We start from the raw sequence: 72,089 nt of genomic DNA, 5'->3' as shown, positions 1-72,089 counted from the left end.
GTATCAGAGCCATGCTAGGTGGGCTCTCTAGAGCAGGAGGCAATGAAGAAGACTTGAAGAAATTGAAGATCTAGGATTCTTTGAAGACAGGTAGGTTGCCATTGGTTCTTGAAAGGTATGCATTGAGACATTGAGTTTTCCATTGCTCAAGCATTGTCCGTGGCTTGTCTAAGAGTGCACCAAGGCTCCATTGAGCATGCAGAAGTTGTCAATGAGCACCATATGCTATTGGTCTACTGCAAATACATCTTGTCAGGCAGCTTGAACTGCGCCTATTGCAAGCTGAACCTTATTGATTACAAAGTCACCACATAAAGTGGCCATTACGTGGTTAAATGCTTGCCCATACCCCTTGAAAAGTGATTGAAGATTGCTATATGCAAATGCCTTGGAGAGGGATCAATTATGAGTTGAGACATGAATGCACAAATATGAAATTCAATCCTGAACTATTGGTAACAGAGAATACACAGCATGTATGTTGCCTTGACATGATCTTGGAGCTCTATGTCATGCTCAGAAAGGATCATTGAAGCATAGTTATATGCAAGAAGGACATATGCACTTGTTCTTATGCCTTGGAGCTAAAATTTGGAGGTCAAAAATTTTTGATCTGGGAGCCTTTTACAAGTTGAAAACTTTCATGAATCTGTGGACAGCAAGCACTATTTACACGGGAAGCACTACATGACATTGATTGGTCCCTATCAAATGTATGGCTTGGGAATGTTTGAAGCATTAGGATAAGCATTGAATGCTACTAAAAATTGAAGTTTGGAGCTGAAAACAAATGCATTTAAAGCATCTTGGCTGGTTACAAGCAGGGAATGCAGTCCATGACATTGCTTCTTGAAGACAGAGTGTCTATGGTTGTATGCATGGTCATGTATTGACCCCGACACACTGAAGCAAATGTATGAAGTGATTTGAAGACATTTTGGAGCTAGATAAACCTTTTTTTGCTAAGTATTTGTTGACCACAACCTGTGAACAAGAGTTTTGATACTTGTACTTGCCGGTTATGCATTGATTTGTGCTCGTATGGTCATCTTTGGACTGCTACATGTACTAGTAGATGTCTATGAATTTTTGGAGCATGTCTGACATGTATAGACTTTTGATTTGGCTGTGATTTAGTTGTTGGTTATTGACAGTCTACAAATTTTAGACTGCATGGTTGCTTGACTACAGTAAGGTTGCATGAGACTGTGTTAAAGCACCTACATGGTCTATGTGTTGAGTGATGTACCTATGGGTTATGGCACATGTTTGTGGATGGTTTTGAGATGCTGATGGACTAAAATACTCTGGTTTTAACAGTGAATTTGTTGCAAAAAACTATCATAAACAGTCAAAGACTACAGTTAGTTAGATAGACTTGTTGGCTTGTAGGAAGTCAGGCAATGACTAGATATTGTCTGGTACAATATGGCTAATGTAGATAGGACCGACAACATAACCCAGATAGTGGGGGAAAAGCTTGATAGTAACAATTATGCCATATGGAAGTTTCAATGGAGAACTTGTTGATAGGAAAATGATATTGGGACTTGGTGACAAGTGTTGAAGCTGAACTTGAAATCCCAGAGAGGAATCCTGTAGCTAATCAAAGACGAGTGCACCGAGCTTGGTTAGAAGAGCTCGCAGGGTGCTACACTGGTTATCTTTATGTATCTGGATGCTATGGTAATGCAGATCATGAACTGCAAGTCAGTAGTAGCAGATGCATGGAACATATTGATCATGTATTATGGCACAACTACCAGTGCCAAGAAGATACATTTAAAGTAGAAATTCAACAACATGGAGAGAAAAGGCAGATCTATATAGGATTATGTCACAGAGATTAAGACTATTGCGGATCAGCTAGCATCCACTGGCACACAGGTTGAGGATGAAGACATGGTTGCACTGACATTAAATGGTTTGGGATCTGAATATAAGTCATTTGATACTTCCATCTCTGTGCATGCTAAAATGCCAAATTTCAATGAGCTGGTCGCATTTCTTATTCATGAGGAAGTTAAACTTGGCTTGGCTACAGGTTTTAGCAGCTTCAAGAACAAGGATGCTATCTTTTATTTGAATCAACATGGCCATGGCAGCTGTGGTAGAGGTTATGGCTCTAGCAAAGGAGGCCAACAAAATGTATCTTATGGTCATAATAACTAGCCGGGCTCAAATGCAAGAGGAGGTGGAAATTTCAGAGGCAAGGGGAGATCTAGCCCTAGAAGGAGAGGCTCCTGGCAGCATTAGCAACCATCTAGCAATCCTAATAAGGATAAGGATTGTCACTACTGTGGGAAGTATGGATATTGCCAAGGATTGCTGGAAGACGCAGAGAAATCAAAGAGGCAAACAACATGGACATTATGCATCGTCCAGTCAATGAGGCCGAAGATGCATTTGGGGATAGATTTTTTGCCATGGCATACGTGAAAGACAGAGCTATTGGGAAGTCTCATGAGGATGCAGTTTGGTACATTGATTCAGGGGCATCGAATCATATGACACCTCATGGTGATTGGTTTACAGATATGGTGCCTAAGAAGAATGGCTATGTATGCATAGGGGATGACACGCAACATAGCATAGAACATAAAGGCAAAGTACCTTTGGTAATCCATGATGGCAGGAAAAAGAACTTACATGATATACTGCATGTCCCTTCAATTACCAAAAATCTATTGTCTGTGGGTCAGATGACTGAGCAGAATTTGCACGTCCAATTTAACAAGCATGGATGCTTCATTGAGGAGTTTGGTAATGGCTGCAAATTGATTGCTTGCGGTCATAGGAATGGCAGGATGTTTATTCTTGATGCCACTTTGCCGCAACTAAAATCAACAATGTTTGCCCATGGCTCTGGCACAGTTAGAGATTTGGAAATATGGCATAAGAGAGTAGGACATGTTAAACTTCAGCGAGCTGTAAATGATGTAGAAGAAACAGCTTGTGACAGGTTTACCCAAGTTTCAATATACAGATATTGGTCATGTCTGCGATACTTGTCAATTTGGTAAACAATCGAGGTTAGTCATGTAAGAAATAGTATGCGACCATTGCAATTAGTTCACTCTGATGTGTGGGGGCGAGCCCATAATGCACCCATGGGAGGATCCAGGTACTATGTGACATTTATTGATGATTATAGTTGCTATACTTGGGTTTATATACTGAAAACAAACGATGAGGTGTTTGCTGTTTTTCAATAGTTTAAAAAGCAAGTGGAAAAGGAATTTGATTGTTACATCTCTTGCTTGAGATTTGACAATGATGGGGAGTATGTGTCAAATGAGTACGTATGTAGCTTACCTGCAGCTACACTCCTCAGTAGAATGGGGTAGCTAAACTAAAGAATAGGGTATTGATGGAAGCTGCTCGGGCAATGATAAAAGAGAAGAGTATGCCACTCTATTATTGGGTTGAGGCTATTATGACAGCCATGTATACCTTGAACAAGACTCCCACTATAGGTATTCATAAGATGACACCATTTGAGAAACTGTATGGCTACAAGCTTGATATCAATCCAATGAAAGTATTTGGCTATCTTGCTTATGTGCATATCCTTGATGAGAAGAGAAAGAAGCTGGATCCAAAAGCACATAAATGTGTCTTTGGATATTCGCACGAGAAGAAGGCATACAAATGCTATGATCCCTCTACTCGGGATACATTAGTGACTGGAGATGTCATCTTTGATGAGATGGACTCTTGGTATGCATCATCGGCTATAGTGCCATCAGATATGGATTCTACACATCTATCTACATTGATTCGTAGCAATAGAGTATTGCATTGACAAGCCCTAGTGGTATGACAGTATCTCCATGGACAAGGGGATTGCGGAACTCTGGCGGCTCACCGTCCACTCACACCACTATGTCAGTGAGGGGGAGATATGATGTGATGGACAAAGAAGGGAAAGAAAAAGTCCTTGAGGATACATTTGGTATGATGACACCTAGCATGATGACTTCATGCTATGACTCAGTTGATAGTCTAGATAGTGAGCTTGGTATTCGGATTGTGTATATGCCTGGCACTAGGCCAGAACAGGTACATTCTGCCTCATGAGAGAGGGGAGTTGAGTAGTGCACCATAGGTTAGACGATCGTAGAGAGTCAAGTACTCTATGGATAGGTTGACTTATAGTGGTTTTTTTGCAAAGGATTTTGCTTATATGATAGAGATGACAGAGGTCAAAGAGCCTACTACCTTGCTGAAGTAGCGATGGATAAAAATTGGTGCACAACTATGGATGAGGAGATAGATGCTTTGGTTGAAAATAGAACATGGGATCTTGTACCACTGCCAGAAGGAAATAAGACCATTGGCTACAAATGGGTCTACAAGATTAAATGTAAGTCGGATGGCAGTGTAGAGAGGTATAAATCCAGGTTGGTTGCTAAAGGATATGCTCAATAGTATGGGTTAGACTATGAGGAAACATTCAGCCATGTTTCCAATATGGCAACCATAAGAACAATGATCATGTTAGTTGCTGCTAAAGGCTGGGAATTGCAGCAGATGGACTTGAAGAAGACTCATTAAGAGTTCCAAGCAAGAACAATAGAGTGAGTTCTCTTTGAAATCAATGCCCTGAGAAACCAAGTTCTTAAGAATAGCATGAAACTAGCTCAGATGTGCTGACATAGTCACATTCTCTTTCATGTGGAGATCCATAAGCTGTTTTAGCCAATACATTTGACTTGCAATACTTTGCTTGTCATTGAGGTTCTTGATCTTATCCCAAAGCTGCCAAGCACTCTGTGCTTCCTCAACCACATCGTAATGCACGTGTTCATTGAGAGACAAGATAAGGGTGGACTTGCATAACTCATCAAGCTCCATCCATTCATCATTAGTCATACTTTCAGGCTACTCCCCATTCAACCTTAGTGGCTTTATCTGCAATTTCTGCACCAATACATGCCAAACTTGGCTCTTCCAATAGGCATAATTCATACCATCAAGGTTAGTGATGTTGAAGATAGCATTGTTAGTGGAAGAAGATGCCATACAGCAAGTAGAAATAGTGCAGGTAGTTCAAAACAGTTTGCTGTAAACTGCAGAAAATGATAAAAAAGCCACGAAAACCAAGGCAAAATGGCGAGAAATGAGTATTTAATGATATTGCCTACGAAGTACCATCACAAGTACATCAAATCAGGATGATTTCAATATGAGAAATACATGATAGTTCGGAGATATATACTTGCTGTAATTTATGATAGTAGTGTACAATGAGAGTTGACAGTAGGTAAAATTCAATATTCAAAGTCAATCGCTAATTGTCAATGTAAAACTAGCATCAAGTGAGTATAAACAAGCATGTAACAGTCAAACTGACATGAGCCAACACCCAAGCATGTCAGACAAAGTCTGTCAGTAAAGTCCGTACACCCCCCAATCAATAGGGCAAAATGTATATACCAATGCCAAGACCTGACACAAGTCGGTGTCTGCTCAGTGAATACAAAGTTGAATCAGCCCAAGTACATCGACACGGACCAAGGCATATCAACCATACATCATCCATAACGAGATCCTAGTCTCAAGTATCCAAAAGCTCAATATGCATAACCCGCACTCCTTAATGTCTGATAAGCATACAAAGACGCTGCCACTGGCACAAAAGGCATAAGTGTTAAGCAAATAAGCTCAAACAAAGCATGTAAGAGCACCAATGACGAAGTATCCAAGATCATACATCAATAAGACATCCAGAGCATATGAGCAGTCAAGCATCGAGTGATAGAATCCAATGTCATGAAGATAATCCCAAACAATCTCTATCGAGCCAAAGCAAGACCAAAATAAGCTCCAGAATATCCAAAGTCAAGCCCAAATGAAGCTCCAGTAGCATTCAAGTCCAAATAATGTAACTAGCATATGTAGGTAGCATAAGTATCAAGTATGTACCTACAGGTCATACATAGACCATAGGTATAACCTTGTCACAAAGCATGCCAATGTAGACCAATGTCAAGTAAATGCTAACCAATACGGAGGTCAAACAAGGCTCAAAATACATTCCAAAACCATCCAAAGAGTTTGCCAATCTTCATTTGCATCCCAATAGTCATATAAAACACCCGTGACCAATAGGAAAAGCATAAAGTGACTAAATAAGCTTTAGTCTTAAAGTGTACAACAATGATTTACTATGTAAAACTGAGTATTTTAGTCCGGTAAATCAGCTCCAAATGATGGCCAATCAATAGGCATACATTCCCCTAACATTCAGGGACCATCACGACCAATCGGGCATCAAATGTCAATGCCAACCAAGCATAAACATAAAGTGCTTATGTAACACTATTTTTGGCTATCTGTGGACTATGAAAAACAATCCTGGACTGAGGTAAATTAGCCACAAATCAATGCCAATGATAACCACCAATTTCAAGCATCAAGAGGGTGTTCCCAAGTGCCAAATGAAGTGTTTTCAAGCTGCCAATGAGTGCCAAGGGAAAGCTGAAGTTAAAAACAAATTTTTTGATAGTCTTCAAGCTAGCCCAAATAGGGCTAATGTTGTTGGGTATGCTACTGGTCCACGTGGCATTAATGGGATGGAAGGGTGGCTCAAGTAGGGCCTAAAGAAGGCCTACACAAAGCCTTGTCAAGCCTAATCATGAAAGAGCCAAGATATGAAATGGGGGAGCTCCAATGGTTGGAGCTATGGTTGCCCCTTCCTGTTGTACCTTGCAAATTGAAATAAACACTCAGAAGAATGCTTCAATAGCTCTGAAGGAATGCCCTGAGGGTGCCCAAATGGGCCAGGTAGGTGCTCGAGAAGCCGAAGAGTGAGGAGCTCGAAGGAGTCGGATATGGTTGCCAAGAGTGGGAACCAATGGTGTATGGATTCGAATGAATGCTGAAGGAGTCATGGACCAAGCTCGAATGCTCAAGCAACCATGCTCTAATACCAGTTGAAAGGTTAGAAGGATCGAAGCTTGCACGAGAGAGCAAGAGCGAGAGAGAGAGAGAGAGAGAGAGAGAGAGAGAGAGAGAGAGAGAGAGAGAGAGAGAGAGAGAGAGAGAGAGAGAGAGAGAGAGAGAGAGAGACTCACAATGTGGGAACTCCAACAGTCACAATGTGTGACTGACCTTCCCTTTATTCATATGTCAATAAAAGAATAAAGAATAAAGCGATGGTGATGGGCGCCTACCACCTACAGTGTGTAGGCGTGGGTACTGTTAGTGTAGTAATACACGGGCAGCTAGGTGGAGGCGCCTTTACCCCCAACATATTCTTTCCAATTCCTAATAGTTGTAGTCTCCTTTGGTTTGCCATTTTCCCATGAAAAGGCCTCGCTGACAACTTAGCTATTGGGTTAGCCAAGTATAACTTTTTGATGATGATATTGACTCTTGATCCCCTATCTAGAATGACATTGTTTAGAACTTTCCATGCATATATCTCCTCTGAATAATTGATTTAGCATCCTTTTAGACATTGATTCTATGTTGACACGTGGTTGGGTCAAACCGCTTCATGTCTATGTATTCCCAATAAAAAATATCTTAAAATTATTTGCATAATTCCACTAACTTTTGCTTGAATGTCTCATCTGCATGCACACTAACCTTTACAAGGTTTGGATTATCCTCGATATTTAAATTGACTTCTTGATCTTAGGCTTCAAACACTCTATATCAATGCATTATATATGCTTATATCTCTCCTCAACTTGAATAATAGCCTATTGGCTCACTTTCTCCTAGAATCCCTCATAATTTAGCTGGTCATTTGCTATAGTCCTACTTTCTTGAATTCTTGATTGATGTGTCTTTTCTTGCACCTCTTGATTTTTTGCATTCTTGAAATGTTCAATAAGGACATGTAATTCTAAAATCTTTTGTTTTCCAATAGACTTCTATGCTTCAAATTTATGCTTCTTAAACTTGCATTCCTACCCAATACTTTAAAGTCTAATTAGTGAGTACATTTAAGTAAAATAGGTATTCCAGCTTGACAAGACGTTGAGGCTTGATTTGGGGGTTTCCATAGCCTATTTTGCTTACATTTGGGTAGCCATTGGTGGCTAGAATTGAAATAAAACGTTTCAAGCTTTGGACGCTTTGAAAAAGGTTTTCGAATGTGCTTTTTGATGCATGCAAGCATAGAGCTTGTTTAAGCAAGGGGTAACTTGTCATATGTAAGTAGGGGGCTTACTTACTGTAATTTAGGAGTTTAAGCAAGGCCTTTGAAGTAGGGCCATTAAGTACGAGTTTTGCCATTACAAAGAGAAAAAGATGGTTTAACTTGGTTTTGAAATATCTACAAGTAGTTTAAATGCATATTGAGATTGAGTATGCTCTTCATCCAAATGACTACAATAAATAAACTCATGTTCTTGGCTATTTCATGTACCCCATGCTAATTTTATCACCATTTCTTGATAAAAGCCTTTTTAAGCCTTAAGATTTTATCTGTTTAAACCACATGCACATTGGAGATTGCTTGAATCAATTTGCTACATTTGTGCACACATTGACGTTGATATTGGAGTTTTTGACATATCGAGATTGTACGAGCTATGCTAGTTGCATTGGGAATATAAATGCGATTAACATGCATTTGGTCTTGAGTGGCTATCTAATGCTTCAAAATTATTGAAATTTTTTAAAATTTACAAGAAACTCATGTGCAGTCAATTGTTTGGCTTTTGTCATTGTTTGGTTTTGTGAAGCACTCAAATTGTGGTCAATTGGTCTCTTTTGAACTTGCAGTTAGGCATATCTCAGTATTTCATATGCAAGACACATTGTATTTATTATGTCTTCTTCATCTACTTTTGTAAATGCATTATTTTTATTATTGGAAAAAATACACCTATAATGTATACGCTCAAAAAAAGTAGATATAGCCCATAAAATGTAATGGTCTTAAGCCTAAGGGCATGGATACAAATGTATGGGAAGAAATGGACAAGTTCACACGTTCCATTACCATGTTGAAACTCTCAAAGCCTATTTATTTTAATGTAAAAAACATAGTAGGTGGTACATTTGGTATACAAAAGAAGCTATGCAGCTTGTACGAAAATGAATGTGTTGCTTCACATGTTTGCTTATTGGAAAAAGTCATCGATCTCAGCATGAAGAAGGGGGCTTCTATGTCCAAACATGTCAAAGAGTTTAATACCATTTTTAGCTACTTGACATCATAGAATATTGTTTTTCATGATTAGTTAATGTTATGTTCTTGTTGGTAAGCTTGCCTAAGATTTGGGATACTTTTAAGACAACATTGCAAATTTGCACCCCTAACTGATCTTATGAGTACTAATGTTCAAAGTAGTATGCTCATCGAGGAGGTGAGTGGAGAGAACAATGCAAGTTCAAATAACTCTATTGCACTCATTGTGAGGGGAAGGCCAAATGCCAAGGGAAACCCTTAGGAGAGAGGCAAGTCAAGGAGTAGGTCTCATTATAAGAAGGATGTGGAATGCTTCTTTTGTATTAAAAAGGTACATATGAAGAAATATTGCCACAAGTGGAAGAACAAGCAAAACAGCAAAAAGCATAATGAGAATGATAACAAAAATGAACAGAAATCCAAGGCATAGATAGAAGATGTTAATGCACATAGCAATGATGATGGAGATGTCTTTATGTTTCCTCTATTTTTATGCATTCTTGGTTGCACATGGATAATTGTAAGTCATAGAGTTGGCTTTTGGATTCAGAAGCATCCTTCCATGTCACTCCAAATAGAGATAGGTTCACTAGTTATGATACTGGGATATAAGGATGTGTCATCTTGGTATTTATGTAGTGTTGTTGGTATATGGGATGTCCATTTGTCACTACTTAATGGATCTTCTTTTGTCTTATGGAATGTATTGTATGTTCCACACTTAACTAAGAGCTAGATTAGTATTGGATGGATTGATGACTATGGTTGCAAGTTGATGTTTGGAGATCATGTATGGAAAACTGACAAAGGGTGTGTCATCATTACCAGAGGGCATAAATCTAGAACTCGATATCATTTGCATGTTTCTAATGTTGTAGCTATCACCAAACAACAATTGGTTTCTTTATGGCATATGTGATTGGGGCACATGGTAGTTATTGGGATGAAATCTTTGTGTATTTGAATTATCTTTCATGTTTGAACATTTTTTATATTGGTTTGTGTGAGCATTATCTTTTTGGTAAGCAAATTGAATTGTTGCATAAGAGGAACGATGGTATTAGAAGACTAACATGTTTGGATTTGGTTCATAGTGATTTTTGTGGGTCTATACCCATTGTCTCATTGGGTTGACTTCATATTTTATCATTTTTATAGATGATGCCATGAATATGATTTGGGCTTTCTCTTTGTAAGAAGAGTGATGTGCTAGATGCATTCCAAAAGGCTTGGCATTTATAAGGAATTAGTCACACCAAAAGCTTAACTACTTAAGAATTGTCAATGATGGTGAATACATTTCTCATATGTTTATGAATCATTCAAGAAAGCATCCATAGTATGCTTCTAATGTTGCTCTCACTAATTTAGAAAAGCATATGTAGTATGCCTTCTAACGTTGGTCTCCCTAATAGTGGGGTTTTGGCTAAATTTGTAAAGACAACAGTGCGTTTGATTGGTCTCCTAGTTAGTCATTGGATAATGACAAAATTCTAGAGGAGTTATGGTTTGGAAAGAGCATTAATTATGATCACTTGCATGGAAAAAGGCTACATAGTCAAGATATACTTTTTTAGTGAAAAATGCTACTTGGGAAACAATTCCATTACATGAGCAAAAGTTCACTACCCTACAAGTGGGTCTATAAGTTGAAGGTATTTCCATCTAATGCATTGCCTAAGTGTAAGGCAAGATTGGTGTCCAAGAGATTTAAGCAAAAGAAGGAAATCAACTTGATGAGATATTCTCATCACTAGTTAGTCAAGATGACCACCCTTCATATGATACTTGCATTGGTTGCCAAGGAAGATACGAATCTTGTTGTCAAATGGATATATAAACACCTTTCTTGCATGGAGATCTGCATGAGGACATTTATATACAATAGCTTGAAGGGTACGTGGAAGGCAAAGAATAGTTAGTTAGTAAGCTACATAAGAGCTTGCATGGTTTAAAACATGCTCCCAAGGAATGGTATCGTAAGCTCAATTCCTTTATGCAATCTTAGCGTACACTAGAAATGAGACCAATTACTACTTGTATGCTATGAAGTCTATGGATGGTAGCCTTATTATTTTGATTCTCTGAGTGGATAGCGTGTTGATTGTTGGGAAATCTCTCATGAATGTGGATGCACTAAAGAAAAGGTTGCATGAAACCTTTGAAGGATTTGGATGTAATAAAGGCAACCTAAGAGATAGAAGGAGAAGGAACAAGAATGCAGAGATGAGAGAGAAATACTAACAAAGGAGAGAGAAAGAGAAGAGAAGCCATGGAAGTTGGGAAAAAAGACAAAGAGAGATTTGATTATTCATAGCCGAGTCTCTCAATACCTCAAATACCCCATCAGTGTACTCGGGTATTCCCATCCTAACCCCATGTGTCCTACCCATTGATCCCACTCTTTTACATTCCATCTTGATCCCTAAGGTTTTTGCCCTCAAAAATAAAAAGAGGACTTATTGGTGTGGTTCACAATGGGGGTTGCACAATACTACTCCATTCAGCATTACAAGGGTAATATAATATGTATGGGAAAGCTCAATCTTATATGGAATTGGGGTGTATACATGTAGATGGAATATGTACAATATGTAGGAATAAACAGTGTATAAGTTTGGCTACCAATTCTTGATAGTTAGGGTGTGATAGACAATGGATAGCATGTTATCTAGAATAGGCTTACGAGAGAAAACTAGTCATAGCTTATGAAATGTACTTTTTGCCCATATAGGTTTTACATGATTATCATTGATGCATGTTAAAACTACTCTAAAATAGTGTGCTATCAACAGAGGTTAGCTAATCTTCAGTCAAAATTACATCCTTGAACTAAAGAAGAATAGGGTGCACCGAGGAAATGATGATCAAGGTGGGGGTTTTCCAAGTCATTCCTACCCCTAGGATCAAAGGGATAACCAAGGGCATAGAGATCATCCATACAAGTGTGGGTTCCTGCACCGCCACCAAAGTCAAAGAGGTAATGGTAATCTAATACATTTGTTGTGTCATAGAAATGATCCATTTGTTATCGTCATCTTCATCTTCCACATATTCCAAGACATATATATTATTTAGTTTAGCTCTGTTATAAGCACATTTAGATGCATGATGTGCAGTGTATTTTTTGCCGCATAAAAAACACAAGCCCTTCTCTTTATGCTCTCTATAGATGTCCATCGGGATGAATTGTTGGCCTTTTTGGTGGCTGCCTTGGGATGTGACAATTCTCGATCCATTTTTAATTGGTTTTGTGTTGCTTGTTACCCTAAAGTTTGGCTATTATTTTGAAGCATTAAATGACAGGTAAGTGGGTATTTTTGGATTGTTATAAGGCATGTTACTTTCCCCGTAAGCAACTTCTAGAGGGCTTTGTCTAGTTACTATTGTTTATTGTCCAAAACAAGGCTGAAATCCAATGTCTCTCTTGTATTTACGGGCATATCTCTTGGCCAATTCTATTACTTGGAAAAGTGTAGTGGGCTTTTGTGCCATCACATCAATGGACAAATTGGGCTGTAAGCCATATACATACTTATGCAACTTTGCATCATCATCACTAACACTCACATACATTGTCAAGTTAAGGAATTGATTCGTGTAGTCTCTCACAGATAAGCTATATTTCTCTCTAGTTAGTTCCACCTCCTAGCCAACTGTTCCACTTCAATTAGAGAGACAAACATTTGTACCATATTGCCTTGAAGTCCTCCCATCCATGAATAGGTTGACTTTTGCACTTTACATAGCACCACAACCAAATATGCACAAAACCCTTAAGATGGAGTGTGACAAAGTGTATCTTTTGCTAATCAATCTTGGGCTAGAGATCAAAGTAAGATTCTAACTTGGCCGTCCACTCCTTTAGATCCAAGGGAGAAGAAGATTGGCTATTGTATTGGGTAAGAAAATTTTTATCTCATATCTCTCAATCATAAGCATTTAGCTACCCATTCAAGCCATGTTGGCCATTGTAAGCATGCTACCCATTATATCCATAATGCCCATTGTATCCATGCTCCCCATTGGAACCTTGCTTCCCATTGTATGCATGTTACCCATTGTGGCCATATTAACCAGTATGTGCATAGTACCCATTGGAACATTACTGGCCATTGTATGAGTGTTACCCATTGTGGCCATATTGCCTAGTATGCGCATGCTACCCATTGTATGTATGTTAGCTATTGTGGCCATATTGCCCATTATGTGCATGCTACCCATGACTATCAAGCTATCTATTTTGGCCATTTTGAGTCTCAAAGAATCTCAAAAGTAGGGGCTCACTTCTAATGCTATGGTACATATGGAAAGCACTCATCACCAATTATTCATTCAATCTATATGGCTATCCTGGAGTAGTCTACACCCTGTCCACGGTAATCTCAGTGCACTAAAATGGCCATAGCTCCTCACCCATCATAGCTCCAATGAGGAGATTTTTTATTAAATTTGAGGGGGACTTTGCTCTCTTTGAGATGAGCTATAGAGTTGCTTTCCATATTTAACTCAAAATTTTCTAGAATTGAATCATTGTCATAGTCTTGAAATTCATGTACTTAATACATTGTCTTGAACCATACTTGCATTGTTTACATACCTCAAGGATAAGAAGCATATAGCGTGACATGATTAGCATAAAATACATGCTCAATACCATAGAGAGCCATGTGAGTCCTATGTTAATGAGCCACTTTTGTGTGAAATCTCAATAGAGATTTCAGGTGGCATACATTCCCATTCACTGCATACATCCCAAGAGTATAACATAGATGTCTTGCCAATACATTTTCCTTTTTCCAAGTGTGCTTTCTTCAAGTATGGAGATTTTAACAAAGTGTACTTGCACCTACATACAGGTATTAGGCTCCAGATCACTAGGAGGCAGACGAAGTTTCCCTCGGGTCGGGTGGTGCGCCCCTTCAAGGTCTTAAGTGTGGTAAGGGGAGGGTCACCTCTCTTTTGGTCAAACACCTTGCCTGACATCAACCATGGAAAGGAAGCTTTAGGCTTTTCATGATATGCACAAAATAGAAAACAAAGTCAATGGGGAAGGGATTACCTCTGTAGTCTAGTGACTCATTGGATGCCAAACTTACCTCTTTACAATATATTTTAGGCTCTCACTAATCAAAACAAGAAGTTAGGCAATCATGATTAGGGAATTACAATGAGCTCATAAATTATTTGGGCAAATCAATAAGGACATGATTGCATAGAGTTTACAAGGTGATTGATCTTCTTGAATGTATCAATGTAATGAGAGAGATGGGCTAAATGAGTAATTTCAATGAATTATGGGTAGGATTCAATGACTTACCTCTCCCATGGAGTCCATAACTTCATGAACAAAGATTGGATATCCTTGAAGCTTCATCCAGCACAATGGAGAGCCATCAACACTTGAAGGTCGAGGAAGCTTGGTTGAGGAAGGATCTTCAACTCTCTTTAGTGCCTACTCACCAAGATTAGTGCTCTTGATCAAAATCTTCAATAATTAGGCCCATCTTACTTCTTGATGCTTAAATTGTCCTTCTAGTATGCAATCTTGGCCCCTTCATGGAGTAATTCTACTACATTAGAGTGTTGGGACTGAGAGATGGATGAACCTTGAAGTTCAAAGAGAGCTTTAAGTAGTGAGCTATGGTTAATTGCTGTGATTTAGGGTTTGCAAAGTGTGATAGCTCACTATGTTGAAGAAAATAGGTACCAAATGTTGAGCATTAAGTGGAGGAAGGTTGCTTGAAGCATTCATGATGAGCACCATAGTCAAAGAACCTTGTTGGAGACATAGCAAAGAGAGCTACCAGTTCAATGCAAAATGCATTGTGAATTTTGGGGTTACTTGTAGTAGAGGCCACACACAAGCTTCAAGCTAATGATACAAAGAATCACTAGTGGATGTTCCTAATGCCCTAGAGGAGAAGGAAGAGAGATCTAAAGGAACGTTTGGCTGTAAATCCATGGTAACTTGTGGATGAAGAGGAGAGAGAGAGAGAGAGAGAGAGAGAGAGAGAGAGAGAGAGAGAGAGAGAGAGAGAGAGAGAGAGAGAGAGAGAGAGAGAGAGAGAGAGAGAGAGAGAGAGAGAGAGAGAGAGAGAGAGTCTTGTTTCAAAAAGTGATTATGACTAAAGACTTCTCTAACCCTTGGAGCTCCAAAATTGACCATAGATCCCTAAAATTTGAATAGATTTAAGCGACCACCTACTAAATTGGCATGGTTACCTAAAAATAGACCTCGAACTCCTGCCATGGCTCTTGTTTGTCCTTCAAAAAAAGGTTGCTAGCATGTTTGAGTACTCTTGTATACTTGAATTAACTAGGGTTTTGACTGCTCCAAAAGGTAAAAGTAGACTTGAAAGGAGAGAGAATGATCAAAGCCCACAACTCTGACACCATCTCTAATGAAGGAGACTTGGGAGAGAGAAGCAAAAGTAAGAAGCCTATAGAGAGGAGAGAGAAAGAGGGAGAAAGAGAGGAGAAGAATAGAGAAGAAATAAAGATAGGAAATGAGAGAGAAAGAGAAGGGAAGCCGTGGAAGTTGTAAAGAAGGTAAAGAGAGTCTTGATTTTATTGATAACCAATGCCCTAACTGAGTCTCAATGCATTAAATACCCTATGAATCTAACTGGGTATTCTCGTGCTAACCTTGGTTCTCCTGTGATCTATCTCACTCTTTTACATTAGGGAATGCTAGTCACATTCTTGACATGTGCATTATGTGGGATAGAGACAAAATGATGCTTTATTTATCTCAAAATGAATACATTGGGAAAGTATTGGAACATCTCAATATGGAGAAAGCGGAAGGCAATCAATGTTTCATTGCCTCCATATTTGAAACTTAGCCAAGATGATAGCCCTATGTTAGATGAGCAGAAGATTGAATAGCTTGTCAATGTCCATACAAATGATAACCTTGAAGATTAGTTTATCTTTGGAGCACTTTGCACACTACGGAGTACTAATGGGCATTGGGTAGTGTCCTCACTTTATTCTTATACTCCCATAAAGGCACATTGACTTTTCAGTGTAAGGTTGTTGGGGTAAAGGCCAATGGCCAATAATCAATGGGCACCCCTTGTATAGTACACACTATACAATCATATGCAAGTAACGATAGCAAAGAATAAGAGTGCCATCCATTGTACCCATTAAACCCTCTTGCGTTCTCTCTTTCTCTCTCTCTCTCTCTCTCTCTCTCTCTCTCTCTCTCTCTCTCTCTCTCTCTCTCTCTCTCTCTCTCTCTCTCTCTCTCTCTCTCTCTCTCTCTCTCTCTCTCTCTCTCTCTCTCTCATAGCCCTCTTGCATTCCATAGCTTTGACCTCACACCCCACTATTGTTTCCCTATCATTGAGTTGGTTTCCTTATTACTCTTGTCCCTTTCTCCCTCACAATCTCACATTCAAATGCAGTTGGTTGTCAAAGAGTACTTGATGAGTGAGGCTTGCATTGCTCAAACATTATCCTCAATCCTTGAGGCATAAATTTTATTTTAAAAATAAGTAAAAGAAGAAAAGAAAAAGCAATGAACCATTACATCTAGGGATCCTTTAGTTAGAGACGCTTGATAGCCTTGATCAAGATCCTCCATCTCTAACCCTTGACCCATTTTCTCACATTACAATTTAGGATACCTCAAGGGCATGACACCCCTGAGCTTGCTCGATAGACCTATCACCTTGAATTTCACTATACCACACCACTCTTCCACCAATTGGAGCCTTAAGTGTGGAACATACTTGCCACTCATCTAGAGAGGGAGTAACATTAATTCAACGTAGAAGGCTACAAAAAGGGTACAATAACTCACAGTCAAAGGAATAGTTAAACAAGTCAAAGCCAAGATAAAAGGAGTCAACAATGACTAGCCAATGAGCAAATCTCAACATTAATTCAACATAGAAGGCTACAAAAAGGGTATAGTAATTCACAGTCAAACAACTAGTTACATAAGTCAAAATTGAGGTTAAAGGACTCAATGAAGACCAACTAGTGAAAATAGGTGGACAGGGAGCAAATGTCAAAGGTTCAAAAGGTGCAAAAAATCATGGTTGAGTAATTTTTGGAAATATTAGAAAATTTGAGGTATTGAGAATCCATAAGCAATACATATCTTTCTAGCCACTTGCATTTTATAGTATCCTATAATGATGTATTTTTGTGAAAAAATCCAAGCTCCCTCTTGTGCAAGTTATAATAGTTTTGGAGTCATAGACATGCAATTTGTAATTTTATTCATCTATGTATAAAAAGGCCCCATAGGTCACATAGATCCACGAGCAACTTTGTTCTCATCATGTAAAAATTCCATGCTACAAATCTAAAGAGCTATAGGCACGTAAAAGAGAGATGATTAGACTTGAGAGGGGCCAAGGGTTGAGGCTACTTATGCTGAGGAATCACCATGTAGCTAATACACAATACGAATAGAATCTCTCATTTGTGTGTGTGTGTGTAAATTTTGGAGCTTTTACTTCCATCTTCTTCTAATGTGATAGTCTAAACCCATTGAGGAGAAAGGAAACTCTTACAAGAATAAGAGTATATTGAAGTTCCAAATTAGCTATGTCTCCTTGAAGGCCACTTATTGTGAGGAAAACTGGCAAGGCCAAGGAGAGAAGGGACTAGCCGAATGGAATAAAGGCTCTTCAAAGTGCATGGCCATAACTACTATTTGCACCACCTAAGGCATGCCATCGACCACTACCTACATGAGTACATGCATTTGGGTCTTGCAAGTGGGTGGAATGGATGGTTGTTCTGATGTGCATGATGGGAAGATGAAAACTTTGATGATGAACAGATTAGCCATGGAGTTGGACTTTGTAGCTATTGTTCACCTGGGTGGATCAATAAGGAGCTAAATGTTCATAGGGAACAAGAGGTGATAAATGACAAGAGGAGGGCTAAAGCAATAGCCATAGGGAAGAAATGCCTCAAGGTTCCTTTAGGCCATCATTGGATAGAAGTAATAGAGATTTGTTAACTATGCTTCACTAGGAGTCTTCTTCTATTTCATGGGATGATCACAATTAAAGGAAGTCTTCTAATCGATGGTTTATTGCTACATATTAAGGTAGGGCATTCATGCAGCAATTCCACTTCATTGGTAAGGGTTTTTTATGGTGTTGCTAAATTCACCACATGAAAAGAAGTGGGTTACAGTGGCACTTGCTCTGCCACAGATTCCATTGTATTATCCTAATTCTATGCTTCAATATGAATGCCCTGTTTAGGTCACATTACTATATATGCCTATTTGGCTTAATGGGAAGTGGTGATGAGTGCAAGTGTGCTTGGTAAGATGCTTTATGTGCTAGCTATGACATGGCCTTATGGTGCCTTTAAACTTAAGAAGAAGGTTTGTGTTATATGGAACAAGAGGAAAGAGCCACGGAAGTATTTGGAAGTCCATGACCAGAAAGGGTGTTGAGATTGTGGTCCAAGTTAACTTCGATAGTTTCCATGATTCATGCTATTTTTGAGGCAATGTTGACATTTTCCAAGGACCAATAAGATGGAGGAAGCTGCTAAGCAAGAGGAGATTGAGTCCCAGAATTTCATGCAACAATCTAATGTGATGAAGCCATAAGAGTTTCCTAGGTTGTAGAAGATGGAAGCAAAAAATAAGGAGGTTCAAGAGCCAGCTTTGGCAAGCAACTGGGTAAGCTCCCAAAGCAACCCACACTTGCCAAAAACACAAAAGGCAAGATTAAGAAAACTATTAATCACAGGATGGAAGATGGACTATACATTCAAATTAAATGGCAATGCAAAATCTCTCTTAAGAAACGAGCTCGACTATCCTTGTTGGATTGTGATTATTATGTTGTTATTGAAGGGGAATGATAACTCTATGAAAAAACACAAAAGGCAAGATTAAGAAAACTAGTAATTACAGGATGGAAGATGGACTATACAATCAAATTAAATGGCAATTCAAAATCTCTCTTAAGAAACGGGCTTGATTATCCTTGTTGGATTGTGATTATTATGTTGTTATTGAAGGGGAACGAGAACTCTATGATGTACCTTGCTATTGAGATGAACACCACTAAAAGGATTAAATCAAAAGAATGAGGCTCAAGGGCTAGCTACCAAGCAACTAAGGTCTCAAAGCAACCCACAATCCTCACTAAAGACACAAAAGGCAAGATTAAGAAAAAAATTTAATCCCAAGATGGAAGATGGACTATATAACTAAATTAAATGGCAATGAAAAATCTCTCTCAAGAAGTGAGCTTGGCTATTGAGTGAACGCCACTAAATGGATTATTGCCATTACATGGAATGATGGGGCTTATTTTTTTAATATATAAAATTAGTGTTGCATGGTGTGATTAGGAAAAGGGAACCAAAGATCCTGGCCTTATAAGAAACCAAGATCGATGAAGGAGAAGCATGAAAATTCTTGCTATGCCTCTTGCCCAAGTGTGTGTTAGGGGCAAAGGTTGCTTGATGTTGTCATTTAAGGATACACACTCTCTAGTCCTAAAGTGGGAAAATGATGATGATTTTATAGCAGTAGCTAATGTCCCCATTGGTGAAAAGTTGATACACTTCTTTATTTGTGCTTCTAACTACTCGTCTAAAAACGAGTTGAATAACATGCCCTATAAATTTGAAATGCTAAAATCCACCCCTACAATTCTCCTAGGGGATTGGAACACGACAACTATGAGACTGCTTGCATGGCACTAACCAAATGCTAGCCCTAGAGAAAACTACAAGGGAAGAGTCAGTCTCCATGCACTTGCTTTTTGCTTATGTAGCCATAGTTTTTTGCAACTGCAAGCCTATCTGTGCTTGGCTCAATCATTAGAAAGAGAGCTCTTAGAGAGTTGCACAGTCGGATAGTGTATGTAAATGACGATGTTTAGTGGATGTCCTTAGATTTTAGAATCTTAGTTCCCCAAATGTGATAGCCTTGGATCATTGCCTTGATCAAATCATGTTTAGATTGCAAGATAGCGAAGGTATTAAGGGACCCCCCCCACCAAGGCTTAACGTGTTCTTCAATAAGATTTAGTGTACCTTAGTAAATAAGGCATGTGTGGTGGGCTACAAGAGATGAGTGCATGGGAGTAGTGCTACGTGAATGAACTCAACAATCATCAAAGCTTCCAAGAAACCTGGTAGAATTGTTCCACATAAAAGAAGAGATCTCATGGATCATGCTTCTAGAATTAAGACTTCTCTTCTTACTAATGCTGTTAATCTTTTTGCTAATGACTATATTTTGTCTACTCTCTTGCAAGAGACTAAGTTTTTCACTAAAACTCAAGAAGCCTTTAGTATTTAGATTGTAACGACTATATATTGTCTACTCTCTTGTAGGAGATTGAGATTTTTATAAAAAATCAAGAATCCATTAGAATTTAGGCTACGAAAATTCAATTGAGAACTACTAAGTGGGAGATAGAGGGTGATGCCACAACAATATTCTTTTTTGAGGCACTTAAGAAGAAGACTCAAAGAGAGTTCATTGGATGCATAGAAAACTCTAATGGTGTGAAGCTCACAAGCATTGAAGAAATTAAAGAAACCTTTCATGGCCATCTCTTTACCATTGTTGGCCAATAACTCAAGAGGGTGGAAGATTATAATAGTGAGATAGCTACCTTCTTTGAAGGCTATGAGATGGCACTTACAGAAGTTGACACGTGACACTTGGCTAAGCCTTTTTCTAATGAGGTAGAGTTCACCTTGAAGAGCATGAAAGATGGTAAGTTCCTAGGTCTTGATGGCAAGGATTTTATAGCTTTTTTAATTTGTTCATGAAATCATGTATAATTCTTGCCAAAGCCAATGGCAACCTAATTAAGCAAATCCCTAAGTCAGTTGCAATAAGATGAAGATGGGGCAGTGGAGAACCGTATCGATGCTAAACTTATTATACAAATGATGGCAACAAAGGCCTTGGCTTTGAGGATAAAATGCATCATCGCAAGGATTATTCATCCAAGACAATATGGTTTTATCTTCAAAAGGAAGATTCACGATGCTATTTTGAATTTGGCTATTGCTATGGATTGGGTGATTGCTATTGGGCAAAGGGCCCTCCTTAGCAATATGGATTCTAAAAAGGCCTATGATTGCATTTGTTGGATATTTATTTGAGTAGCTATAGAGGCTTTAGGATTTGGTCACGCATGTTTACAGATGATTGACACCTTATTCTCCAATGCATCTACCCATATATCTATTAATGGCTCATTTGCTGGGTCCTTTGGCCTTCAATTAGATAGGGGTGCCCCCTGGCATCCTTACTCTTTGTGATAGTCACTGATCTATTTATAAGGAGATCGGACTAGTTGGTTCCAAGGGGATCCTTAATGCTATTGAAACTCCTAGACAAAGACTGCTTTGTGTCACAAATTTTTGTTGATGACAGCTCCAATATTGTCTTAGTTGAGAAGGAATGAACGGCCAACGTATGAACTCTTCTCAAATATTTTAAGTTCACATGTTAGCACATAAGATGCAATTGTTGTATCTAGGGCTTGCTTGGATGGATAATGGAATATGGCGTTAGAGTGATTAAGAAAGGTGTAGTCTTTAGGTATCTTGGGTGTCCTTTAGGCCTAGGATTGACCTAACAATAAGGGTTCGATTGGCTTTTGAGCAAGGCGAAAGGGGAGATAAGTACAGGGACATCGGAGAAGACAATGTTTGCGGGAGAGTGGTAATCCTTAATTCAATGCTTTTTGCCATTATTGCTGTTATTCTTAGTTTAAGTGCCAAATATTAGAATGAACTAGATAAGGCCATCATAAATTTCTTATTGTACTTTCAAGACAAACACTAGTGGCACTCAAACCTTTGGGATTTGGTTATGGATGACAAAGTTAAGGGTGGCCTCTGTGTGGAGCTGTTGAAAGATAAGTCTAGGAGGTTGCTCTTCAAAGTGTTAAAGGGACTGGATTCTAGTTAGCCATGGATAGCCATGAATAGATTTTGGCTTGCTAATAGATCGAAGGTCACTAGGTTTGAGGTTATTCAGAAGGTGGTGCATGAATGGAAGTCTATTCTAAATTATTCTAATTGGATAGGAACCCAAGATGAGAGGGGTGACCCAAGCTTGTCAAGGGTGATTTAGTTGTCATTGGAAGCCTTTGAAGGTGATTACTTGCCATCTCATGATAAGCCATGCCTATTTAAAGCTATATATAGGAAGGGACTAAAATGTTAGGATGATATTTAGAATGGAAATTGATTGCATGGCAGCTTATGGATTATGTGATCCAACAACATGGGTTTGATAATAGAGAAAGCAGTTGGTTGGAAAGCATTTTGGTGAAGTGTAAGGAGGACTGGCCAACCTCGCATATTTTTAAAATAGTCAATTTGGTTAAATGCTATCAATCATATAAAGGCAATGCTTTTGGACATGTAAAGAAGAGAGGAGACTTTAGGAAAAGGGATGGGAGATTTTTTATTACAGTGTATGAACAGTGGAAGAAAAAGGACCTAAGAACAAAAACGAGGACTTGGAAAAGCAAATTAAGAAAAGTATGGGCAAGCACACCCTTACAAAATCTCAACCTAGTTCTTTGGAAGACAATCATGAATACTAATGTGATTGACAATCGATTCATCACCATTGGACGGGTGATGTAAATATTTCGTGATCAATGTTAAAAACAAAGGTCAAGGAGAGAAAACTTGACTTATTTGGAAGAGCAAGCATTGAGGATCAGAGGAGTGGACTTTTTTTTAGGTCTTATAAAGTAAAATGATCCTCATGTGGCAAATTCTTCGAACTTTCATTTCCTTTACAAATCTAGGCTTTGTACGTACAATGTACTCATTTGGGCATGTTGTATGTGACAGGGTCTCATCAACGTTGAATGAGGACAAGAAAAGCTCCCTTTCCCCCTCCACCCCCAGAAGAGTATGAGCTTTGTAGCTATAACATGGCATTGGAGCCAAAAACGCCTATATAGGGGAGTAGTAGTGACTTTGAGCTCTGCGTGGTTTTCACTCTACATGTGATTCCCTATACTCAGTAGCAAACCCTCACATGTGTAGCATTATGAGGGTGTAGTCTTGAGATGTGCCTCAATATTATATTTTTTGATATCATGAATATAAAGGATTCCTTGTTGATATATCTTATGCACCTTTCCATTGTGCCATTTTCATGTCTCATGAGTGACAGGTTATGGCTTGAAGTCCCGTGAAAGTCTATAACACTTGGTATCAGAGCAACTCTAGCATGGAGCATACTAGCTCAGGAGGAAAGCAAGCTGATGGACATGGAGGAGATCCTACCATAACATGTCACACAATGCAATGCAATGAACCCAACATGACACAACACGATGCAACATGACACAACAAGGCACGATGTCCCATGTCGTGATGCTCCTCCGAGTGTGTTACTTGCTAGAAATTGGGAGAGAACCTCTTGTACCAACAAAGTTAAGAGGGAGCTGTGGCATGATAGGGACGTACATACCATTCAAAAATGTCTTAGAGAGAGCTGGAGCTGTGGGAGGACACTTTCTACGAAGAGGAAGATGGGCTATATCATTGGCTCAAAATCACATACAACAAGAAAGAGCTATAGCTCAAACTAATCGAGTAAACAAAGAAGACCATCAAAGCACTAGAGAAGACCCACAAAGGAATGGATGTGCTATGCAATCTCAAAGAGACGAATAAAGAGCTAGATGAAGACCTGAAGGAGCTTGACTACTAGTTGATCATGGTGCGAGAGAGAACCAGGCTATGGCAAGTAAAGATGGCGTGAGGCCTCGACATGGAGGTGCAATAAGAAATCATACTGAGGTGGAACTGGGAGATTGCCTTTGGATCTGAAGAAGCCAAAGAGCGGGCTAAACCATACTTGAAGTAGATGAGAGGTGAAAGGGTCCAAGAGCTAAACAATGGAGTGAAGCCGACCAAGGAAGAACCAAGGAGAGAAGAAAAGAAGAAACTGGTGAAAGAAGAAGAAGAGTTATGGTCAAACAAAGATGAAGATGAAGACAAGGGAGAGGATGAGCTCAACCCATATCTTGAAACACCTCGTTCCCAACAAGAAGGAGCGGATTGCTACTACCATGACTACTATCTTGAAGACTACTACCAAGAAGGCTACCATGAAGACCAATACCTCTATAATGAATATTTTGGATACTATTATCGCGAAGATTTTCCCATCGACTACCACCCAGAAGGAGAATACCCCTACATCGACTATCCCTATTTGAAAGGATGCCAACCCGAAGGAGTTCAAGAAAAAAAAAAAGACAGAGCATTATGTGAAGGGAGTAGGATGGAGAATGGATGTGCATTCAAAGGTAGAATATGTTATGAGAGAGTTAGGATACAAGCAAGAAGAGGAAGATAGGTGGACATGTCAAAAGGATGAACTCTTACACCCACAGTTTGCAGCCCAGTTGAAAGAAGAACCATTGTTAGAATAAGAGAAAGGAGTGGATGAGCTCAATCTTGATCTTGGAACACCTCCACCTATTGAGATTGAGGGTAAGGCCAGGTTGGCGCCCTCGTGTGAGGTACGGGATGCCTTTAATCAAGAGAATGATGAAGAAGTAGATGAGGAGATAGACTTAGAAGATGAGAATGGAAGGGTGAAATCACCTTGGGTGGGCATTTGCTACATGGAGCCAACACTTCTACTTTAGATGATAAGATGGGTGAAGGAGAAGGAAAAAATGAAGCATTAGAAGTTGGAGAATAAGAAAAGGGAGAGAATGAGCTCAGCCCAGATCTTGGAATACCTCTACCCCAGCAGCACAAAGAAGAAGAGAAGGGCGAGGAGAAGCTTAACCTAGATCTTAGAACACCTCGACCCCAACAACCCCAATCCCAATAACCAATGAAACCCACAAAGTTCAATGATGATAGGTTAGGAAGAGAGTTGAAGGAGAGAATCATGAAAATATGGGATGGGATAGAAGAAGATGGTAGGAAAGGAGAAGAAAAGGACTTATTAGATGGAGCCATAGAGAAAATCAAGGAAAAGAGAAAACAAGAAAAGAGAAGAAAAGAGATAGAAGAATAAGTAAAGTTAGCTAGGAAGAAGCTAGAAGAGAAAGAGAAGCTAGAGCAAGATGTGCGGAAGCACGTAGAAGAAAACAAGAAGAAGAAAGTTAGGAAAAAGCGCAAGTAGAAAGAGGCGGAGGAGCCAAGTTAGAAGAACGAGTATGGAGAGCTAGGAAGCCAAAGGAAGAAGATAGGCTAGAACAAGAAGAGCAACCAAGGATAGACCAAGTCATGAAGGCCAAAGAAGACGAGATAGAAGATGACTTAGACTCAAGCAAGAACAAGATGGAGGAAGAGGGGCAAAAGATAAACCTAGGCAAAGAATGCCAAAAAGAGGAAGGAAAGATAGAGAAAGAGGAGAATGAGAATGAGAAGAAGAAGCAGGTGAAACTAAACCCCAAGAAACAAAGACAGGCTGCTAGAGCCAAGATGACAGATAAGAATGGCGATGCTTCCAAAACCCGCCAAGTTAAACTAATGGCTAAGGATGAAGCAAACCAAGCTTTCAATCCAAGGCCACAGCCCATCATAGCCAACTTAGATCAAAGTAGAAACCAAGTGCACTTTAGCAATGGAGTCATTGGGTATACCACTAAGGCCGAAGAGGCAAACCCTTATGAGCTTGGATAGAACGAGTCAGAGGACAAAGCCTAAAAGAAGGGAGAGCATGAGGGAGTGGTCGCAATATGGTCTAATCAAGGTAATTTAGTGTCATGTAAGGGAACCTTGCTAGTTGAGTCTTGGAGGACTCCCCAACTTACTCTTAAGGTGAATGCCTTTGGGCTATGGAACCTATTTGTACTATACTTAATGTTGATAAAGATTGAGACCTCGCCATTCATGCAACAAGTAGTGTAAGGATTTGTTATCTTGATCTTATGAATATGTGACACACCAAGCATTCCATATATGGGCGTCACCACAAGAACTTCAAAGATACATCTACTTTTGCAACCCAAAATTCGATCTAAGTGTGATGGCTTAGTCCATTTCCCCCCAAGAACTTTAACTTCGAATGAGGTAAGAAGACCCAAAGGGGTGCCATGCACCAAGCCCACACCTTCCGTGTGAAAAGGCAAGCCAAACCGATCGATTTGTCTAAGTTCAAGGCAAGCAAGAAAGATCTGGCAAAGAGGCCAAGGAAAATAGCCCAAGTTCTTGACTTGGAGATACGGGCAAAGCGTCTTGGCAAATGAACCAAGAGATCCAAGTCCCCACGGCCCAAGTTGAGGGTACACAAAATATATCAATAAGGAATCTTTTGTATTCATGATATCGAAAGATACAACATTGAGGTAGATCTCAGGACTACACCCTCATGACATCGCACATGTGAGGGTTCACCACTGAATACAAGGAATCACACATAGAGTGAAAATCAAGGAGAGCTCAGAGTCACTATTGCTCCCTATATAGATGTTTCTAACTCCAGCGCTATGGTATAGCTACAAAGCCCATACCCTTACATTCACCCGCGCTTCATGGATTGCTATCCTTAGGAATTTAAGTGTGGTTTTCTTGACTCATTCTGGAGTCTTAACATAACTCATTCTATCAAGTTGGTTAGTGTCTACTGGTCTAGGACTTGACTCATCCGTTGAGTTGTTCCTTGTGTCATTCCTCCCTTTCTTCTTGCCCTTTTTGCTATACCATTTTGTGTCTCATGACATGTTATGAGTTAAAGTCCTCTAAGGTCCGTAAGCCCCCCTCCTTCCTTCCCCCTCCCCAACAAAACACACATACACATAGAGAAGAAAGTTTGCGTGTGTTGCCACGCTTACTAAACTAATTCTGCCTCGATCAACGACTCTGCACAGTCAGTCGGCTGTCTGCTAGCAATGTAGGGGGGAGGTTCATTCGCCCATTCAATCAGAAGCAGAAACATATCACCTACCTTCGCATTAAAGCTATCGAGAGGGGCTACTGCTGACTGCGTATCTCGTCGTCACACACACACAGAGAGAGAGAGAGAGAGAGAGAGAGAGAGAGAGAGAGATTTCTTCTGGTTTAGCTTTTCTCCTCTGTCTCAGAATTGCAGATCTCCATTCCTATCGACAATACTGGTGACTTTGTATCGGACCAATGCCTTATGGCTCGTGATTCCTGTCACTGGTTGTGATTGCAGCCACTCCGCAAAGCAATGACATGAGGATTCTGCGTAAGTCCCGTTGCTCCTTTACATGTGTGTGTGTTTTGAGAGAGAGAGAGAGAGAGAGAGAGAGAGAGAGAGAGAGAGTGCGTGTGCGTGTGTGTGTTCCCAATGTTTCTGATACAGTATTTGTTAGTGCTGACCTCCCTGGCAGCATCCTCTTGAAGTTAATCAGAGCATTAATGTCACACGAAAAAAAGTCTGTGTTTGTGTGCGTTACCCACATTGGGGACCTGTCACTGTAAATGATAAAAAAGCTATTAGAAAAGGAGAAAAAACTGTGTCACAAAAGGAAAAAATGGTATGCGTGTGTGTGTAAATAAGTGTTTGCCTTTTGTATTTGCGTCTGTGACCGTTGAGCTCCCCCTCATTTGGATCGTGGATCATGGGACTGGCAGATGTTTTGGCTAGATGGAGGACAAGGATCATCATGGTTGCCTTGCACGTGCTGTTCGTGGGTGCCTTGTTCCTGCTAGACTACAACTTGAGGCGTCGAACTGTAGCTCATCCTTGGTAATCTCTTAACTTCTGTCTGTGCACAAGCTTCGAATATTGTGGATGTTTGTGCCAGTGATTAACGAAGCAGCCACGTTAGAGAAGCAATTCAACCTTTTCAAAGTTAATAGTTGATAAACAAAGTCCAACTTCATCACTTAGTTCAGAATGCCACTAAGATTTGATTGTCAGTTTGTCTAGAATCTCGTGTAGGTCATTGAGTAGCTATACACGAAAAGGGACCTGATTGTTTGAAGGTTATTACGATGTTGTATTTCCAGGTATACTGTGCTGTACTTATTGCTTGTCGTTCTTACAATATGGCAGTACCTTTACACAGCAGGGTCAAACCCAGGGTATGTAAAACTGAACTTTGCCTCTTGGCCCATCCAGACCATGTTGTCCAATGCTGTGTCATGTATGTGTGTATTCCCTTGCTATGCAGATATGTTGTTGATGCTTTGAGAGAAGATCAGATAGCAGAGGCTGACATGAAACGAGCAAGGGACAGTCCTGCCAGGTGATTGATAACAACTTGAGAGACGGAAATGACTACAAAGTAGGGAAGTTCAATATTTTTTGTAATATGCTTGAAGTAGGTGAACAATAAGGTGAGAACAGAAGAAAACTACTAAATCAGGTGAAAGGTCTCCAGAAATAAGCATGCAATTTTCATGAGGGGTTAAGTCCCCTAAATTGGGGTGTGCATATGGGAGGCAGTTACACGATTTTTCTGACCAGGGAGCATCCATCTTAGGAGCTTTTGATGAGGGAGCATAGATTAGGTTCCTTGTAACATTGACAATCAGTATGCACATTGCAAAATCAGTCTGGGTGGATTAGAGTGGGATCATGGAGTAACTGTTTTGGACTAGAGCAACTGGGCATGATGGTTGCCTGTTGTCATGTGCATGTGTCGTACTGAGGTCACACAAAGAGGATTGTAATTCAGATAGTGCATTTTTAGTCGTGCATAGAATTTATTTCTTATATACCATGGTCTGATTGTGAGAGTGTGGTGCTGGGACAAATTCACACGAGCTATCTAGGTTGAAAAACCTTAGATGCCTTTGTAAAAGTTGATGTATCTTGTGCTTTGAAGCACTGTAAAGTGTGGTGCTTTGTGTTAGAGCCGATGTTTACACATTCAAGCAGTAAATAACTTTAGGGCATGCATGTGCGAATGTCCTTAATGTGCCAACCCATGTTTAGGAAGCTAATGTTAGAATAGCAACAGAAGCAAAGAGACAACGTTAACACAAAGGACTGAAAAGAAGAGCAAGAACTCATGAACTTGAATAGAATGAACTTAGGAAATGGAAGGTACACAGGCATGGGCTGTGGGCAACAAGCAGAGTGCGGCAGTCTCCCTCTCTCTATTAGGGCTTATTTTACTCGTATGACTAAATGATAAACAATGGAGTGGCAGCCAATTAAAAGTTTGTGAAAATACATAACAATGAGGAGGGCTGCCGGCGTTAAATGTGACCTGAAATGCAGTTGGATAGCACTAAATACTCTTGACTTGGAAAATGGATGCCCTTGGGATATGAGCTCTACAACCTAGGATGTGTACACTGGTGAACCCTCTCCCAAATCATGGGTGATAAGTATGATAAGATTTATAATGATGGATGATGTGCCATAGTACGTATAACAATGACAAATAGATAGGATCACGAATACCCAAGCAGTGGGTGATCAAGCGACCACTCAAGTGCCTTGGAAAGACACTGATGTCAATGTCAATTGTACCAATCCTTGACCATAGAGGGTAGAAATGTTGAGCTTTAGGCAATCGCACCTAGTGTAGCCTCTTTGTATGGAGCAATTTGGGTAAAGGATATGTAGGCTATCCAAAATCCCATAAGCACAAAGCAGAAAAGTGGACCTATCTTGAAGCTATAAAGCATTGTACTTTCCTTTCATTTTGAATGCAATATAATGGTACTTTTGTCCTTTCAGTCAAGTGTCTGAATCATTGTCCAACCACACAAGACTGTGTTTATGAGTCCAAGTCTTAATCTTGGAACCTAATTCACTTGTGTGACATTCTATCTTCAACTCTATGTTTTCAAGCCACCATAGCCATGCTCAAATCCATGCTTTTTAACATGGTATCAGAGGCATGGTGAGCATGGCTCAGCTCTGAAAGCTCTCCTCTCAGCTCCTCTTCATCTCTGTCGAGCTCAGTCCAAGTGGTTGACTTCATTTCCAACTTCATCTACATTTTTCCCTTCATGGTAGCCATAGCCAGCTTGCACCTACCCTGCTTGGAGCTTTCATATCTCTCAAACCAGGGCATATCTCACTGAACTTCCTTCTGTGGACCTCTTGCTCTACTCAGGGAGAAACTTCCTATCACCTTAAACCTCAACATTGAGCACTCTAGAGGCCAGCATTGCAGAAATTGGAGCTCGCAAGCAGATTTTTGCCAAATGCTGTTCATACTGTTGTCGTGCTGCGTGCAGGTTGCGATCTTGATGATTACCATAGGGCAATTAAAGACCCATACCTAAGCTGTCTCCCTCTCAAAGGGTTTCCCAAATGATCATCTCTATGAGCTGAAATTAGTAGAATCCTAGGTCCGTGTCTGCAAACCCAAATCCTCCATAGCTTCTTTAATCTCAAACTTAAAAATCCCGTCATTTTCTCACTCCTCCAAGTCTATTGGAGTTCCTGTCACTCTAATCTGAGTTCCTACTTAGTTCCCAACAAACACTTGGGCATCAAACCAGCAAGGAGGGGAAGACTTGTGATGGTTTAAAGGATTAAAGCTCATCAATCTAGTTCAACTAGTATCTCTTGATACTATTTATCACCACCATTGCTTGGGTCTCTTGACACAACCAAAGTCAACTCATTTTTGAGAATTTTTGTTGCTGATTTGTTGCTGATTTGTTGCTGTTCCAATCACTCTAGCATGGGCAAAGACTCTCTGACATGTCGCTTCAAAGGAGTCGGGTTTCACACCTGGTAGACCCACATAAAGCTTGTCCTGATGAAGAAGGGCCTTTGGGCCATCACCAATGGACAAGAGAAGAAGACTTGGGATGTTGCTCTTGCAGCAATTTGGTAGAAAAATGATGACAAGGCTCAAGCCATCATAAAGCTTGAGTTGAATGACAGTTACATTCATCATGTGGATGCTTGTGATACATCCCATGACACTTGGGATAGATTGGACACATTGTTTGGTGCTTAGCCAAAGTCTTCTAAGTATGGATTGTTAATTGAATTCTTTAGACCAGACATGAAGCCTAGTACGTTTCTGGCATCTCATTTGAACTACATGGAAAGTCTCCTAACTCAACTTGTAGAAATAAATCTCAAAATGAATGAAGATATTTGTATTGGTGTTTTGCTAAAAAGTTTGCCTCGTGATTATGATAATGTTTCAACCACTTTAATCAACATGCCAAACCCTAAATTAGTTGACATTAAGGTCTCTCTATTGGAAGAAGAAAAGAAGATAAAAATAAAGAAGAGTCAACTATTTCTAAGGATGAATAAATGTTGTATGTTAGTATCAGGAACGAAGGAAAAAAGGACTAGCTATTTTGTGACTTTTGCAAAAGGATCGGACACACTGAGAAGTTATGTCATACCAGAAAGAGGTCTCAAAAGGCCCACCTTGCAGTTGTAAAAGAAGAAGATCATGGAGTAAAGGAAGAAGAAGAAGATCATTGGGAGCAGAAGAACAAGCCTCATCAGTCCTTCTATTCCCAATTTTTTGTTAGACTTTTTTGAAGCCTTGTATAACCTTGCCCTAATGCTTTTGTCATAAGCTTTGTAAACTCCTCATGTAATGTGGCATACAGCCTTTGTACACTTTGTGAGACCCTTGTTATAGCCTCTGGATGCCCACCATGTTTTTTGGTACCCACACTTAGCCTTTTCTGCGACAATCTCTGGTGTTGTATTAAGTAGCACACCCAATGACAGGTGTTCACACGGGGAAAAAGCCCTTCTCGAGCTAGAAGGTAAAAAGTGTCTGTGAGATAAGGAAGTGTCATAGGAGGAAGAACACGAAAAGTGTAACAAACCCCCCTTGAGTGAATGATGTGAACGAATACAGGGGATATGTAGATCAATCCCCAAATGGTATCAAGGTGAGACCCTTGCAAACGGCTTTGAACTGCTCTTTAGAGAGAGCTTTTGTAAACACATCTACCAAGTTGTCCTATGTAGAGACATAAACCAAGTCAATCTCCCCTGCGTGGAGTCTCTCTTTGACATGATGATAATGCACCTCAATGTGCTTAGTGCAAGCATAGAAAATTAGATTGCTCGCAGTTGCCATGGCACTTTGATTGTTTGTGTAGATAGGAGTGGGCGATTGCTATCCCACACTAAGAGGCGTCTTAGACATACACATTTCAATGTAGTTATAAATGCTGCCCTGTATTCAGCCTTAGAGCTAGATGTGGGCACTGTAGATTGCTTCTTACTTTGCCAAGAAATGCATGAATCACCAAGCATGAAACAATTGTCACTAGTGGACACCCTCGTGTCAAAACAATCGGCCCAATCACTATCTGTATATGCATGCAAGCAAAGAGTAGTGCCTTTAGGATAGGAAAAGCCTAATGTTTTAGTGCCTTTGAAATAATGAAAGACACATTTAAGTGCTTGTCAATGTGTAGTACTAGGGCTGTGTATAAAGTGTGCCAACTAAGAGACCCCAAACTGAATATTTGGCCTTGTATTACACAAGTACAATAAATGGCCAACAGCCTGCTGATAAAGAGAAGCATCAAAAGGTTCTCTTGCATGCTCAAATGTGTACATGTGGCTTGTCTCAATGGGAGTAGAGATAGGCTTGTAGTCTTGTATCTAAAAATGCTCAAAAAGCTGTACTTAGACTGTTGCAAAATAATACCCCTCTCAACTGTAGTAAACTATATGCCAAGATAGTAGTGCAAGTGGCCAAGATCGGTCACATGAAAAGCGTGCTGCTATTGATGCATTTGACAGCCTTGTCTTCTGATTTATGTTTTTGTGGTTGTGGCACTAAAGCATATACCAAACAACCGAAGATATAGATATGTGATACCATTGGTTTCTAGCTGTTTCAAGCCTCATAAGGCATACAATCAGCTGATGCTTTAGTTGGGCTGCGATTCAATACATACATTGCACACATGATAGCATTCAACCAAAACTTTGGGGGTAGCTTATTATGTGACGGCGATGTGCAATTTCCATCAAAGTGCCTTGTTTTTTCTTAGCCACACCATTCTGTTGAGATGTGTAAGGTGTAGTACACTGATGGATAATGCCCCTTTCAGCTAAGGAGAAGTTGAACTCCCATGACATATATCCCCCCCTCGATTTGTACGGAGTGTAATTAGCTTGCATACATTGTCGTTTTTCAGCCAAGGCCAATAATGTTTTAAAGTATGCAAACATTTCGGATTTGTGCTTCAAAGCATATGGCCAAGCATATGCACAAACATCACTATGCACAAGGTGTAATTTTTGTAGCACCCTTGGGAAACAAAGCACAATGCATTTTGCCAAGTTCACAACTTTCACATATATTGTGAGTAGGTGTTTTCAACGGAGGAAGATCGAGCACCATATTTTTGCTTCAGACGTAGCAAACTGGCATAATAAAGATGACCAAATTGAGCATGCCATAACTTAGTGTCATCCACAATGGTGGTATCAACATGTAATGTATCGTTGAATGCTCTCCTCTCATATAAATCAAGTTGATAAAGTCCATTGTACAAAGTACCAGTGACAATGAGGGCATCCCCATCACTATAGTCATAAACATTGCATCGATCCATGTCGAATTTGACCACAAAACTAGCACATGCAATGGTTGAAACTAAAGGCGAGTTTTTCTTTATGCCTGGCACATAAAAGACCTTTTCAAGCATGATAATGGAAATCTGACCAATGCCTTGAATGGCATATGAAGCATTGTTTGCACATACAACCGATCCCCCTCTTTTGTACATTTGCATATGATACAAACAAGTCACGAAAGGACGTGACATGCTTAGAAGTGCCATTGTCAAAATACTAAGTGTTGGAATTTTCAACAACTAAAAGACCATGCTCATGTACAGAAGGATCATACGAACAAGACACCAAGCTAGCCAGATGTGTGGTTGCATCCTTTGCATTTGTTGAGTTTTCAGTAATACTTATACCCGATTGTTTCTTCTTTTTCCTTTCTGTTCTCTTTGTGTATCCTTCAATTACGTGGCTCTTCTTCCTTGAATAATTTTCTTAGCACCATCATCCTTGGTGCTTAAGGAGTCCATAGAAGAAGTTGTTTTGCCTTTTTCTTTGAAGTTTGAGGGTTGCCATGACTTCCCTTTGCTGCGATAGTTGGCTGCAAATGCTTGATTATCCATACTTATATTAGAGTGATTCAGCCTTGATTGCTCTTTTTGCAACAATAGTGATATAAATGTATTAAATGTGTAAGCATTAGCGTCTCCTTTTGCAAGTAAACAGAGTGTAGTGGCAAAATATTGATAAGTATCAGGTAGACTAACCAAGACCGTAGATACAAGGGATGTATTGGGAATGATTTCAACAATGTTAGCAAGTTGCTCAGTAATGCCCTTGACACGTGTAATGTAGACATCCACAGAATCACCCTTTGTCATGTGTTCCATCTCAAGTTGCTTATGCAAATAGGCTACTTGTGAAACCAGTTTTTCTTTTGCAGATGGGCGGTAATTCCGTGATTAGAACATAGTTATAGTAGCAACGTTTATTACAAAACTGAGAAATGCAAATTAACTCACAATCTTGGACAATGGACACCTTTTTGGCCCCAAAACTGGTGTCCCTTTTGGTATTTCTTTAACTTAATTGAGGAAGAAGTTGATGTTCAATGGGATTTTTCCAATCCCTTTCGGTATTCCAACTTCCCTTGTTGTCCAAAATGACCAGCAAGTCTTCAATTTAATTTGCCCCTTGATTCGGTAGTTAATTGGCCTTCACCAACTTTGATGGAGATGGAAAATGCCTTAATTTCATTGATTTTTTTGGTCCCTCCACTAGAATTTGATTAAAAACAACATCATCTTTGTTGAATCTAAGTGTTGGAGCTTCCAATTTTTGGCATGTTTCTCGAGGCTGTTGCTAAACTCTTATTTTTGCTGCAGATTACGGTTTACAGTAGAGCGAAGAACTGAAGAAAATCAGTCATTTACTGCTGCGGCCTTGTCTCAAAAGCTTGTAGATGCTGCTGTTTGCTGTTGGGAAGCCTCTCCTTGCTGTCACATGCAATAAATGTTGCCGTCAGCATCCTAGATGCTGTTGTCTACAGTTTGGGGGTCCCTAAGAGCTGTTACTTGTAGTGAACGTGCTCTTTCTTGCTGGAAAATGGATGAAAAACAGTCCCAATCATCTCCAACAGCTTCCCACAATTCACAATAGTAGAACGATCACGTTTTTCCTCTTCTTTGGCCTTTCATCAGCCTTCATGGGCAAGTTTGCCAAATGGCAATCTTCCCAAATGGCGAATGGGTTTTTCAGCATTGTCCATAATTGAATATTAATTTTTAGTATTTAAATATTAAAAATTAATCTAATAATTATTTTAATACCTAGAAAATAAATTTGATTGGCCAATAATTAAATTGGCTAGGCAACTTCTATTCCCGAGTGTCTCTGCGCCATCTCTGACCATCTAATTGGTATTAGGTACCATTAAACGCTACTTCTCTAATGTCAACAACTGACACTTATGGCCAAATGAATGACTTAGGCTAACAATTGACACTAGATACCACTAAGGACGTGTGCAACATAACTTATAGCAACTTTTTCCTTTGACATTTGGTGAGTTTCTCGTATCTTGGGCTTGTAAATTTACTGTAATTGCAGTTATACCTCACATGTGCAACACTTAACCATGTGATTAAAGATTAATTCACATTTTAAGTGAGGTTTCAAAAATACATGTTCTCATGACAACACAAGTCTCATTGTGCAGACGATACAATGAGACAAGCTTATCCCAAGCATCTTTGGTTGTTATGCACAATTGAATATACGAGATAACTTATTTCTTGCACGAAAGTGAAATCAAAGCATGAACTTGGGCATTACGCCCATCCCATCTGAAGTGATCTGCTGTGGGAGGTGTCGGAGGAGCTAGAGTTAAAGATCCATTGGTGATTGTGGATGAGCCATAAGAAGTTGTGACATTCTGTGTATTAGGGCATGTAGGCCTAACTTCTGAACCACATACGTAATCCCAAAGTTGTTTGGCAACCAGTACACATGTTATCATGTATGCCCACATGGGATAATTAGTGCCATCTAATTTGTGTGTGTCTCCAAATCTGTTGACCGAATCATTTTGCCCGACCATTGCTTGCTGAAATTTTTGGTTTTCCAGTAACTTGCGACTGCCCAAAGTACAAATGCAGTTGCAACAGAAAAATAAAACAAAGAAAAGACCAAAATTTCACAATTCTTCTAAAAATTGATGGCGTTGATGAAGAATTTTTAGTCGAAAGGGCAATGTGTGTGAATGCCGATGTAGAAGGTGTAATTAGGGTCAATGTCGATGGATTTGGGAAAATTTAGCAAAGGCCTTGATTTTTGATGCAAATTTGGGCAATTTCCCTCCATGGAATGCAAAATTCCCAAAAATTTTGTGAGATTTAGGGTTTTGAGGCAAGATCCTCAAAATTCTAGAAGAAATTCGGAAAAAAATTGGATTTTTTGCAAAGTCCCCAAATTTTGTGCGTATTGGGGGCATTGCACGCTAACAAATGTCATTTGAGTGGTTTAATCTTGATTAAGGCTGAAAGGGGTTAATTTTTTAAATACTTTAATTGTAGGTAGTTGGGTGTGTAGACAATTGACATGACGTGGCTGCTTGCAATTAATGCGAGAACTACTGCTGGAAACAAGGATTGTCGGCGTCATGTTCGCAAGCGTGGGGTGATTGTCATGAGTGATTGGAACGGGAGTAGACAAGCTCATTGACATGGTGAGACATATGAGTGATGTGAGTCTATCGGCACGAGATCAACACTTTTGATGGGTCTGCGTGCATGGAAAAAAAAGCTGCAAACTGTCAATTGACATGACGTGGCTGCTTGCAATTAATGCGAGAACTACTGCTGGAAACAAGGATTGTCGGCGTCATGTTCGCAAGCGTGGGGTGATTGTCATGAGTGATTGGAACGGGAGTAGACAAGCTCATTGACATGGTGAGACATATGAGTGATGTGAGTCTATCGGCACGAGATCAACACTTTTGATGGGTCTGCGTGCATGGAAAAAAAAGCTGCAAACTGTCAGTTGACTGTCGGCATTGTAGGCGTGTGACATGATGGGTAAGTTTGACAGTTTTGCGTGTAGGAAAATGGTGCCGGGTGGACAGAGTCAATAGTGGGCAGATTGATGGAATAGGACATGATGAGGAGTAGGTTGCATGACAGGACAATCAAGTGAAATTGTTGAGACCTCGTCGGAGAGGAGGCTTTGGGCAGGAGGCATTGATCGGCACGAGCTCAACACTTTTGATGGGGTTGTGTGCAGGGAAAACAACGCTGTAGTTTGTCGGTTGCTTGTTGGCATTGCAGGCATGTGACATGATGGGTAAGTCAGACAAGTTTGCGTGTAGGAAAATGGTGTTGGGTGGACTGAGTCAAGAGTGGGTAGATTGATTGAATAGGGTGTGATGAGAAGCAGGCTGCATGACAAGATAGTCAAGTGCACTATTGGGACCTCATTGGATAGGAGGCCATGGGTCGTAGGCAGTAGGCTGTCAATGAAGGTGCGTAGTAGGCAGGCGAAAGAGAACAGTTGAGCTTGAGGCTTAATGGTGGCTATGGCGGCACGCTAGCAAGGTGGCAGCTGTGAGGTATGGCTTTGATACCACTGTTAGGTTAGGGTTCAGCAGCACGTGCACACTCTCACACACTCAATAAACAAGTGAACAACAAGAGAGGAGAGTGTTGGAAGCAAACATCCACTATGTGAGAATGAATGAAAGTACAATCCTTAAGGTATTAAGTACCACACCCAATGGTGGGTGTTCACACAGGGAAAAAACTCCTCTAGTTAGAAGGTAAAGCTGCCTATGAGATAAAGGGGGTGTTCACACTAGAACATAGGAGGGACACGATAAGTGTAACATAAACTTGCTGTCCATAAAGTTGCACATTGCATCTTGTTTCTTTTGCCTTGTCCTTGTATCACATAGTGTGTATGCTTGTCCATTGCATGCCTTGGTGTCAAATCTTTCATTGCTAGTGCTATTATCATTGTGCCAAGAGCTAGGGATACTAGAATTAGAGTTCATTTTAATTAAATTATTTAGCCCATTTGTCATTCTACTGACATAAACCCCTCTCAAAACTTGGTAATTGATCCCAATTGCTTGTGTGTATAAACCAAAGGCGTACCAAAACAAGTAGATTGACATGTAAAATCTTAAACATCGAGCCAAACAACATGTGCACCTATTATTGCTATATATATTTGCATAAGTGTAATTTAAATCACAGTTGTCTAAAAAGTATGATGCTCAATGCCATGGTAAGCATCCATACAAAACTGCATAACAATATACATAATGTCTAGAACATTGATTATAGTAGGTTCAAAGTAGATCTATATAGTGTCTAGAACATTGATTGTAGTAGGTCCAAAGCAGATATATTGTCAATGTACAGTATCTCGAGTGAACATAAAGTACATGAAGCAATCACTAGATATCTAAGGGTACTTGACTAGGAGTGGAAGTTTGTCTTATGCTTTGATACATAGCATTTCAAAAGATCCAAGACAATAGAGTTGGCCTCTTTAGGTTGACCATAGTGTGTGGATGAAATGAGCTTGCTTGCTAAAGCTTGTATATCACAGTGCATATCCCATTATTCCTTGTAGGTGTCCTTGAAGGATTAGAGAGAAAATCAATAGCTATTCTTTTCTACGTATGAGAGTTTGCTATAGCTAAAGAAGTGAGCAGGTGAGTGAGAGCGTCAGAGAGAGAAAGCGTACGATATGATTTTGGGTGTACCAACAATCGTGTTGGTACACAAAGAGTAAAATGTATTTATACTTAGGGCACGCAAGGTGCATTCACATGTACAACTAAATAATACACGTGTACAATACACGGAGCTCAATAGAGGACCTTTATCCCCCGTGTTTTAATCTTGATCAATGTGATTAGACCATCTTCTAGAATTTGTTTGATAAAGTGATATTGCACATCTATATGCTTTGTGTGTGAATAATACATGGCATTCTTAGCTAGATACATAGCACTCTGGCTATCACATTCCAATATGGGAGTACTCATAGACATGCCGAGATCCTCTGTAAGTCTGCTCAACCACTTAGAAGCTTCAGTAGCTGATATGTATTTAGCTTCAGTAGTACTAAGTGCTCCAAAACATTAGTCCTCAGCTACTTTATGACACATGATAATGCAATACATATCTTTGGTAGTGCAATACACATGATGTTGACCATCAAACAATTGACCATACACTTTGGCAAAGTCCTCATTATTGTTTGCATACTATATCCTTATCTCATCTAACCCATGATGATAGGTAATGGACGTTGTTGAAACCTGTGGTTTCCTAGACAATGCATCAGCCACAACATTCATTTTATCTTCCACGTGCATTATCTAAAAGTGAAAAATGGATAGGTAGTTTGTCAGAATATGTGATGATGCAGAGATATAGTAGGGTTTGTGGGGAGAAATACAGTGTGTGTACAACAAACACTGAGAGAGAAGAGAGAAACTCAGAAACACAAGAGAACAAGATGATAAAACATTGAATCATGCTATGTGAAGAAAAGCTAAGATAGCGGAGCCGAAGCTCAAAAGTGATTGCATTGTCTTGTCTAAATTAGATGGGAGTACTCGTGGGGATTTGCACAGTGAAGGGAGCGAAACACAATCCTTCTTGCAGTGGGCTATCGAAGTAACCTGAAGACGAAGAACAGTTTTTGAGGGAGCAAATTGCAGTCCTCTGATGTGGTCAGGGAGGAAGGAGATGATCGCCATCTATCGAGGGAGCGAAGCAGAGTCATTGGATGTGGAGAGATGGCTAGGGTTGCAAACGCAGATGCCAGAGGCCTATGTGAGCTGACGCCTAATGAGATGGAGGTCGCTAGACGAAGGGGTAGCCACCTGGAGTGTAAATGCAGTATGTGAAGGCATGTCAACCCAAAAATGTAGGTACTTGGGGCTATAGAAATTGATATTAGGTGTGGACGTGATGCTAGATAGGAAGATGCTAATGCCTAGTTGGGGAAGGTGACTCTAGATGTGGAGTTCTCCAGGCTAAAAAATGTAGGTGAAGGTGGAGATTGAAGGAGAAGGTTGTTGATGCCAAGTAGAGAGATGGTGAGGCGAAGTGGAAGATGCTCTAAACACCAAGTAGAGGGATGGTGCCCGAAGTTGAGGGAGAAGATGGTGATGGAGAAGAGCTATAAGGCATAAACTGCAATGTCCTCTTGAAGGGGTGGGAGGGCAATGGAAGGCTTGGAGAGAGGAAAAGTGATCAAGGGATGGATTGAATTGAGTGAGGGTTGGCCTATATATAGGCACTGGTGTGTCTAGGGTGGCGCTCCACTGATCACTCTAGGATGGTGCCCCACCGATCACTCTAGGATGGTGCCTGAAAATGTGGGCGGCCAACCCTTTTTGGGGTTGTCTATGATGAAAACTTGACTGAAGTGACTAGACTGAAATAGTGGTTTCTCAACAAAGTTTGCCCAATATGCCTCTGAGACAACTTTGTCTAGTTTAGGAAATATCTCAAAGTCTAATGATCTATTTGCACAGTCAAATCAGCCCTGAGCAAATAATGGTTTTTCTAGATAGAAAGAATGTGAATCACAGCCAGCAACTTTTTTTCATAGATATGCAAGTTCGTTTCTACCCCTTGGAACACTTTGATTTCATAAGCTATTACATGCCCTTCTTGCTAGAGGATTGCACCAATGTTGTTCGTGCTTGCACCAACGTTTCTCTTTTAGCTTTTCAAAAGCTGCAATTTCTTTTAGAGCTCATTTGAAAGGTATACTCTTTTTCTACAAAGAAAAAGAGGCAAAGCAATCTTTGCAAAGTAGTGAATGAACTTGTGATAGTATGAACACAAGCCCAAAAAGCTACGGATGTCATGCAGAATTTTCAAGCGAGGCCAGCCTAATGTATTGCTTCCACTTTGTTAGGTCCAGACATACATCATCCTTGGACACTATACGTCCCAAGAAGCGAATCTCCTCCAAGAAGAATTTACTCTTCTTTGCATTAATGATTAGTCTATGCTTTTTGATTTTTGCAAATGCAATTGCCAAATGCTTCCTATGCTTTGCCTCATTATTTGCATATACAATGATATCATCAAAGATAGTGCTAAGAAAAGAGCAATATGAGGTAACTGCAAAACATTTCATCCTCGAAATGTTTCACCCTTGAAATGTTGCATTTGAACTTTTACTCGAAAATGTTTCATCTTTGGGCAAGTCCCAAGTGAAATGCCAAGTGAAACAGTTGAATAATAGATATGAGAGGCTTTTAAAAATTGTAAATAATGAATTTCAACTTACACATTTATACCATGCAAATCCTTTGATATCAACAAATGATGTTTGTGTTTGGGTACACAAGATCAATAAGGATAGTATCCTATATACAAAGCTTGCGAAAACCCCACAAAAAGCAAGAGAACAATTTTCTTCCATTTAAAAATCACATTTTAGTTAGTTGTTTCACTTGAGGCATTCCGCGTTTCCATGAAACGTTTTAGGTGTTTCAGGCATTCCGTGTTTCAATACCAGCATAATGCGTTTCATGGTTATCATGGAGTGATGTGATCTAAAGGTATGGTCCATCATGCGATTAAATGTCACTGGCGCCTTGTAAGCCCAAATGGCATAGCCAAAACTAATACGAGCCAAAGGTAGTCTTGACAGCTGTCTTATGTACATCCTCAAACCTAATGTGTATTTGATGATACTTGCTTTTCAAGTCTATGCAGTTGAACATTGTAGATCCCTCTAGCTAGTTAAAGATATCATCTCTCCTTAGTATAGGGAAACGATTCTTGGTGGTATTCTTATTCAAAGCATAGTAATCTATACACATCTGTCATGAGCCATTCTTTTTTTTTTTTGAATCATAAACCTTTCACCGTAGCCTTTAAACTTTTGTCGCAAAGAATTCTCCCAATCAGGTGTGCTCACCATCAATTAGTCCTTCTACGCTGTTCTGAGGCCATGTCAGCGTGCAATGATTGTAGAAGTGTATGGACAAGACTGAAAGAAATGAGCACAAGAGAAGAAGAGAGAGAAAAGAGAGAAGAACGCAAAATCTGCAGTCAATGAATGCTAAAAAGAAGAGGGCAGACATATAGGTGCTAGTGACGTATCTCCTTGAGGCGTATCCCTCCCACCAGCACTTGAAAAGCAAGTCATAAGGGGTGGCTGCCAAGTAGGCCTAAATAGGAGGAAATAAATACAATAAAATAATGTAGGCGGCCAACAAAACTGGCCGACCTGATAAAAAAGCTGCCGACCACATCAATAATGAATAAAATAATGAGCGACAGAACCCTAGGTGCCATGTGGCATCATCGCTTGCTTGATGGGATTGGCCATACACTATGCCTACTGAAAATGCCCACTGATTGATATGAATAATGAATAATGCCATCTGAGAGAACTAATTGCACCAACGGTAACATGAGAAATGCTAGTCAAAGGGATGAATAATCTCTAACATGTTGTGCGTTGCTCTTGATGATGGCTCGAAGGCGTGAGGATATGATCAAGAGTGGAGTAATTCCTTTGGAACGTTGTGTGTCCACATGCTCGATGTTGGTGCTTCTCTGTCCATTTGCTCAGCTTATACCCTAGAATCGATACATAAAGCTTGGCTAGCATGTGACTAACCGTGACTGTCGTATAGTTCGTAGAAACGAGTCTCTAGCTTTTAGGATTGGTACTATAGTATTAGTCGACTAACTAGTAGGGAAGTCTTCACACATGGCCTTGTTGAATAGGTAAACTAGAAAGGGTGCTAGGATATCTCTTGCATGTGATACGTGCTTTGCTACTAGTCCATTATGGTCCTAGGCCTCTCGACTGTTCTAGACTCTATTGATTGCATTGTGAACCCTCACTTTGCTGAATAAGGTAGACGATGTGGGTTTGTCCTCTAGTGTTTGGAGCAATAGGGGGTATCCATGTACTTGGTATAATGAGGTAGTATATGCCACGAGGACATGAAATTTTGAGATGCTTTAATCTTGAAGATAACTTTTGATTAAGTTATTAATCAAATGTGCAATGTCGTTTAGTAAATGTGATGCATATGGTAGTTATTTCATGGTAATAGACCAAGGACCTTGAGGATGGAATGGGTGTCAAAGGCAAAAGTTGTAATAAGTTATGCTTGATGGGTACTAGGTGGTACTTGATGTTAGATTTGAGCCTAGATGAATTTATTGGCCACTAATGTCGATGGTGACCTTAGAGACTAGGTACTAATTAATTAATTAATGTCGGTTTAAGGGCTAATAACTACTTAGGATACTTGGAAGACAAATTGGTCTAGCCAATTTAATTATTGGTTGATGAAATTAATTTTTTGAATACTAGAATAATTATTAAATTAATTTTCAGAATGAATATTTTAAAAATTAATTTAATAAGTTGGATAATGCTAGAAAATGAGATTAGAAGACTGCCACTTGGCAAAACTTGCCCATGCAAGTGAGAAAAACGTTTTTAGGGGTTGGTGGAGTCTATTTTTGTGATTGTGAGAGAGAGGGAGACTATTAGAGAGCAAGGAGAGGTTGTTGATCTGATTTGCAGCCACCACGGATTAATCCTACAGTATGTGACAAGAGTTTGGAGCTCTCCAAGAGTAGGTGACAACAACCCAAGATCATGTTGGTGCAGATGACAGCAAGAGCTCTTGAAAGATCTTGATGAAATGCTTAAGGAGTATAGAGAATAAACATGTAGAGTATTGGAGGGGACAACGGTCTTTCTAGCAGTCCTAAGCTGTAGATGATAGCTTCCATGGTTGTTTGAGCAGAGTAGCAATAGCTTTTTAGTGCTTCTGGTGATGAAACTCTGAAATTTCTCTCTCTACAGCATTGTCTCTTATCCCCAAGCCATTTGTCAAGTTATCTCAATATTTTTCAGTAGCTTGAACCATCGGAGGAAGAGATTTTAGTCAATCTTTGTTGTAAACTCCAATTTACAGTAGATATTAGGGTTTTAATAGCTGCCTCGGGATGTGTGCTCAGAATTGAGGGCCTAGGACTTGAATTCCAACAATTGAAATTAAGGAATTTCAAGGAGATTCAATAGACCAGTCAACTTACTCATGACACCAAGAAGCACTTGGATTAGCAAAGGAAGTCAGAGGATCTCAGTTGTACTCAGTTAAAGAAAGACCTCCAAGGGTGCTAGTTTTGGGGTCAAAAGGCTGTCCATTGTCCAAGATTAAAGTGGTAAAGTGTGTATTTTTAGTTTACGTGAAATTTATGCTGCTTGTTATTAGTGCTTAATCAAAAAATTTACCATCCTATTCGAAAAGAAAGGTTTATCTTACCACATAAAGAAAGAAAGGTTAAAGGTAAAGTTTCCAAGAGATATTTTGGTAAAGTTTCAAAATTATTCACAAATGGATGCAAAATGAATGGAAGAGGACGACTTGACAGATTATCCTCAGTTGTTGCAGCTTTACCTAGATGCTTTTTAGCTAGAGCCGACTTTAGTTCGGACTCAGTTAGGCTAGAGTAGGGATCCGGAGTATTACCCAATGCTCAAGCGGGAGGTAGCACTTTCACTCCTCCAGTTGTGGATAGCTCTCGTATGTAATGGTTCTCGGATGTATTTAATATACATTCAAGATACTGTGTTGATAGTATGTCTACCACGGGGTCACTACTCAATGTACTAGTCACTATGAGATATATGTAGATGAGTATGGTTGTTACCACGGCTCTGAGACTATACTTTTTCATCAGTTTGGGATGAGTTCATGGTCAATTTGGCACAAGCTTTTACTTAAGTTTTGAAATCAAATTTTGATCCGTTTTTGCTCAAATTTTGATCAATTTGAGAACCATTTATGGTCACTTTTCGAATCAATTTTGCATTAGTTACTAATCAATTTTTGCAATCAGTTTGTGATTAGTTCTCAAATTAGCAAGTACTCAGTTTATGGTAAGATTATGCTTAGTTTTCAATGGTTTATAGCTAGTTCTAGGGACAACAGTATGTCAGTTAATGCCATTGGTAGTTTCAACCATGGTTTATGTTGAGAATATGCTTTACTATGGTTCTAAAGTGAGAACAATTGAGAAACATGAGTTATGGATGTATCCAATGAGTTTCTAGCAATAGTTCTAGACTATTTCTCAGTATTATTTAATGTTTATGAAGATTGAAATTTTTTAGTAAGCTTTGGAACATATAATATGGTTAGATAACAGTGGCCAATGTTGTGAGTGTGATGCCTTATCAAAATTCTAGTATAGTATGCTTTTCTTTTGGCACAATGCAGTGCGATGGTGGACGATTGCAGGTATTTCAAGGGGGAGTTTTATCGCGAGAATGGGAAATTTTCAGATGTTTTAATCTTGCTGATAACATTTGATTAAGTTATTAATCAAATGTGCAAGGTGGTTTAGCACATGTGATGTACATGGCAATTATTTCATGATAACAGGCCAAGGAGCTTAAGGATGCAGTGGGTATCAAAGGCAAAAGTTGTGATAAGGATGCGAGTTGGGCTTTGGGGACTAGTTGGTGTCAATTTTGACCTTGGGATAGCTATTTCGCTAGCAAGTTTTGGTGGTGACACTAGGTGCTAGCATTAATTAATTAATTAATACCAGTCTTAAGGGTCAATAGAGGTCAGGGACCACTTTGGGTTGCAAATGTCCTAGCGAGATTAATTATTGATGAGTACATTAATTTTGAGCAAGGTTAGAAGGGTTGAAATTAATTTTTAGGATTATTTAATTTTGAAAATTAATCAAATGGCTGAATAATGCTGAAGATGGGATTAGAAGACTACCACTTGGCAAAAATGCTCATGCAAATTAAGAAAACGCTTCTGGGGGACTAGGTCTATGCCATTTAGTTAGCTTACAGGTTGGGGGAGAGAGAAAGGGAGCTACTGGTCCATTCTCTGATAAGAGAACTACAATTTGCTATACAAGACAGCCATTTGGGGGATGAGCAGGGAGGGGACAGCAGGCAGTCACGTTTCGAGGGTTGGCAACAACATTGTTGATCGGGTAATAGTATTTTCGAGGTGCTTGGCAGTAGATGATTGCATTAAATGCAAGCTGGAGCAGGGAACAAGCAGAATTTAGGGTCTTCTCGCGAAGAAAATCAGAGTTCTTTCTCATCTTGGCTTTCTCTCATCTTCTCCAACCCAATCTTAGGAGATCTCAGCATTTCTTTGCCATTTAATGCAGATCTTTGCCAAATTTGGTGGACAGCAGAGAGATATCTCATCTTTGTTGTAAACTCTAAAACTTTGTAGAAATTAGGGTTTAGCAGCCACCTTGGGACCCGTACCAACAGGAGAACGCATCGTACACTGAAATCAACACTTGAAGTTTGTGGAATTGATAGGGATTTCAGATGTGAGGCCATGCATTGTGAATTGGGACAACATTTGGCGAGTTGGTGGTTCCATTTGTGTAATTTCTAGGTGAAAATCAAGGGGCAATTGACCCAAATTGCTTGCTGATTGTGTGTATAACAAGGGGTTTTTGGATCAACAAAGGAGATTGTGGAATCTAAACTTGTATTCAATCCATTAGCAATTAAAGTTCAAGAAATACTGAAAGGGGCCACAAAAGTCACATAATTTGAAAATGCACAATTTACCACTTTAATCTTGGATATTGGACACCCTGTTGGCTCCACAATTGGCGCCCCTTGTGGTATTTCGTTAACTTTTATTGCAAATGGATGGAGCACAACAGAGATCCTTTGATCTTCTCTACTAATCCAAGTGCCTCTTGCTATCAAAATTGACGAGTAAGTCTCTAAACCGATTTGCCCCTTTGTATGCTTGGAGATTGGCCTTCACCTTGCTCCTTGAAAGACAAATTCAGCCCCCAAATCTGATATTGGTTGGCTAGCCTCTTGAATCTCCCTGAAATTCCTCAATTTCAATTGTTGGAATTCAAGTCTTAGAACCTCAATTCTAAGTATACATGGTGAGGTGGTTTTTAAAACCTTAATTTTTGCTGTAAATTAAGGTTTATAACAGAGATTGATTGAAATCTCTTTCTCGAATGGCTCAAATTGTTGAAAAATGTTGAGATGACTTCAGAAATGGTTAGGGGATAAGAGAGAATGCCACAAAGAGAGAATTTTCAGAGTTTCATTGCGAGAAACATTGAAAAGCTATTGCTGCCCTGCTTAAATAGCCATGGAAGCTGTCATCTTCCGCTTAGGATCACGAGAGAGACTGCTGCTTCCTCCTGTATACTATCATCTGTACTAGAAGGACCTTGGGCTGTTGTTACCTGCTCCTGGAAGACTCCAAAATGCTGTCGCATATTGTAGAACGGATCCTTGGTGGGCTGCGAATTACATCAGGAGCCTCTCCTTACTCTCTAACAGCCTCCTTCTCTCTCACAATGGCTGGAAAAGACTTTCATCAACACCTGAAAACGTTTTTTTCCACTTGCACGGGTAAGTTTTGCTAGGTGGCAGCCTTCTAATCCCACTTTTTAGCATTATCCAGCTTATTAAATTACTTTTGAAAATATTAATTTTAAAAATTAATTTAAAAATTAAATGTAGTTCTTAGAAAATCAATTTCACCAACGAATGATTAAATTGGCTAGGCAAATTTGTCTTCCAAGTATTCTTGAGCAGTTATTGATCCTTAGATTAGCATTAAACAATTAATTTATACCTAGTCTCTAATGTCACCATTGACATTAGTGGCTAATAAATTGGTGTAGGCCCAACTTTGACACTAGGTACCACCTAGTAGTTGTTAGACATAACTTATTGCAACTTTTGCCTTTGGCACCCACTGCATCCTCAGGATCCTTGGCCTGGTACCATGAAATAATTGCCATGTGTATCACACATGCTAAACAACCTTGCACATTTGATTTATATCTTAATCAAATGTTATCAACAAGATTAAAACATCTCAAAATTTCACATCCTCGTAACATACAGTCTCTAAGTTGTGTTTCTTTTTAATGAGTTTTGAATTTTGGTGCTATAACTAAAGAGCTAATTAAGGGATACTGCATTTATAAAGCTCAACAGTCAAAGGCTTCACCAAGCGAGGTACAGAAGTCTCGAAAAATTAATTCTTGAGAGTATCTGAATTGGGATCATGAATATCAGCGTGCAAAATAATATGAATATTGGAGAAACTTGACCCCTAAGCAAGGCATAAAATATTGAATGGGGATGTATAATGTGATTAGGTGTTTGCCTCAAACCAAGAAGATCCAAAAAGCATTTTCTTTACATATAAACAATGGACTGGGGGTTTGTAATCAGCTGACCATCAACGTCCTGTAGTCTCACCATGTTCTTTCGAGTACAGAATCTTGTAGCACCTTTGTCAAGGCTTTCAGCTTGGCTTGTGGATAAGAGTGCAATGGAAAGATCTTTACAAGATTAGCCAAGCATACAGATAGTGTAGCCAAGAAAGCATTATCTGGAGACAATTCAAGTGCAACTAGTTGGGCCTTTTCCATGCAGTATTTGTTGGAAATAAAGGGCCATCGTGCCTTTATATGTGGACATGTGTGAATGTGCCCTTAGCGCTTGTACTTTTATATACCTATCTCAAAAACCTAAAAGAGGTACACTTTATTTCGTACCCACACATTGTGCATCTCTCCTACTCTACTACTCTCTAATGGTGCTCACGTTTTTCTCTCTATTGGCCATTGCCATTGTTGACCATTGAATCTCAGCTATGTATTGGTCACTTCAAACTGGTATTAGAGCATCGGTTCACTTCTCGGAGACTGTTTGAGCTATGCCAGCACGTCGTCTTCAGTTCCGGTAAGCGACACCCCTCGTAGGTCAGACACAGCTGTCTCAGGCAGTCACGTAGGTCGTAGGTCAGGCGCAGGTCACCAAGAGCAGTCCGCAGGCTAGTCCTGGGTCACAGCGCTGGTCAGGCGATAGCTTCCATGCCACATTTTGGTTAGCGTAGGTGAAGTGACAATTTCCAGGTCACAGCCCAGTTCACGGCAGCAGTTAAGGAATTAGGCGACGGCTTCCAGGTCAGTGCATGTCAGGTGCAGGTCGCGTGCAGCAGCTTGGCAAGAGTTCACTTTTTTTTGGGTGGTATAGATCATGTTTTTTTTCAAAGGTTCATCCTTTTGGGCAAATTTGTGGGCTGTCACGTGTTGCTAAGCATAGATTAAAGGATCTCAGAGATTATGCATGCATTTACTCTTGGAATTTGCACACATTCGGGTCTTAGAAATTGGGGTTTTTCATGTATTTGTGGAAATTGCACAGTGACAAGTACAATTTCTTGAAATTTTGACAGTGACCCCACGCAATTTGGGGCTTTTGCAAAATTTTCTATTGAAATTGAGCACATTGGATCTCAGAAAAATTTGGGGCTTTTGCAAAATTTGTGAAATTTTGGCGAATTTGGCTTGGGGAATCTACTCGGGAGTTATGTTTAATGAGCAATTTTGCGGGACTTTTGACCTTGTGGGTCAAATTTGTGTATGTGGATGGATTTGGAGCAGAAGGCTTTCTCATGCAAATTGATGTATTACCCAAGGAACAGCTGCAATTTCTTGTGCTGTGCTGTAACACACATTTTGTGACTTTGAATATTGATTTGCAGATCTGAAATTTCTGGAATTACTTGGTTTTTCATTGCTGGTTGGTACTTATTTTGTACCTTGGACATTTGTGTGACAGTTGGGCTTGTATTTGTTTACTTTGGAGTCATTGTTGGGCTGTAGATCATGGCTGGCAGCAGTGGTAGCTACAATCTTTTGCACATCGAGAAGCCTGAGGGTGCACATAACTTTGCTATATGGTAGAAGCAATGCTATAATGCTGGTGCATAAGAAACAAGTGAAGCCCATAAAGACGGAAGGAATAAAACCAGCAACCATGGATTAAGATGAGTGGGATGAGTTAGATGAGCTTGGACGCTTTACTGTGGAGCTTTCAATGTCAGAGATGTTGAGCTAAAACACGCTTTTCAGCTTATTAGCATTCTTAAAATAGCCCCTAAACACACTTAATTAAAGAAAAACCCTATAAAAGGGAGTGGTCCAAGAGAGTTTTAATGGTCCCCCAAAAACCCTAATTCTTGAGGACACCCTTCAACATCTATAAATAGATAGGCTGCCTCCATTCAGCCTTGATTGTAGATTTCAGCCATCAGTGTACCTCTATGTGGCTGTCTAGCCTTCGAGACTACCGCCACCTCTCCATCAGCCCTTGCAGTGCCCTAGCGCCTTCCTCCAAGCTGTCGCCCACTGTTGGGCACCTCCAGGCTGTGTTTGGCATCTTCTTGCCATTGCCAGCATCTTCATCAACTCCAATTGCTTGCGTTTGGTGTCTCTTTCTCTAGGCGACAGGTACTGCCAGCTGGTGCTTCTCCTCATCCATGCGACATTCACTGTTTGCGTTTACATTCATCCAAGGGCCGCTTTTCATCTCCATAGCTTCTCCTACCTGCTTTTATTGCATCCTCTCCATCCTGCACTCTGACTAGTGGTCACAGACTTGGGATACGTCTCCGGTGGATGTCACTCTTCGACACTGCTATGCCCTTGAGTATCTGTACACTCTTACATTCATTTGTAGTATTCATTCACTTCAGAGTTGCATTCTTCTCTCCCTTTTTTTGTTTGTGTTTGATTTTCAAGTTTTGAGTTTTGCGTTTAGGGTTTGAGTTTTGCTTTCTGTGTGTGTGTCTGTCTCTTTGTGTTTGTGTCGTGGTCGTATACTCTGTGTTTGCTCAGTGCAAACCCTAGCAGTTTTCTTCACATGGTATCAGAGCCGGTGCTCTTGTAAAGAGTATCCTGCGAATATTGTGGAGAGCTAGTCTTTGAGCGAGGGACACAATACGACTCGTAACCGAAGCACAATGTCCTAGACACCTTCTTCTGCAGTTTCTATGATGTTCTATCAGGCTTCTCCATCACTGGAGGGCTTGAGACAACATTATGGATTCGGTGAGGAGGATGATGTTTCACTTTCACCTTCGCTTTCTGCTATTCTGGATTTCACTAACATGACAGAGGAGGACTTTGAGGAGTGCTATTGCAACAAGTACGATAATGTTTATATCCCTCCTACAAGCTTTGCTACCACATTTGGACCATTTGGTGAGGCTGGCCACCTCTCCGATCATGGAAGACATACGGCAGTTGGAGCTTCTGGCAATCCATCTTCATCACTTTAGCTAGGTCCAGTGTCAGGTTTGTAGAATCCTTTTGAGTTGAATGAATCAAAACCCTCGCTTGTTTCTTCTTTTGAGGTGTAGGATGTGGATGACTTTGCGTATGTGAACTTTAATAGAGGGGGCTCATGAAGCAGACGGAATTCAGGGACATCTACAACTTCTGTTTCATTTGAGCATGTAACACACACTTCTCACTTCCCTCCCATCCCACCCTCTTCTATCTCCACCCTTGATCATCTCTCTTCATCCTTATCAAAAGCTTGGATTATACTCCACATCTGTTTCACACACAGTAGGGGTTGGATCTTCCATCTCCGCTCCTAGCATCTTCTTCTTCTCTTTTCCATTCTCTACCTCTTTGCACCATGGTACTTTGTTAGGGGGAATGCCACCCTTTAACACAGTGCCTCTCAACTTTTTGCAAATGAGAACACCCACAACACTTGGGAGGGCTGTGATGGGTATTCCTCTCATTACCCCTAGGTTCACCTCTCACATGACCACTCAGACACGGGATTCCATCCTCGGCTTATGGTGCGTCATCCCACTTACTTTGGGTTACAGCGACGCAGGGATTTCCATCTTTTGCTCCACGTGTTCCCATCCCACCTCCACCATGGGCTACTCATACGGCTACCATGCCCATGGTTAGTTAGCCCATTCTACTTATGGATCCATCTTGCACACTACCCGCATGCTTGCACTCTGGGGCCCATTCCCAAGTGCACTCCACTTCTCCATCTTACCCCCATTACACTTTTCCACACTACGGATCTCCGAGCACTGCCACTCCTGTTGCAACGGCCAAGAATGCCTTCACGGATAAGACTCGTTTTAACAGGTTAAATTTCACCACTTGGTCGAATTTCATGCAATAAGTCCTTGAGTCTCAAGGTCTTTGGGACCTCGTCATTGGTCTAGAGTCTATGTTGGACCCTCGACTAGCTCACCCTGACTGCATTCGTCAATGGAGAGCGTGCAATGCCACAGCCAATGTTGAGTTGATGTAGGGCTTGGTTCTTGAGTTTCACTCTTAGTTATAGCACTTCCCGCTCGCGTCAGAGCATTGGAGTCACCTTCTCGACCGCTATGCGGCCCGCGATCGTAGTGGGTGCATTAATTTCGACTTTGAGCTTCAAGAGTTCTCTATTAAGGAAGGGGATGATTTGAAAGTCAAGCTGGCTGAATATAGACTTGCCGAGTTTGCCACTATTAGCTCTCCAAAGTCATCAGGTTAGGCTCTTCTTGAATAAGTTGCCCGCAAAATACTTTAATCTCATTCAACACATCATTTTAGAGCCTCGGTTGCCAACCTTCTACGAGTTTGAGTTCCAATTCTTGCGTTACACGAGGCTGCATTATCAAGTCCACAAGAAATCCTTATCATAGGCTTATTCAGAGCAGAGGGGGTTGGTTGCCTCTTCTTTGAGAGGGAAAACCAACAATGGCAAGAACTCGTAAGATGCGAAGGCAAGTCAATCAAAGGGTGACTCCTCTGCCCTAGATGGAACCAAAGAATCTAGACCTATCTAGCAGCAACTCCCTAAGAAAAACCGGTTTTGCAAACACTGCCAGAGAGCGAGCCATGTGGAGGAGAAGCGTCGCTCCAAGGCCCAAGGTCTATCACCTAAAAACCCTCAGCAGACCGCTACGATTGCACAGTCTAGTGAGGCTATGCCTTGTGCTCTTGCTTCATTTGCTCCTTTAGCACCCGTTGTTGCTACTGGACATGTGGCTTGAGCACATCCTCCGCAGATAGTCTCTTTCACTACCCCTGAGGGACTGGTTGATTGGTCTATAGGTCCTGATCTTGTTGCTTTTCATGCATTCATCTCACCTCCCTCTCCACCTCGTCAGGTATTCCCTTGGCAGAGCCTTGCTATTCGACATAAGCGATGGTGGACACAATCTTAGACTAGCATGTCTCTAGGTTCTTTGGGATACCCTAGGTTAGTCTAGCATCCATTTTTCGCACTCTTAGAGTTTGACCTATAGGATTCATTGTCCTTAGCTTTTCCATTCTCAGGTCTTCCGTTGCATTTACTCACAGACATACACCTTCATTGCATCGGCTTTTCAATTAGTTTTTCACTCTGTTATGTTTTGCTTTGGAGCATCTCACCTCTGACCTCTGTGTTTGCAGATTCTCATCTCTTTTGCAGGGTTTTGTCTTTCAATGTAGTGCTAACTTGTAAATTGCTTTGGTCCTACCTGGGCTAGACACGTGGGGATGTGCACCGTTGCTTTCATGGTTTCATCATCCTAGGCGTGCTTGCTCTTCTTCTAGCATGGAGGTTTTTCCTCCCGAGGCTGATCGTGCAGCATGTCTCTCGATGCTATCATGGCTGTGGCTTCTACCTTGCTCTTTCAGCGGGGTACTTCACCCACTTCATCTTCATCATCTTCTTCCATTCCTTATGGTTCTCGGCACCACACGAAGACCAACATCATGCTCCTCTTCCTTCTTCAGCATCTACATCCAAGTTGAGAGGGGATTTCTACCCTTCTTGGTACCTTCCCCTTTGCATTGCATGAATTTATCATCTTTCTACTAGGGCACTTGGGCAAGTGAACCATTTCCCCACGAGGGACCCTATCCAAGTGGCACTTGCTGCATGAGCATTCTTCAGCATGTAGCATGCTTTGCATCTCATTGCGTAGAGTACCACTTGAGCAGATCCTAAGGTGTTTCCAACGGCGGTTATTGAAACTACACTACCATACTCCCTCACCTTTTTTTTCCTCGTCATCGACACCCTTGAGTGGATGGGTAAGCTTATACTGTTTTGTGATGTACTGGGTGTACCCTTCCTACTTTCATCTTTTGGGTCACTGTTACTCAATCGTCTGCATCCCATAACATTTAACTCTCACTTAAAACGGGAAAAAAAAAGGTTCAACGTGGTTCCATCCGCCTTTGTAGGGCTTGGTAGGCCACTGGGTAGCCGACGTGCACCCTTTGTCCAATGCCATGGTTGCTTTGGGATGGGACGCCTTGCTGCAAGTAAAAATCAAAGTAGCTGGCCTAACCTTTTGGCTCCGTTTTGGGCCAAAGAGGGGGTGTTGTGCTAAAACACGCTTTTCAGTTGATTAGCATTCTTAAAACAGCCTCAAAACACACTTAATTAATGAAAAACCCTAAAAAGGGGAGTAGTCTGAGAGAGCTTCAGTGGTCCCTCAAAAAGCCTAATTCTTTAGGGTATCCTTTAACATCTAGAAATAGACCAGCTGCCCCCATTCATCCTTATTCCTGTTTGTGCACGTTTCACACCCTTGAGTACAGATTCCAGCCATCAATCCATGTCTACGTGGTTGTCTAGCCTTCAAGATTGCTGCCATCTCTCCATCAGCCCTTGCAATACCCATGTACCTTCCTCTAGGCTGTCGCACACATTTTGGCGGCCTCCTCCAGGCTGTGTTGGGCATCTTCCAGCCATCGTCAGCATCTTCATCAACTCTAGTTGTTTGTGTTTGGTATCTCTTTCTCCAGGCGATAGGTGTTGGTGCTCCTCCTCATCCAGGTGACATCCACAGTTTGCGTTTACACTCATTTGGGGGCTGCCTTCCATCTCCATAGCTTCTCCTAGTTTCGTTTGCTACATCCTCTCCATCCCACACTCCTACTGGTGGTTGCAAACTTGGGATCCGTCTCTGGTGGACATCACTCTCCGACACATTGCTCTGCCCTTGATTACCTCTACACTCTTACATTGATTTGTAGTATTCATTCACTTCAGAGTTGTGTTCTTGTCTCCCTTCTTCTGTTTGTGTTTGAGTTTTTGTATTTGAGTTTTGAGTTTTGCATTTAGGGTTTAAGTTTTACTTTCTATGTCTGTGCCTGTCTCTTTGTGTTTCCGTCGTGGTCGTACACCCTATGTTTCCTAAGTGCAAACCCTAGCAATTTTCTTCACAGACACTGCTGTTTACAATAGAGAGATTGAATTCTTCTTATGATATATGGCAAAGACGTGAGGAATTATATGCTCAAAAAAGTGGAGTAAGCAAGGTTTACTGGTTGAAGAAATTGATAGACCTTCATATGAAGGACGATACAACCATGTCTGTACAATCATGTCTGTACATTGATGAAGAGTTCAAGGCAACATTTTTGCTATGCACTTTGCCTGAAAGTTGGGACACTTTTAAAACAGCAATGAGTAACTCCACATGTTATATTCCGATATGGAGAGCTTTTTACTCATGGAAGAGGTAAATAGGCAAAATAATTCAGCAAGCAAGTCTTGCAGTGCATTGCATACTAGAGGCAGATCCCATCATAAGGGCAAGTTTGAAAACTGAGCACGCAATAAGTCTTGTGGAAAAGATGTAGAGTGCCATCGTTGTGGCAAGAAAGGCAGATCCCATCATAAGGGCAAGTTTGAAAACTGAGCACGCAATAAGTCTTGTGGAAAAGATGTAGAGGGCCATCATTGTGGCAAGAGAGGACACTTCGAGTGGGTTTGCATTAAGTGGAAGAAAGAGAAGGGCAAGGGCAAAAGCACTAATGATAGCAAAGATGAAAAAATAGACAGTCAACATGCAAAGAAGAGTAGTATGAAGATAGAGGAAGTCACTGTAGTCAGTGACGAGAGTGATAGTGGTAGTGATGTACTCTTTGCTTCTTCTTTTTGGTGCACAGTCACTAATTGTAGATTTTGATGATAACATGCACAGTTGGATTCTTGATTCAGGTGCTTCATTCCATGTGACACGACAGTGTGAGAGGTTTTTTGACTACAGTGGTGGTAGACATGGTGTTGTCTACTTGGGAAATTCCTATGCATGTGACATTGCAGGGATTGGCAGTGTGCAATTGGCATTTCAGCATGGTTAAATGTGCACCTTGCATAATGTGGGGCATGTATCCCTGCTCACGAAGAGTTCAATAAGCACATGGCCACTAGATGATGAAAGTTACCGCACCGCTTTTGGGATAGCAAATGGACAATATGTACGGGATCTAGGATTGTTGCTGAAGGCTCTAAGAGTGACACTCTGTATATATCTAGTGTGCTAATCATGTTATCGCCATAATTGAGTAGCCAAGTGTGTCTTTGTGGCATGGCTGGTTGGGACATATGAGTGAAACTTAAATAAAAGTGCATCTTGCATACATTCAAATGTATGCGAGATGCCAAGGTTGTCTCTAGGGGAAAATAAATATTTTATCATGTTTATTGATGACGTTACATTCAAAGTATTGGTTTATCCCATCTGTTGTAAAGACGAGGCATTAGATAAGTTTAAAAAATTCCTTGCACTTGCTAAAAATATGACCACCAAGACATTTGTGACAGCAAAGGGATAAAAAGGGATAATCCACCCCAAAACCGTGCTGTAGAGCGTATGAATAGGACTATTCAAGAGAAAGTCCATACCCTCTTGTCTCATGTTGCATTATCCAGTGGATTTTGGGCAGAGGTTGTTATGATAGCCGTACACTTGATAAATCGGTCATTGATTAGGCCCATGGCGGGGAAGTCCCTCAAGAAGTGTGGTTGGGCAAGCCACCTTTGTATGCACGCTTGAGAGTGTTTGGCTATGAGGCATTTGTACATATATGCAAGAAACAATGCATCAAATCGGAGCCAAAGTTCTATAAATGCATTTTCCTAGGACATGGTGACGAGGGTGAAATGGGCTATAGATTATGGGATCACGAGAAAAGGAAAATTGTATGCAGCAATGATGTTATCTTTCGGGAAGATCGCATGCATAAACAGTCGAAAAGATTGAGGAAGTCAGAGGAGGGGTGTTCAGAGACTGAGGAAGTCAGAAGGGTTGTGTTTCGAGAAGAGATACGTGTAGGACAGCAAGGAGTGCCCTCTATACAGTAGCAAATACTTGCTGTAAATGACCCTATAAATGTAGGGAATTATGCTGAAATTGATCAGCAAGAAGTTGCCCATAATATACCACAGTTTCAGCAACAAAATGTGCCGTTAGAGAAGTTGGAACAGGCAGGATGGCATGCTGAACCATTTGAATGGACAGCTGTTAATGCAAGTCTGCAGGTTGAAAAACCAACAAATACTGATCATTGGGTCCATAGATCGACCAGAAATAGAAAACGGTCGGATAGGTTTGTTCATGGTGCAAATCATGGTGCTGATTATGTCATTTGACAAACTGTGGTGAACTGTTATTCTTCAAGGAAGCAGTGGACAGAGAAGACAACAAGAAATGGCATAAAACCTTGCATGGTAACAACTTGTGGGCGTGTGCAGCTCCACGAACTAGATAGTGTGACTTGGGTAGATGCTCTATAGCCTGCATCAGTTGCTATAGGGCAAATCCACAATGTTTGTGGAGCATTAGGTTAACTTTCTAGTTTTCTGACATAATGCGTCTCCAAGGCTTCTATGAGGTCTTGTTGAAATCCATGAAGAATTGGGATGATCTTTTGGGTAAGGTACCTCTTTTCTTAGATAGACAGTTGGTGCATGTGGTGCCATGGAGATCCATGGCTGATTTTCAATTTTTACTTAAACAATAATGTTTGGTATGATGCTAATCCTTTTCACACTTCTCTTTATTAGCAAGCGGATGGATGCTTGATCTATTTATGTAATACATGGCTGGACATTCAATATATTGTATCCTAGTTGAGCAAATTTATGCATAGCCTAGGGCCACATTAGTGGCAAGCAGTTAAGTGTGTATTCTGATACATGAGACATACACAGGCTGAAACCGGTCTATGACTCACATAAAGCGGTAGTCCCTTCAATTAATACCTTGGCTTTTCACATACACACACAAACAGAGACCTCCCTCGCTCAACACCAGATTGGCCATGAAGTCTGCCGGCACCCCTTTCAGTATTTATTTATCAATTTAAAGATGGAAAGTGACAAAAATGAAATGTTCCAAAGTACAAAACCTGTGAATAGTTGACTTTCATTTTTTTTGAGCAGATTCCAGTTGCATAAGGACAGTACAGCATATCTAGAACGACATCCCAAATAGGAAAACACTTTCTGTGACCATAACTTAATAATTCAAGTGCAAAATTGCAATCTGCAGAACTTCGTATTTATTGTTTTTCACCTGTTTCTTGACCTGTTCTCTGCCTTATTCCATTTCAGATCTGTTCCATACTTGTTGGATTACAAACCCTTTGACCCTGGCATCATTCCAGCAGTAAAACAGTCCCATAACAGCACTAAATCAGAGCTGAAAACAGTGTTCTTGTGTGTGGTGTGGTCATCACTTTCTTTAGTTTCTGCATTGGAGAAGCAATCAGTTGCTCATGAACCTGGACAATGAGGCCCTTGCCTCAGCAGAAGAGCAAAGAAAACACAGAACTGTACATTCAATGGAATCGGCCCATCATGCAGAGCATTTCCTCTGAGAATAGAGAGAGAGTTGACCAGAGGGAGCAAGGTCTACCTCCATACATGAGTTAGAGAGGAAGAAGTACTCTCCATAGCTGATGTACTTGCAGCAATCTGCCCTCAGCCCAAAAAAAAAAAATTCACACTCAGATCTGCTTCTCCTGTATTCAACGTTGTTGTGTCTCTTTCTTTTAGAAATTTGTGCCCAAATTGTGACACATGGCATACATGTAACAATTTTCCCGTTTTAAGCTTCTGGTCTAAAAATCTCCATGATTGGTGCAAAATTTGACCTCGGCACAGGCCAGAGAATTTTTCCTCGTGCAAAAACGAAGATAATGACGCGAACAAATTCTGGGGTCCAAAAATAGTATCTCTCTAAATTTTAGGGACGGTGATCCCTGCATCCCTCAAGTTGTTCTGAGCAACTTTTATGATTGCAACCACATTAAAAAGTGTAATGTGGCTCAGTTACAGTGACTTTTATTCCGTGGGCATTTTCACATGTGCATCTTTTGTCTTGGCCAGGCTCATTGTTCTGCACTATCTCAAGTGGCTAAGCACATAGTCCCAAACCATTGGCATTCTATTTTTCAGTGCCCATTCAATCCAGTCCCAAGGCACAGACAAACCATTAGTCCAATTTGTCCCAATGGCTGCCTCTTCTGGCTATGCAAAGATCCGGCTTAATCCAAGAGAACTTTGGGGGTAAAAGCAACAACAAGAAGTATCACCACTTGGTGACATAGGCTTTGGGGCTCTTTTTACCTGTGCAGCTTCTCTACTACCTTGCATGGTTTTATAGATAGTGATTAAGTAGGATGTTTTGACAAGAGATTGTCCATAAGTGGAAATTGTTTCTTACTTGGTGATGCTTTCATCTCTTGGCCAACAAGAAGCAACCTATATGGGCAAGTTCGAGTTGTGAACTTGAATGTAGGGCAATTTTTATAGCTAGAGATTATTATATTTGGCTTAGATGCCTTTTATAAGACTTGTATATTGCACTTTTGTCAACTACATGTATTTACACTGACAATTAGAGCACATTGGCATTTGCACAAATGTAGTATTTCATAGACAAACAAAGCACATTGAGTTGCATTATCACTATGTCAAAGAGAGATTCCATGTGGAGGAGATTAAGTTGGTCTATGTGCCTACACATGACATTATAGTAGACATATTCACTAATGCTCTATTTAGAGAAGAGTTTGAAGCTTTTTGCAAAGCTTTAGGCTTGCTTTCACTTGGGGATTGATATGTGACATCCTTATTTTGTTTACATCATTCACTCTAGGGGGTTTGTTAAATACACCTTGCTTGCTATGCAAAATGTGGAGTTTTGGAATGCTTGCTATGGAATTATGACCTTTGGGATTTTGATGACCCTTCAGAGGTGTTGTATAGTAGATGCATTGCCTCTAGTGGAGACTCCACCTCCTCGTCCATGCAAGGGATGTATTTTGGGCAAAATGCACAGGTTTTCCTTGAAAAAAGATGGTGCAGTATGTGCTGTCCAAAAAATGCAGCTTATTTACTTTGATGTTTGTGGTTCCATTAGGACGTGTGTACTTGGGGATCATCTTTACTTTGTTACATTTATTGATGACTACTCACGGTATACATGCATGTATGGGTTGAAGGCCAAATTTGATATATTCTTGCAATTTAAACTTCTTGTGGCAAAGCTAATTTAAAAGTGCAAACACTTGGCACGGTTAGAGGTGGGAGTACATGTCTCGTGCATTTGAGGTATACTTGTTAAATCGTGGCATTGCACATCAAGCCACTGTGATAATGACCCCTCAACAAATTGGAGTTGCTAAAGGGAAGAATCACATTCTCATGGAAATAACTCATGATATGTTGAAAAGCAAGGGGCTGCCTCATAAATTTTGGTTGGAAGGACTTTAGGGTGCAAATCATGTATTGAGTCGTGCACCCACCAAGGCTTTGAAGACGACCACACCACTCAAAGCTTGGCATGGCAAGAAACCTAAAGTTGACTACTTTCGGTGTCATGTTGCATAGCCTACGTGCATGTTTTGAAAAAGCTTCATGGAAAGCTTGATCATAAGTTTGTAAAATGCATTTTTATTGGCTATAGTTCGGAAAGCAAGAGCTATCGCATGTATGACCCACGTAGAAGAAGGTTTTTGTTAGTAGGGATGTCATATTTGCTGAAAATGGAGCATTTTCACATGACCAGTTTCAAATGCCAGCCACCCATGACATTGGTGATGTCTTTAAGGGCCTTTTACCACTTTCTTTGGAGTCCGTGCATGTTGTAAATGGTAGGACAGACTTATCATAGCAAGCTATTGCTGCCCGATGTGCTCCTGAACAGCAGGGTATTGATGAGGCTTTTTCACATGCAGTGGAGGCAGTAGTACAGCATGAAAGAGCTGCTGTAAATGCAGCCAAAACAGTTTTGAGATGGCTTTTACAAACTGTTTAGGAGAGTAAAATGGATGCCTGTTTACCTCAGTGCACTAGAAGGGCTGCTAGACATGTAGCACATGATGCAAGGGGGCACATTTGGCCGATATAACGGAAGTAGATGATTGTGACGAACATGTGTTTATGAGCTCACTATTGGATGATGATGAACCTACTTCCTTGGACGAAGCTTAGCAAGATGTACATTGGATGCAAGCCATGTAGGAGTTAGACTCCATTGCCAATAACTTACATGGGATCTTGTGGATTTACCACCTGGCAACAAGGCTATTGGCACTAAGTGGATTTCTAAACTCAAATGTAAGGCTAATGGTACAATTGATAGGTACAAAGCACGATTGGTAGTAAAAAGGTTTTGTGCAAAAGAAGGGCATAGATTATGGGGAAACTTTTGCTCCTACGTGCCGTATGAGTATGGTGATATGTGTGATTGTGATGGCTCTAAATTATGGTTGGCAAGTACATCAATTGGACATTAAGACAACATTCTTGAATGGCGATTCGCATGAGGATGTTTATGTGTCACAACCTCAAGGTTTGTCATTAAAGGGAAAGAGCACATGGTATGTAAGCTACGTAAAGCTCTTTATGGTTCTAAAGAGGCTCCTTGTACATGTTTCTAAAAAATTGATGCATATTTGGCTAGCAAAAGGTTAAAAAATAGTCAGACTGCTCCCACTCTATACATTAAGAATGAAAGGGGGGACTTGATGATTATCATTATTTATGCTACTCAGTGGACCTAGAGAGGGAAATATTATAGATTTTAAGGTTGAATTAAAACATGCATTTGCTATGTTAATATGGGTTGTCTACACTATTATTTGTGGATTTAGTTCACCCAAAATCAGCATGTTATCATCATGTCATAGTCACAGTATATGGATAAGTTGTTAATAGGTTTAATATGCAAGATTGCAAGCCTATGTGCACTCCTATGGAGCCAGGCTTAAAGCTGTCTATGCATGATGGTGAAAAGATGCATGGTATTGCAATTTACAGCCAGGCTGTTGGTTGCCTCATTTACCTTTGTAACACACGACTTGACATTCAGTATGCAGTATCTCAAGTGAGCAGATATATGCATAGCCCATGCATTCACAAACTATTAAGCGGTTCTTCAGATATTTGCAAGGTACTTAGTTACATGTATTATTATTTCCCAGGGGGGAGACTTGCACTTACAAGCTTATAGTGATTCAAATTGGGCTAGTGATGCAGATACTAGGTAGTCTACTAATGAGCATTGTTTCTTTTTGGGCTGTTCACGCATTTCATGGCAAAGCACAATAGCCTACAATGGCTATCTCGTCTTGTAAGGCTGAGTGCAGGGCGGCCTTCACAGCAATAGTGGAAAGTGTATGGTTGCGCAGATTGTTGGCAGATCTACATTTACCATTGGAGGGTCCTACACTCACTCTTTCTGATAGTTAAGAGTCAGTTGCATTTGTACTATGTAAAGGCTAGTTCATTCCATACGGTTTGTATCATACCGTACAGTATGTATTCGTACCAAAAAATAGACTACTTTTTGCCCATGAAGATTGGACCATACAATATCTTTCAACTTCCAAGCTTTATGTTAATTATCATAATTTCAAGCCTCTCTCACACTCTCTCTTTCAACTTGCAAGATGAATAGGCAATTTCAAGCGGCTCTCTCTTTCTCTCTTTGTCTTTCTCTCCCCCCCTTCCCCCCAAATTGCCAACTCTCTCTCTCTCTCTCTCTCTCTCTCACACACACACACACACACACACACACACACACACACACAAAAGAATAAAGAGCCTCTCTATCCATCCACGCTATGCTTTGCTTTTTTGTATGATGTATAATGTATCATGTATACACTCCAATTTGTCTACTTGTAGCGCGTTGCGCATGATGCGCATCAAGTTTTGCCTTGTTACCCTTGTGTATTTATCTTATTAACTTAAGTGACATTGCTATTTTAGCTCTAAACATGTGCTTTATCATTTGTAGTTGAAAATAACGAAGGCAATTTTTTAGTTCGTACCAATAGCGTACTGTACCTTATAAAATGTTAAGGTACCAATTAGTACCGTATTTTATCATACGCTACCATATCGTACCTTTCGTACTTGACAACCTTGGTCAGAGTGCTATTGTAGTGGCACGAAATCTTGTGTTTCATGCTTGCACGAAACACATTGAGGTACATTACTGCGATGTCAAAGAGAGATGCTATGAGAGATTAGCTTGATGCATGCACCCACACGGGAAAATGTTGCATACATTTTCACTAAAGCATTACAACGTGAGAAGTTAGAGGTTTTTGGGAAGTCCTTCAACTTATTACCCTTCAGTTCGCTCACTGTCACTGTTTCATTTTTCTCTCCTCCATTGCTGGTCTTGTTATTCTCACATTTTCCCCATGTGGACACACTTTAGTGTGTAGGTCTATATAGCCTTATGTTTGTACCTTCTACTCTCATTCTTGTGATTCACTTTAGTGAAGGTATTCTAGCACACTTCTTTGTGTATCTACTTTCACTCTCACTCTCTACTCCACTGCTTGTCTATTGAGCTGTCTCGTTGATCCACAATCTAACTATTCTCCACATGGAATATAGGTTAGTCATTACTATAGGCTCCAATGGAAACTTGTTTGTTTGAGACATCATATGTTGCATCATAGTGCATGACATTCCACACATCATATCATACTTTGTGTCATTACTTGATTAGGGTTAGGGGCTCTCAATAACATACAACATGTATTGCAAGTCCTAGTTGATACACAATAAACCCTAGTGCTTTCAGTGTTCGCAAATAATCCTTTAGCTGCTCTACAAAATGAGGAGGCTGCAATAGAGGGAATGAAACTTGCATGGAAAAATCAAAGGGAACAAATCTAGATTTTTTGGTAAGAGGTGGTACTGATTTTAAATTGGGAAGGGAGGTGTCTCCTAATTTTGACGTGTCTAGGATGGGCCTTACCCTTTTGGTGTATTAAATCTCAACACTAGTCTTGATTTGCCTTGCGATGGACAAGAATAACATTAACAAAACAAGTTTTCCTGAATTAACAGGTCAACAGTAGTCTTGATTTGGCTTGTGATAGACAAGAGTAACACTAAGAAAACAAAATTGTTAATTGGCGTTTGGTTTTTTCGCTAGTCAGTTTGCAAAGGGTGGATAGAACTGGAGGTGGAATAGGGTATTCTGCAAGTGCAAAAAACCCACTATGGCTTGGTTCTAGCAGCAGCTCAAGGTAATATTCCTTCTTTTTAAATTTATCAACATTGTTGTTTTTTACAAGAATATTCAATCTTTTGAAAATCCTTGGTTATGGAACTATGAAGAAATATGGTCCTTTTTAAGTTTATCAGTATTGCACAATCCCGTGACCTGATAGTATGAGGAAATATGGTCCTCCATGGATTATGAGGAATCCATGGTCCTGTGTGGATTATAAGAATAAATGGACCTGCTTGGACTCTGAGAATGCATAACCTGGGGCTATGAAAAAATCTTCCATCCTGTAGAAATTGTGAATGACCTTTCCTCTGGTAACTGCAAGGGTCTTTTTCACTGATACAAAATCTTAAAATGAGTTGCAAGAGGGATAAAGTTGTACCTTACTGAGATACTGTTTATGGTTATGTTTGTTAAAGAACTCATGGTAGTTAAGCTCTTATGACAAGGCATCATTCAGTCATTTGGGCTGTATTGATCTTGTTCTTCTCATATATAGGATGAGGTTGACCTTTTTTGTGAGGTATCCCTTACAATGAGTCATGGTGCCAATCACAAAATCTAGATGATCCAGTGTTTTAATTATGAGAATGCATGTTATTATTACATTTCTAAACATTGTTTGGAGCTGGAATGTAACACCTGGTTGCAGCATCTAATTTCAGCATGCATGATGTTGAAATCCAGAATTTTTCACTGTTTTTAGTATTGCTTTTTGCTGCTTTGCTCTTCTGCTGTCGGTATGAAGTCTACTTGCGTTGATTTCATTCTTTCTTGTTCAGAATGAGACTGATAAGCTGAAGATTGGTTTTTTCTTTTTGGGGCTACTTTGTTTCAGTAACAGAACCTGCCGAACTTGCCGTGTGTTCCAAGTAAGGCAAGCTACATCAAATACCTGTTCACACTTTTTACAGCTTGTGTGTTCATTGGCGTTTTCTCAGGACTGTGCTTGAAAATCTTTTGTGACTACAGCCTCCACGTTCAAAACATTGTCATGATTGTAACAAATGCGTGCTTCGGTTTGATCACTACTGTGCTTGGCTGGGGACATGTGTAGGATATGGCAACCACTGCAAGTTTTGGTAAGTACTTATATCTATCCTGGCATATTGCGCTTTTTCTTGTTAGCTGCTGTTCATAGAAGATTTCTGTGGCATCATCTCCTTAAAGTTTCGTGTGCCTACCAAATACCATTCCTTATTTCCAAGGCATCTTGTAAGAAGGTGGAATTATGCATTTATCACTGGGGCACAAATTTTGATCGTTGAACCATCTGAGAACAAGGTATCTGATCAGAAGGTGTAATTATGAGTTGACCCCCTCGGGTGAAGTTTTGATTCTCAAACCATCTGTGAAGTGCAGATGTGCAGGCCCACTGTTTGGTTTAGAAGTTAAAGTCCATATTTTTGTAGAAGGAACAGGAGGAGGAAAGAAGGAAAAGAGTTGGATCTATTTTTTCTAGTTGGTACTGAATTAAAAAAATGGTTGAGGGGGATGAGGAGGGAGGAAAGAAAGAAAGCAAAAAGAAAGAAAGAAAGAAAAGAGTTGGATCTATCTTTTCTAGTTGGTACTGAATGTAAAAGACAATTGAATTGGACCAACCACAGGACCAACCAAAAGCCTTTATGAAGTTCAAACAATTGTCTTCGGAACATCTGGCACAATTTCTTTCAGGTGGTATTAAGACTTCCAACCCAACTTCTAGACAATACTGCTCCTTCCAATCAATCAATCAGCTTGTCACTTCAAGGTTATGTATGGGTGTGTACTTCACACAAAGCATGATTATATAGTGGACTACTGAAGTTCAAACAAGTCTTGGGAACATCTCAAGCAATTCCTCTCTGTGGATATACAGACTTCAAACCCAACTTGTTGAAAATGTTGCTCTTGCCCAATTGGTAAATATATTCAAACAGTTTATCATTCCAAGGTTACGACGGATCTGTAATTTGCACAAAGCATAGTAGTACTACACTACTGTTGTGCTTAAGCCGCATTGTTGTTACCAAGCATGCAGTCATGACATAGTGAAGTTAGACTGCTGTTGTGCTTGCTGCTGGCATAGAACACTGTTTTCTTTGCAATATCCAAGAAATTTGATTGTTGGAGTGAATATTAGTTGGCCTTATTGTAGAAAGCCTATCCTTATAACCAATGTCTTGAACCCTCAATTGTAACACCTCTTGGGCCAGTCTACAGATCAACTTGTTAAGGTGATCACCTTTTCCATACATGACCTTTGAATGTGAGTGCCATATATGTACTATGGAATTCACAAAGCTGCATTCCAATGAAACAGGAGAGGTCTCCACATGGACAAATGGATTATTGCACGAGTGTAGAAATGTCACAAGCATAATGATGCTAGGGAGGATTATTGCACTTGCTGCTGGCATGGAGCACAGTTTTCTTTGGAATATCCAAGTAATTATAGTTGTTGCATTGAAGCATATTCGGGCATTCATTGTGCAAAGGTAATCTTCATAAGCAACCTATGAATTCCCAAATATGCCAAACTTGGGCAGCAACATTCACAGCTGATACTTTTTGCCTCTATTGACGAAAGAGCAACAAAAGATTTCTTCTTACTGAGATAGAAGTTTGCACGTGATAATCAACAATGCTGCCCTAGTCTGAAGATATTCGTCATTGGTCAATTTGATCCCGATTCTGTACAAGCTCATAAATGTGCTTGACATTATGAAGATACCTTGTGGTAAATGGAATATACTGATGCCAACTGAAGAAGTGTTGTCTCAAATCTGTCATTGTAAACTTTTGAGTGCAATAATGGGTCAACAATGCTCACTATGGTTCTCTTGTGACAATAAAATCTTCCATGGACGTAACTAGTAATGAAGCTAATCTCCTTTTGATAGTAGGTGAAAATCGAACCTCCAAGAAGTTTAAAGAACCCTGTGGCTAGATAAGCTAACTGCACATCCTGCAGGCTGACTTAGGAGAAAAAGGGAGACTTGGGCTATACCCATGCCTTTTGAAGCTAGTGCCATAGCCATGGCTTAGGAGAAAGTTTGGGTTGTTTGAAGCGCATGTATGAAGGAAGCTACTCTGATGTGATTTAGAGATGATGTATGTTGAAGTTTAGTGTTTTATATGTCATGATATTCTACAAATCCTATTTTACTATGTTATGCTATGATTATGTTTAGGCACATGTATATAGGTAGGCTACGCATGCATCTTTATGTATATGTGCCTTTGTATATATGCGTGTGTGTATCCAAATGCTAATGTGTATCTGTATGCTATGTTGTGCCACTAACCTTGTTATACTATGTTTTTGTAGATGTCCCATGAGAGTGGTAGTAATAGTAGCCATGGGCGTAATCATAGAGATAGAGGTTGTTTTGGTAGCCGCTCTCCATAATGAAATAGAGAGAGATTGTTAGAAACCCAACAGAATGAAGAGAGGGAATCAGAACCCTAGCGGGAGGAGGGAGAAGAAAAATTTGAATGTCATGATCAGGGTTTTGATGATAAGAAGAGGGTGGGAGGCATTAAGGCTTGCAGCTGAATGGCTCTAGGGTTGGGCTGCTCTGCTCTTGTGGCAGTTTGACCTGATCACTGCTGGGCTGCTGGGTGATGTGGCAATCTGAGCACCTGTCCATTTGATGGTGTCAATTGAGGTCCCACCCACTTAGAGGGCAAAGTTGTCTCTAGTTATTTGGAAGAAATTGGTGTTTTGGATAGGTGAGAGAGATGTCAGGAACAGATATAACTTCTCCTAGGACAGGAACAATGAAGTGCAGTGTCAGTCAGGCTTTGTTATATCTTTCAACCTTGCTGAGCCACCTCCATCTATACCATTAGATAATATTTTTGTGAGAGTCACTGGTTACTTTCCTGCTCTTGTGGCAGTTTGACCTGATCACTGCTGGGCTGCTGGGTGATGTGGCAATCTGAGCGCCTGTCCAGTTGATGGTGTCAATTGAGGGCCCACCCACCTAGGGGGAAAAGTTGTCTCTAGTTATTGGAAGAAATTGGTGTGTTTTGGATAGGTGAGAGAGATGTCAGGAACAGGTATAACGTCTCCTAGGACAGGAACAATGAAGTGCAGTGTCAGTCAGGCTTTGTTATATCTTTCAACCTTGTTGAGCCACCTCCATCTATGCCATTAGATAATATTTTTGTGACAGTCACTGTTTACTTTCCAGAGTAGTTTTTGAGCAAATCCAAGTTTGTGATAAGTAAAACAATTATACATGGAACCATTACAGTCTGCAGACAGAGGCTATAGCCCTTCAATTGTAATTGAGTATTTGATGCACTCTTGTTTAAGGCTAGCATCTTTTGTATTGCGTGTGGTCCAAAGGTCTTATGAAATGAGAAAGGGCTTTATACTCCATGTCCAGGAGCTGAAAATGTGCTCCCCAAGCATATCAAGATCACATAGCCATAGTAATTTAAGAAATGACGATAAATGATAGTGTTGGGGATCTAGACAGTTGGGTTTACTTCCTGGAACTGCGACTTAGCCATGATTTGTGTGGTAGAGAAGGACTAAAATGTCTGCAATGTGGAGCAGAACTGATGCAGACAGCATCTATCTGAATCCTTAGTTTTGCAGGAGTTGAGTTTAGGAGCTTTCTCGCGTTCTAGTAGTAAGAGAGTTCAAAGTGTGAACTGCCATCATCTCTGAGCCATTGCTACCTGTCCAGCCCTGCCAGTTGCAATATGTAAAATTTTCTGACCAAAATTTGCCGCTTCCTTGAGTGCCTCCCCCCTTTAAAAAAATCAACATCAATGGATAAAGGGATCAGGGTAAGATTTCTGTTTAGGAGAAGGTTTCTATATTTAGGATTTTGAAATACTCTTATCAAGCTTCGCGTTTACATGCATAATGCCATTGGAGATGCTTCACTATTTGTAAAGTTAGCCAAATTGTGGGAATTTAGAGATGCGGCACAAACTTGTTACACTTCTTCAAGTTCATGTGTAATTTTTGAGTGTGCTTACGTAAATTCTGTTTTTCATTCATTTCTTGGAGTGTTCTCTATTCTGAATGTGTGGGCAGGTGGTACATTCTGGAAGAGACAACTCTTTGTCTTTGGACTAGCATCATGCTTGCCTTGTCCCTACGAAGGAGCGGGAGCTTTAATTCATGGTAATTTTACTTATGTTCTGATGATAGCTTAAGCCTCCATAAGTTTATCCTTTGCTTATCATGAAATGTAAAAGCTCCTGCCCCTGATTACTTGCGAGAAGTGGGTGCTTTGCATTAGATACTTGAGAGGAGGTGGTTTGTATGTTTTATAGACATGCTATGCATTATTTTGCAGGTGGCATGCAGCAGCTGTTGTGATATTATTATTTGTCCTGTTGGTTGGCCTTCTATTTCTAGTGTTACTGCTGCTATTTCACAGGTGAGCCAGAGTGTTTTTGATAAGTAACATGTACATCTTTATATGAACTGTGGACATTCATCCCTTGTTCAATTTTTGGTGATGTTATGAAAAAATGTTTATAGAGATACCTGAGTATTGATCCCTATGTTGCCTCTTGGCTGCAAGTATGGTGCTTTTAGGCAATAGATTCCACTCTTGATTAGGGTGTGTCCCTTGCCTTCAGTGAGTATGAAATACAGTCCAGTTTTTGGCTTCGGCTGCAACCTTGAACTCTGGCTTTCTTGGACATTGCCAATCTCAAGATAATGCAATCTGGTTTGGATTCATCCTTGCACACTGAAACTCTCTTCTTCATTTTTACAGCTACTTGGTGATTACTAACCAGACAACACATGAATTGATCAGGAGGAAACGAATTCCCGAATTCAGGTATTTACATTAACTGCATTCATCAACTTGTGCGAGCTATTAAATGCTTGCCTTACCTTTACTGAAAACGATTTGTTTGCTATCCACAGGAATGTACCTGAAAACGTGAAGCCTTACAGTAAAGGATGTGTGAGGAACATATATTATTTTTGTTGTGGTCCTCACGGTGTCTATGAGATTGAAAGAATGCCCAGTGTGAGCACTTTGGAAGAAAGAGCCAATTTTTCTTGTTGTGATACTCTCCATTTCCATCTGTGTTGATGGCTGCCCTATCGAGGTGCTGCATTTCTCATCAAACAGAGAGCTCTCTTTTTGTTAGTCTTTACAAGCTATTTTTTAAAGAGAGAAATAAGAATGCCCAATTTTTGTTTGGTGTGGCGAGACGCATTTCATAAGGGCTTGGGAAGGATGCAATCGGCCTGTTTTTTATGTCCTTGTGGTAATGCCACTTTGTGATACTCTCTTTAGGCCTCACGTTTGAACCTCCTAAAATGCTCAATTCAGGGTTTTGCTGACCTGAATACAAGCCTTGTCCATTAACCGGAAACTCTATCCAGTGTACGGATGATGAAGGGCAACCTCTACTTCCATATTCTTTTCAATTTGGTTCTCTTTTGGAGGACAGACAGATTAGTTCACTAAGGCTTTATTGTAGGGAAAGGCAGTTTCTTTGTTACCCACACAACCACTTCATGTCATGGCATTTTATTATTTGGCAGAATATTATGGTCCATAAGTAAATTTCCCAATCCCATAGTCTCCTTGTTTTCAAATGGTGGAAAGGAATTGAGTGATTTGTAGTAGTACCCTGCTCAATGTTATATGCATTGATTTACAATAGTCATGTTGTTTTCAATGAATGTAGTTACTAGTACCCTCAACGTTTTAACATGCATAAAGTTAAGAGTACTTTTACAGTTTTGCTTCATTATAGTGTGGATAGCTCTTGCATGCCCATTGTACACGTTTTAATGTATTTAAAACTTGTTTTCAATTATTCTGATCTTGTTATCAGACATTAAGCAATTACATACTGCATTTATGTTTCACCAGACAACTAATAAAATTATGAAACTATAGCTGATCACACCAAGCTTAGAATGCGGGCTCATTGAAAGAAGCACAAAAGATTAGGACAACCCCTAAAAGCTGGATGCCACCTAGCAAATTACAGATCATTGGAGCCTGTGGTTATAGTCAAGAGGGGTAAGGACTTCATGCGAAAGAAAAATGCAATGCCATGTTGTATAGAAGCCTGGAACTCATCCCTCTTCCAAAGGGCATAGTGAGATGGTTAAACATCCATTAAACTCCAAGAAGACTTCAGGAGACTCTAAGATCAATTCCAATGATGATGAAATTTGATACCATTCAAATTTATGTTTTGTAAAGACACATTGATAGAAATGTGGAATAAGGAGTTGAAGGTGTACACTTTAAGACCTTTTGGGCATGTGGTGTGTGGGGAGAACAGCTGGTTTAAAAGGATAATTTGAAAATTTCTTTTTGAGGAGATTTAAAACTTAGACTTTGTCAAAAAGGAAGCCTAAAAGGGATTGTTGTCCTCCAAGGAAGTCCATTTATACATAACGGGAAAGGCCTTACGGAGGCTTCTCAGTTAGGTCTTGTGCTGTACAGTGCATGTTACTCTAAAACCACTAGTTTGTTTTCATTATGAGCAGCACTGGTACTACTAAATCTTGTAGTGTTGATTAAACTCTCAACTAATCTTATCAATGCACATTTCAATTGCTTTATTAATGAAAAGTGCTTAACAAAACTATATCTAGCATTGTGCAAAACATTCTTACATATCTAGACTATCTTATTATTTGATAACATGAGCTTTTGAGTTTGTACATTGTCTTTGCATGTAGGCTATGTTATTAAGCATTTGACACTTTTTGAACATGAGTCAATAATGCAACTATGCTAAAAATGTTTATTTGGAGGATTGTGCGCTTGAAGCATGGACAAGCTTGGCAATAGTTAGGAGTAGTTGTGTTGAAATCTTCATCTCAATGAGTCAAG

The 72,089-nt window shown here is 40.2% G+C and overlaps 1 protein-coding gene across 1 annotated transcript; it reads left to right on the top strand.

Annotated features, from left to right (window-relative positions):
- The first annotated feature begins 26,917 nt into the window (after window positions 1–26,917).
- Window positions 26,918–70,893, top strand: LOC148019915 (protein S-acyltransferase 10-like). The gene is made up of 11 exons (XM_087700126.1): window positions 26,918–27,323; window positions 27,713–27,827; window positions 28,091–28,165; window positions 28,255–28,329; window positions 64,187–64,276; window positions 65,099–65,132; window positions 65,233–65,342; window positions 69,299–69,388; window positions 69,564–69,647; window positions 69,993–70,058; window positions 70,148–70,893. Exons 1-11 carry the CDS (start codon window positions 27,311–27,313, stop codon window positions 70,317–70,319), a joined length of 924 nt encoding a protein of 307 aa, XP_087556252.1. The 5' UTR covers window positions 26,918–27,310; the 3' UTR covers window positions 70,320–70,893.
- The last annotated feature ends 1,196 nt before the right edge of the window (window positions 70,894–72,089 follow it).

This window comes from Lygodium microphyllum, chromosome 19, assembly GCF_053477565.2.
Source record: "Lygodium microphyllum isolate KBCC chromosome 19, Lygodium_microphyllum_v1.1.10, whole genome shotgun sequence".
In the NCBI taxonomy this organism is placed as follows: domain Eukaryota; kingdom Viridiplantae; phylum Streptophyta; class Polypodiopsida; order Schizaeales; family Lygodiaceae; genus Lygodium; species Lygodium microphyllum.
Note: the sequence above shows the minus strand (reverse complement) of the source record. Positions and strands in the feature narration are given on the sequence as shown.

Coding starts and splice junctions, on each gene's coding strand:
- LOC148019915 (XM_087700126.1), top strand. Junction 28,166..28,254: donor ACAGCAGGGTCAAACCCAGG/GTATGTAAAACT, acceptor CTTGCTATGCAG/ATATGTTGTTGATGCTTTGA. Junction 65,343..69,298: donor GGCAACCACTGCAAGTTTTG/GTAAGTACTTAT, acceptor ATGTGTGGGCAG/GTGGTACATTCTGGAAGAGA.